This window comes from Rhipicephalus sanguineus, chromosome 2, assembly GCF_013339695.2.
Source record: "Rhipicephalus sanguineus isolate Rsan-2018 chromosome 2, BIME_Rsan_1.4, whole genome shotgun sequence".
Lineage (NCBI taxonomy): Eukaryota > Metazoa > Arthropoda > Arachnida > Ixodida > Ixodidae > Rhipicephalus > Rhipicephalus sanguineus.
The window spans coordinates 92385735-92448981 of NC_051177.1; the positions used below are offsets into that span (position 1 = coordinate 92385735).

General features: G+C 46.0%; 2 protein-coding genes across 2 annotated transcripts in view; both read right to left on the reverse strand.

Annotated features, from left to right (window-relative positions):
• LOC119381743 (alpha-tocopherol transfer protein) overlaps positions 1-4636 on the reverse strand; it is a 5493-nt gene extending 857 nt beyond the window's left edge. Inside the window, exons 1-3 of the mRNA XM_049412883.1 lie at positions 4518-4636; positions 1566-1817; positions 1113-1306 (exon numbers count right to left, since the gene is read on the reverse strand). Coding sequence (XP_049268840.1) covers positions 1113-1306; positions 1566-1817; positions 4518-4560 — 489 coding nt within the window. The 5' untranslated portion in view covers positions 4561-4636. The remainder of the gene's footprint in view (positions 1-1112; positions 1307-1565; positions 1818-4517) is intronic.
• A 23159-nt stretch (positions 4637-27795) lies between these two features.
• LOC125756137 (uncharacterized) lies at positions 27796-54405 on the reverse strand. Its single transcript, XM_037649508.2, has 11 exons — positions 54254-54405; positions 52623-52874; positions 51038-51231; positions 50139-50249; positions 49501-49692; positions 46305-46395; positions 34620-34769; positions 33663-33914; positions 29820-30013; positions 29391-29501; positions 27796-29310 (listed from the first exon to the last, which is right to left on the reverse strand). Exons 1-11 carry the CDS (start codon positions 54348-54350, stop codon positions 29098-29100), a joined length of 1857 nt encoding a protein of 618 aa, XP_037505436.2. The 5' UTR covers positions 54351-54405; the 3' UTR covers positions 27796-29097.
• Between the last annotated feature and the right edge of the window lie 8842 nt (positions 54406-63247).

Here is a 63247-nt window from a genome sequence, read left to right on the forward strand (position 1 = left end):
GATGCCTTTCAGGCGTAGCGGCATGCATTCCTGAAAAATATTTACGAATGTTACTGGTTACCCGACTGGTGCATGCACACCACGGTGTAAAAACTGTACCACGTTCTACGCATTTAAAGCACTGACTCGAGGCTATAGTTCTTTTGTTTAGAGTTGCACCTGCACCCCGTCCAGCTGGCAAAAAAAATATGCCAAAGCACAAAAACCTGCACGTGACCAGTAAGTTGCTGGTAAGGGTAATATTTTTAACATGTCGGCATAGTTACAAAGAAATCGAAGTGAAGTGCATTCACAAGATTTAGCTGAGGGCACTATGATAGACTTTTTTTTGTCAACCTTCTTAAATGGCCACTCCTCACAGGACAAAGGACCGTTAAGAATTTCGAAAATTTCTAAACGAATTTGAGCGCTACCACGTTAAAATACTGTGCCCTTCTTGACTCGCTGTGACATTAGTACTTGTGTCCAACCCCTCCCTCATCCCCCCCCCCCCCCCATATTCTTGCTTTCTCAAATAGGTATTTTCCGCAAAATAGGTGCTATCCTCAAAGAGTTAAGGCCTTCAGCAAGTGCCCCTCCCCACTTTGACAAAAAGTCCTCGCTACGGGGCTGCCCACGATATACCTATAACTGCTAAATACGCACAAATAAGTCGGTCCAACTCGCAACGCTTGACTCAATGCATAAAAAATGTGGTATAAGCCACTTCTCGCCTACTGCTTCGCATGATATCGACTCTCAGAACAAGTAGGATCCGCCGATTTTTAAAAAAAAATTTTGTAGCAAAGAAATCCGCACGAAGCCATGCTGGTTAGACATTAAATTTGTATACAGGGTTCCTAAAAACGAAGGGCCCAATTCACAAATCTTCTTTTTCGTAAGTGCGTTTTCCCATAGGTCAGCCAGCTTCACTAATGGTGCGTCCCGCATCGTGATTGGCTGAAATGCTCTGTTAGGAAAATATTTAGCGTAAGACATTGTTGTGAATACGGGCCGAGATGTTCGTATACAGGACCATTTATTAGATACTGTTGAACTGTCTCCGTGCATTGGTACACTGCCAGGACGTGTTTCAATAACTTTGCATTGCGAATAAATAACGTTGTGCTTACCTGTGCGAGGTTAATAGTGGTTCTTATAACAGACGGTGTGTAGTGAGCCACATGGTAGATGTTGAGGCCTTTTAAGTCTATTACTGCCACGATGCCCCTAACCTGGGTGTCTTCGAGAAGAAGAATGTGCTCGACGAGTACTAAGCTCACTCTGAAAAAGTCGTTCAAGCTGCACATCTCGGTATTCCAGGAACCTGGTGGCCATGGCCGAAATAGAGAAAAATAAAAACAAAGTAATGTTCATAAGAAACCACCTCATTCATTGATTTCTTCTGCACAATGAAACCGCTGAGAAACTTTCTAAATGTGTGACGCACCAGTTCTTTGCGCTCGAATTGTTAGCTTTAAATATCCCTTCAAGAAGTCATTAAAAGAGCGGCGTCATATGGTGCAGTTTTTAAAGGCCGAACTAATTCACTAAAGCGTAGAACACGGCTACTTCCCTGAACTTACCAATCTTGAGCAGAACAGCCACCCTTCCCATCGGATCTTTGTGACGTGAGACAGTGGCCAGGCGATGCTTGCGGCACACGGTGTCGAAAAGTATCCGTCTTAGAGTTAGATCACTGAACATTTCTGGGCGATCCTTTCGAACCTTGAAGTACTTCCTGACGTTCTTGAAAGCGGCCTGCGTATCGTACTTGCGGGCTCGCAGAAACTTGACCAGGAAGGCATCGTCCATGGGGCAGTGCAGTGATGGTTCGTCTTGTTGGGATAGAGATGCAAGAAAAACAAGAGGTCACAAAATGTTCATCACTAAAGAGCTAGCAATGGTCCGACTTCAGCTAGTTGGCTATTCATTGTATAATACGTTCATTCGTTCGTGTTCATGTTCATGTTCACGTTCGTGTCGTTTCTGACAACGTGACCTACGTGTCACAGCCTAATCGTTGTCGAAGATACGGCGATGTAACTAGCACCTCCACCAAAATTTCGGTTTAGTAAAAACACGAAGATAGATATTATTCGCACTTCATTAACAGCAGCATTCTTGCCAGAGATCAAGATGGACATTCCATGTCCAGATGGACCAAAGTAGAGTTCTTCACACCCATACAGTCATGATTGCTCAGGAGGTTAGGAAATTGTGTCAGAACGCGCAGTAATATTTATTTTTAAAAAAAAAGAAGCTCCTTGAGACACGAAGCGCGTTTGCCTGGGTTGTTCAGAAAAAAAAAATGCGGGTTCCATGCTTGCGTCGACTGTGACATAAATTTGACGTCAGGCAGATCTTAATAAAAACAGCATAAAATACCTCATGAGGGGGGGGGGGGGGGCTAGTGTACCATGTTTTGCTGCACGCTAAAGAGCATCATTAATATTATTCCGGAGACCTGAACTACGGTATCCCTGAGAATCCACTGTGTAAATTCGGTACGATGCACCACGCAACTAAACAAAAAAGAGTGGCGAAGCTTCCACTAAGCCGCGCAGGCTTGAAACAGCGAAACTGGACGATTCTGAAGACTAATCTGCTTGCTTCTAGGTTGTTTCTAGGCCTTAGCTAGGTGATGAAGGTTATTTCTAGGTTGCTTCTAGGCCGTCGCTAGGCTTTAGCTAGGTGATGCTAGGTTGTTTCTCCGTGATTGTCAGCGCAGAGGGGTTCGAGTTAAACCACAGAGTCACAGACACGACACGGATGTCCAAACTCCAGAGACAGAACCTCGCGCTGAAACCCAGCGTTCGCACCTCTCATAGATCAACGGGCACGTCGTCGTTGGTGTAGGCCTTCCATCGCTACGGGATCTTGTCGCAGCCGCCGTTGCCTTTCCCGTTCCCTAGTATTCTCTCGTTGTACGTGCTCGGGGTCTTGGGCTCTCCGCCGTCACCTCGCAGCCATTTGTTGGGCTAACTGTTGCATTCTTCATTTTTAGTGGACCAATGGTGAGTAATGGGATTTACCCAATTTCTGTGGCACATGCCCGTTTATGATGATGATACTTTCGTGATACCAGATGAAAACAACGATTTCCTAAACAGCTTCGCTGTAAAGCTATAATGAAGGCGCTGCTTATAGGCATTATGTCGGTGCGAGGGCTTCGCCACGAGCATATAGATGGCTGGCATTGACGTCGCTGCAACCGACGTATTGGAGCACCAGCATAGGGGGATAGGACGTTTGTGATGTCACATTAATGTTATAAAAACGTCACATGCAGGTTCTTTCGTTATTCACACAGAAAACGTTGCTGCCCCGTCGTTACCACATTGAAGCAGGTTAACCGCAACATGTTTGCCATCAAAGCCGCCATCGTTGAGTATCAGTGCGTTCAGCAGCTGCGTCCATGGCGCCACGTGCAAGCAATCTATACATTTTCCAAAACCTTCTCTTGCTCCTTAACACTCCGGCTAGTCACATTCGTTCCTTTCAACGTTTTATTGCGATAGCAATTATATGGACAGTCTCGGCTGGTTTTTGTTTGTCCCCGTCGCCGCCGCCGTCATGTACCGTATATGTATAAGTATGTATACATATATAAAACTCCCAAAGAAAAATAATTCAGAAAAATGCTTTCGAAGCGCGGAATCGAGCCAAGGACCTCTCGCTCCGCAGCGCATGGCGCTAACCACTACGCCACCAAACGCAGATCCTCCAAGTAGCTAACGGCGAGCGTTATATACACACCCTTTACCGCTGGCCGGACTCAGAGACGGCATGCGCTTATAAGCTTTTCTTCATTACCAGCGAGATGGTGCGAGGAGCGCAATGGGCGCATTTAAAGGGGTATTCAGTCGGGGGAGAAATGCTCGGGGGACAAAGGCGGAGCCTAGTGACGTCAGCTCGCGAGGAGAAATCTTCACAAATGCCCCCCACTCACACGGACGAGGCGAACGGAGGGGGAGACCAGTGTTACTAGACTACTCTGGTGGCTTGCACCACCCGTTTGACAAGCTGCTGACGACGAGCTGCAGACGACCATGCAGCTTCAGACTGTACACCCGCTGCCGCTCTCTGCAGGAGCATGTGCAACAATGTGGCCAAACAAGAGCCCGAAATTTCGCTATATCCCCCACCGCCGGGGGATTGTTTGTCCTTTCGAGGAAAAGATCCCCGTCTACCCCGAGGAGGCGCGGGGGGGTCACGCCCACTCGCTAATCCGTGACGTCGCGGTCACGTTATCCGCAATCCCCCCGTCTCCCCCGAGCATTTCTCCCCCGTCTGAATACCCCTTAAAAGTCGTCGGCCAGCTCGCTCGCTTGTTCTAAAATTTGCGCAGGGAGAACCTTGCTTTCCCGCTGTCTGCTCGCGCGGTAGTTGCTGTCGGGGGGCCGCTTTTCTTGCTATCGCATTCATTGCTTCGCCCTTGCGGCAAAACTGTGACTTTTTTAGATAAAATGTGGCGCCTCGGTCACTTTACTATGCCCTAATACTGACACCTAAGCTTGCTTACAGTTTCTTCTTACCTGAAATGAGCTGACGCAGTTTGTTGAGAGCTGTCTGCTTCATCCCTGCCGTTTCTCTTAATTCTTTCGTGCAACATCCTCCAGGGATTCAAATGAGGCGGTAGGTTCCAATGCCGCCGCCATCATGTCAACGACGACTGCAGGTCCAAACACCTGCGAAACGCACTATAGTTGAGCTGGCCGGAGAATATCGCTTGTTACGGCTCCTTCACAGACTGAAAGGGGCAATACGAACGGCAATTTAACACGAGATGCAAGAGATGTGGCACAACAGAGACAGCGTGTTTATCAGGCGTTTCAAAATGCTGAAGCAATGACGAACACCGGCAGAGTGTTACGTTTATGTGGCATTTGTTTGGAACAACATTTATTTCGAACTTGCACATCCATGTGTCGCAGTTGGATGGCGCACGCGATGAGACCGACGGCAAACCATCGGCGTTTGTAAGCGCCCACTAAAGATTGTGATAGATGAAAGGGCTGCTATACTTTGATACATTTCCAGCGCTTAAGCGAAATGGAAAAAAAAGAAACATGCAGAGGCGAAAACAAAAAGGAACGGAATGAAATGTCTTTCCGACATGTCTTTCCGTGTCTGCATGTTTTCTTGGTTTTTTGTCTGTTTTTTTATTATGCTTAACCACTGGAAGTGCACCAAAATTTCAGTATTCTAACTAGCCCAGCAAACTGCTTGAAGTAAAGAGGGTACTGACACAACAACTTTCAGCTATAGTTTTTTCTTGCGCCAAATGAAAGGCCATGCCCTCAAGAGCCTCGAAAATGGACAAGTAATTGTGTGTGCCCTGAAAAATTAATTACATGTTTTTGAAAGCTACTTTCTGTTCCTATATACTGTAACCTGACTTCACGACGTGGTATTAGTTTTCATCAGGGGCTCGCGCAAGATATAGTGACGTTTCCATGGCCTCTCCACTCCGTTCCTTCGTTGGTGACGCACAAGCGACCATTTTGTGTGTTTTAATACCCTATGTCACGAAAACTGGTGCGTTAGGTCCAGGATCGATACTGTAGCCTGAAGTACGCTAGTGTTGATGTCAGAAAGTGCGCCGTGCGCGAATTGACTACAACGTCAAAGCAAAATATCTTATAAGCATTTACTGAGCTTCACATTCCGTGCGGGCCATCTCTGTATCCGTGATATTTGTATAAGAGAACTGCAAATTGGGCTAGTAGGTGAGGATATATTGTTGTCGTTGCGCGACAAACGTAGACAGAAGGAAAGAGAACAAACGTAGACAGAAGGAAAGAGTGTGTAGTATGCAGACAAACGTCTAATGCTGGTGCCCAGGCATGGGTGGCCGGTACCCTTCCCCCTTCGCCCCCCTCCCCTATCCTTATAGTATCGGTGGAGGGACCCTACCCTCAAAGTGAAGCCCCGGTATCTAATACTTTATCTGACACCAAGCAATTTAAAGCGATGCCCACCCCCCGAATTTCTCTCGCATACTATTCTCGCACACTACCTTCAGGTAGCATGCGAGAGATTATTGGTCAGCTGCCAGCTCGTAAAACGATCACGTGCTACGTGACGCTCACAGGCAGAAAAAGAGTGTTCCACACTCGCCGCCATGGCTGCGATCGGTGCTGACTAACACTCCTAAGTTTAAATCCACATATACAGGGTGTTTCAAGAAATGTGTCCAACCTTCTCAAAAACTCAAAAACTCAGGAAAATCCGATATTTGATTGCTGCCTTCAAAATTGGTTTTTCTGTAGTGGCCGGGATTTTAAGATGGTTAAAGAAATTATTTCGGACTGTAATTAAAAAAGTTAAATTAATCAACTTTTTAATGAGTGGAGGTAGGTGATTGTGTCAAACGGGAGAATTGAAGCTCTTCATGCCAGAAACCCAACTTAACTTTGAGATTTCGAAAAAGTGGCATCTACTAATAATTACGAAGTAATGAAAATCAACCAAATTCAATGGCGAAACCTAAACAGAAACATGGAAGAACGCAACTGCCAGATTCTTCTGAGACGTCCAAAAAGAGTGAATGACTTTTTTTGTAGCGCTAGGCATCTTAAGATGGTCAGAGACACGACCTGAGACAGTAATTAAGAAAGTTAAATTAATTAACTTTTTAATTAGTGGAGTTAGGTGACTGTGTCAAATTGGGGAATTGAAGTTCTTCATCCTAGAAACCCATCCCAACATTGAGATTTCGAAAAAGCGGCCTCTAGTAATAATTACGAAGTATTGAAATTCAACCGAATTCGATGGCTTTCGCTGTTGAAAGCCGTTGCATTTCGTTGAATTTCATTACGCCACAACAATTACTAGAGGAGGCTTTTTCGAAATCTCAAAGCTCGGATGGGTTCCTCGCGTGAAGAACGTCAATTCTCCCATTTGACACAATCACCTACGCCACTAATTAAAAAGTTAATTAATGTAACTTTCTTAATTACTATTGTAAATGATGTCCTTAACTACCTTAAGATTCCTGCCGCTACAGAAAAAGCAATTCTGAAAGCCCCGAGCAAATATCGCATTTTCCTGATTTTTTTAGAAGGTTGGACACATTTCTTGAAACACCCTGTATACCCTATAAAGTGGATGGGGGATGACCACTGCCGTAGCTCAGTGGCAGAGCATCGGACGCGTCATTCGAAGGTCGCAGGTTCTGTCCCTGCCGGCGGCAAGTTATCTTTTCGTCCACTTTACTTTCTTTACATTTATATCCTAGAGAGAAAGAGCAGAGGAAGGCAGGGAAGTTAACCAGAAGTTTGTATCTGATATGCTACCCAGCACTTGGGTTGGGGAATAGGGGGTTGAAAGCGAGAGAGAGAAAATAAATAATAAGGAAAAAAACAATCACAACCACACGCACACACACACACACGAGAGCGTTCCGCTCAGAGGCGTTCTGACAGGCCAGTGGATCGCAGGGAGGCTAGTAGTGCTTGTAAAGCCTTCTTCTGCAACGCTATGTCCGGACAATTGCGTAGCAGCATGGCGAAGACATTGTCTCTGTGTGCTATACTCCGCACAGTCACACAGAACATGTCGAATTGTTTCCTAATAACTACAAATAACACCCCCTATACTTTCCTTGGCATTATTGTCTGCTAGTTCTCATTAAAATTGTGTCTAACAAAGACAAACGAGCCCTTAAAAGTCATCTTCGTTCCTTCTCCCGAGTTTGAGGCACATTATTTATAGATATGTATATCAGGGCTCTCAAACACGCTGCCTACGAACCTTTTGCTAGTGACCCGGCCCACACGTGACTGTCTGGGTGTGCCAGACTTCTGTGACGATGCATTGACGATGCATTCTTTCCGGCGTTGCATCAACATGCTGCTAGGACCATTGCCATGTTCGGAACTACCTACTTGTGCGAACTGCTGTTCTCCATTTTCAAAGAGTCAACTCTCCGGTCGAGCATGATAGGCATCATGCCAGCGTGTTTAGAACTTTAGCCGTTATTTTGTGCTTCACAAAAAATTGAGTTTCGTGATTTTGGAAAATGGTATTGCTCTGTTCGGGTAAGCTGCACAGACATGACTGGTATAATGCATTTTTTTTCGCCGTGAGGCGCCCCCTGCGGTCACCATGTGTTGAAACATCACCGTGCAACAAAACCTGCATGTCTAAAAATCGGCATCCAGATTTTACTCATTCCGAAGATCGGTGTCGACACGTTCTCGAATCCCGACTCCAAATGCCCTTGGGGAATGAGCTATATATGAGATATGGGAAAAGCCTTTTTAGGGGCGAAGCTCTTCTTAGTCTAACCTTGTCACGTCTCCGTTGTCCGACGTAACCACCTCTGCAAACTGCCCACTACTTCGTCTTTGCAAACATCCCACTACGACCCATCACCGATCCTCTGCAAACTGCCCACTACTTCGTCTTTGCAAACATCCCACTACGACCCATCACCGATCCTTTGCAAACTGCCCACTACTTCGTCTTTGCAAACATCCCACTACGACCCATCACCGATCCTTTGCAAACTGCCCACTACTTCGTCTTTGCAAACATCCCACTACGACCCATCACCGATCCATCACTTCACCGACCATAAAGCCGTTATAGTGAAGGAGTAACGGAAGCCACGTCTAGCTACCACTTACGATTAATAAAATTTCTTGTATAAATATATACAGTGTTTGTCACGTCTTTGATGATGTACTGGGCTATCGCTTTGATTACTGCTGGGCGAAACCACTGAAGATTTCACGGTGTAACCATGATTGCTTCAGGAGCTTCGCCCAAGCTCTTCATCATTTACCCGTAGATATGCTGTGAATTTTTTTTTACAGCGAAAGCTGTTACGAGATCACAACACGGGCCGTTTTTGGCGCCGTAGTTGTCCGCCGCCAGCGCCGCCGCTGCCGCCGCCGCCTACCGCCGGTGTAGGTAACCACTATCGCTCGAAATAATAAAAAAACGGAAATAAGAAAACATTTCTAGGATATAACGAGGTTCGATCCTGGACCCTCTGCGGGGGAGCCCAGTGTTCTACCTCAGAGCCATGCCAGTGCTTGAAACTGCTTTGCAGAAAGACCCTATACAGGTTTCATGTTGAGAAGGAACCACATTAACATATGTAATGTAGAGTGGTAGAAGAGCAAAATAACAACTAAGCGTCACGCAACGCGAATTGCGCAACGAGTGGGCTGTGCGATGAAGAATTATGGCTGTGCCATAATTCTTCATCGTCATCAGCCACAGCATCAACAAAGTGCACATAATGCCTTACTGGTGCTAAGCAGGTACCACAGCTCTCCGCAGGATGACGAAAACTTGCATAGTGGTTGCTTCCCTACTTCACAAAAATTATGATTTATAGTGTAGTGGGTTCCTCGCAAGTGCACTTCTATTGGTTGCCAAGGAAGCCCATAAAGCTCCCATGATCCATTTCCCCAGGGTCTCAATAAAGTTAATTCCCTCTCTGTATCTCTTTCTCACATTAGCGTATGTTATAAAGCGTGGTGGGAGAGTGAAATAACGAACAGGCGTCACACGATGCGAATTACGTAACTAGTGGGTCCTTTAAAGCTTCCAACTCATTACAAAAGGCTCAGTAATAATTCTTCATCGTCATCAGCCATCGCATAAAAAAACTGCACATAATGCCTTAAAGATGGTACCTCGCTTTCCGCAGAATGACAAATAATGTCGTGGTGGGGGCTTCTCAACTTCACAAGAAAAAGTTACAGTTTCGCTGCAACGGCGAAACAATGAATGCGATAGTAACAAATTGGAATGTAACGCGAAAAACGGAAACCAGTTCGAAATTTCCAGCGCGTCGCTCAAGCGCGAAGGACGTACGAAAAGAACACACAGAGGACGAGCGCGAACTATGATGCGTCACAGCTCGACACTTGAAGCGCACTGCTCAAACATAAAGCAGGACGCACGAATCGAACGAACAGGTCCACACAGGACGAGCGCAAACTGTCACAGTTGTTACTTATTTCTGTTTGAACAGCGCGCTCCTTTCGCAAACGCGGCCGCTGCAGCGAGCGAAGTGAGCTTCGTACGCTCTGTTACTTCAGCGCGGACATCGCGGGGAAAGCACATGACAGACAACCCCCCGCTCCCTTCTTTCCTCGGATAAGCGCACGAATGCGACCACGCCCTGTAGGGCGAAGACAAACGGCGGTCGCAGGAGCGGGGCGAGCTGGCCGACGCCTTTAAGTGCGCCCGTTGCGCCCGTTGCGCTCCTAGCGCCATCTCGCTGGTAATGAAGAAACGCTTATAGGCGCCTGCCGTCTCTGAGTCCTGTGGTAAAGGGTGTGTATATAACGCTCGTCGTTAGCCACCTGGACGATCTGCGCTATGTGGCATAGTGGTTAGAGCCACGCGCTGCAGATCGAGAAGTCGCTGGTTCGATTCCGCGCTTCGGAAGCTTTTTTCGGAATTATTTTTCTTTGCCACTTATATATATATATATATATATATATATATACTTATACATATACGCAACATGGCGACGGCCACGGCAAAAATCAGCCGAGACTGTCCATATAATTGCTATCGCAATAATTATGGTTTCTGGCGTAGTGGGTACGTTGCTAGTGTACTTGTATTAGTAGCTGCAAGAGAGTTTATAACGGGCTATAGAAATGCCGCGCTTCGAGCTTTCGCTGTGACTGTGCTGCGCTTTCCGCGCAGGCCTGGCGTTTTTTTTTTTTTTTTAAGTGGCAACGTTAGCTGACATTTTGTTCAACCATAGCCCCCTGACCCCCCCCCCCCCCCCCCCCAACCCTAACCGTTCCAACATTCTTGACTGTCCCGGGCTTGCGGGACAAAATTTCGTGACATCGGCCCGCTAGCTAACGTGAGTTTGAGACCGATGATCTAAATGCTCTTATATTGAGGATGTGTCAATATGGAAATCTTCGAATACGAATCGAATGCGCAAAAAGCAAAAAAAATGCCTTCGAATATCGCATATGTGATCATCATCATGGTAAGCCTATCTTATCCCTACTGCAGGACTAAAGCCTCTCCTAAAGATCTCAGGACCCATCCTGCCCTGCGCAAGCCGATAGTATTTTATGCCTCCAAATTTCTTAATTTCGTTGCCCCACCTAACCCTTTGCCGTTCTCGGCCGCGTGCGCATCGTTAGAAAGTTGTCGATAGAGAAGTAACAATACCTTCAACATTCGTTTAAAATAAATACATGATAGTTCATGGTATTGGGTTGCAGCACATTGAGTATACTTTTGGAAATGCACTAACTAGAAATTATCGTGCAGAAAAATTAACCACTTGACATCAGGGGCGCAGCCAGGGGGGGGGGGCTTATGGGGCTTCAGCCCCCCCCCCCCCCCCCGAAATTTTTCGTGCTCTCATACACCACCAACCAGCGGCGTCACCCGGGTGGTGGGATTTATTGGGCTTCAGCCTGATTATCATTTATTTAATTATTTATCTTTTTCTGACCCTCAGAATGTTAGCAGAAGCAAGTTTGATATCGGGCTCTACACAGATGGCTCAAAAGTGGATGATGACAGAAAACATCAACTGCTAGCTTCTCCTTAGATTCCTCCGTCATGCTATATGTTTAAGTCTATGAACGATTTTAAGCAGAAACGAAGGTTTACGTGGCTTGGCTGGACAGGTACCGATGGCTTAGCTACTCAGCGCTTCAAGAGGGCGCGTTTTGCCGAGTATGTGTCCTTTTTAGCAGAAATGAGATTGGCAAGGGCCAACATGCGCGCACTAAGGCCCTCGTATCCAAGCCATTTCAAAAGTGTAAGCACGCCCTCGAAGTCTTCGGTGCACATGAAGTCACTAAATATCACAATGACGCTCATCTGGCAGCCGATAGTTTTCTTCAAACCTCTCAGGATGTGTGCCCGGTGTTGTTGATCAACTGGACCATGGCAGGCAAAGTCAAAATAAGAGAGACCCGAAGGAAGTTACAGCCTATTGTTGAGACAGTTCTCTTTTGCGGGCGTCAAGGTCTGGCTGTCCGTGTCCATAGAGACAGTGGTTCCATGGATTCAAGCACAGCCTCCTCTACAAATACAGACAACTTCAGAGCGCTGCTTCGCATGCGCGGGGATTGTGGCGACACAGATCTAAAAAAGCATTTGGAAAGTTGCCCAAATAAGGCCTCATATTTTAGTCCAGATGTACAAAACCAGATTATAGAAATCTCTGCTGCAATCATCAAGGAAAGCCTAGTCACAAAAGTAAACGCTGCAGGCTGCTTCTCCGTACTTGCTGATGGAACGAAGGATGTTGCTGGTATCGAGCAGCTTACTGTTTGTGCAAGGTACCTTAATAAGGTTGCGAACGGAATCGAAGAAGTGTTCTTAGGCTTTGTGCCAATTCATGACCAAATGGCCGGGCCCTCGCCGACACCACCATAAGGCTCCTTATAGAAATGTGAATTAACATGCAGCACCTCTGTGGTCAAGGCTACGATGGTGCAAGTTCGATGGCCGGCAAAACGAATGACGTTCAAGCTGCTGTTCGTGAGAAATATCCAGCCGCACTCTATGTACTCACTGCGCGCGTCACTCCCTTAATCTAGTTGTGTGTGCGGCATGCTCCATCACAGATATCTGAAACTGTTTTCGGACTCTAAAGGCGACGTCAGTCGTTTTCCGTAAATATTCTAGCCGCTCACACGTTTTGCGAAAAATGATAAGTTTGAGCTGTCCTGAGTCTACAAGGCAGCGCCTTTTGGGACTATGGGAAACGCGCTGGGCCGAGAAGCACTATGCAGTGCTTTCATTTGTGAGCCTCTTTGAGCCGTTGATCGCAGCACTAGAGGAGATTAAGTTTAACGGAAATGGCGAAAGTCCAGTGCAGGCAAACAGTCTAATGTTGGCACTCTTTTCACCAGCGTTCCTTGTAAGCCTGCATGTGACGGAGCACGTGTTAGCACTGACTTTGCCACTGTCAGAGAAGCTGCAGACGAGGAGTATCAACATGAGCGCTGCCATTGACGACATAGAAGTGCTACAGCAGACAATTGAAAGTGATCGCAAGAACACGAATGCTTCTTTCTCAAAAATATTTGCACTAGTGCAGGCATTGGCAGAAAAACTGAATGTGGAGATCACCAGCCGTCGAGCCGGTGTCCGGAAGCAAAACCTTGGGAGCAATGCATTCGAAAGCGCGCAAGAATATTTTCGCAGAACCCTGTTCATTCCGTTCAGGGACCACGTATTTAAATAGCCCAGTTAAACCAACGGTTCGAAAAGCACAGGGCACTTCTAAAGGACTTTTCATTAATTGTACCATCCGCAATACGACCAATGCAAGATGATCGGGAGAAAGGAGCAGAAAATCTCCTGACCGTTTTTGCGCATGACGTCGAAACGAGGGCTGGTTTTGGAGAACTGCGACTATGGTGGACAAAGCGGGCTAACAAAGCAGCAAACCAGCGCCCCGGTACTGGAACCAATGCCCTCTCTCATTGCGACAGCAGGTTCTATGCCAATGTGTACAAGATACTCCGGATTCTAGTCACCCTTCTAGTGACCACTGCCAGCGCAGAGAGAACGTTTTCAAGCATGAGGTTACTTAAGAACTACTTACGCTCCACGATGTCTGAGGAACGCATGGTTGGCCTGACAGGCTGACACTTCTGTACGCCCAAAGAAACGTCGACATCAGCGTGGTCCTTGGTCGGAAGTCATTGACCGCTTCGCTAAGCTTCCTCGCCGGGTCAACGTTGTCCTTTGATACCGAGCAGGACAAAAATCAGCGCAAACGAAAGGAAAAGACACTGCTGTTCCAGAGTTCAGGTCAATGAGCCCGTAATTCTGACGCAATATTATTGTTCACCACCTCTTAAAGCCGTGAGGATTTTGTACCTTTTAGCAGTTAACACTGTGACCTAATATAAACATAAGAATACGGGCATCAGGTGGACATTACCAGCCAATCGACAGCTTCACCTTATTCACTGAGAAGTCGGCATACGTGGCGTTACCAAACAAATTCAACTATTGGGAAGCCGTACTAGCAGCATTGTTTGTTACTTTCATTTGTCGTTTTTGTTCTTCATTGCTTTTTGAGCTAGAAGCGGCAACCTTCCTTTTATATTGAGTGCAAAATAGTGGTTCGCACTTTTAAAACAGTTTTGAAATAGTTTCTTTCGTTATTTCTGGGCTCTTTCTTTATAGTTCTGTCCACATGGTGCGTCCGAGACAGCAGCTTGGCCCAAGGACATATCAGTTGGGCATTATGTATAGTGATCATTGCTTCGTTCCGTTTATTGATTGCATATTTAAATGTACATTTGTGAAGTTTTGCGTAAGCATACTGCGAACTGTTTCCGGTGACTTATGTTTTGCCCGTATTCGAGGTGTACTTTCCCACTCTTGCTTTTCCCTGGCCGCATCATTTGTGCAAAAAGATGAACATTTTGCGTAAACAATCTACATTAAAATATTTGATCTCGTCCTGGTTATTTTGTGGACTTCATTTTTTTTTGTTATCAGGCGCTTCGTCAGTTCAAAACTGATGCAGTTCCGAAGTTTACGTGATATTTGCCGTACCTGTTACACACACACAAAAAAAAAAATATTGAAACGATTGAAGACAGTTATTCCTGGAAAGATTTTGCGGGCATGCCAACATAATATTTTTACGAAAAAAAAAACACATTTCTTACTCGTTCTTAACAGAGGGCAGCATTCAAGAAGTGATTTGCAGCATCTAATACAAATTGTCACTGGTAACACATGTTAATGGTATAACCAGTGACAATGTATGTACATGGTAACACATGTACATACCCACGCCGCTTTTGGAAAATTATGAAACCGGACGACAAAACCACATTCTCTCTTTGTGACACTTCTGGATCCCCCGTTGCCGATTGCGACGTTCCATCCGTTAACTCTGCATTTTGTTCCGTCTTTACTAATGAACCTAACAACCAACTTCCTGATTTTCCACATTTTGCTTTTCCGCCAATGCCAAAGATTGAATTCAATTCACAGGGAATTGTAAAAGTTATTAACCAATTAAAGAACTCTTCGTCATGCGGTATAGATGCCATAAACGCCAAAATTCTGAAAAATACTAAACATGTATGCAGCTGCATATTGTCAATCATTTTTCAGCAGTCACTCGACACAGGTGAAGTCCCATTAGACTGGAGAGTTGGGAAGATCATTCCGGTCTTCAAGAAAGGTGACAGCTCATTTGCAGGTAATTACCGACCAATCTCGCTCACTAGTGTTTGTTCAAAGATCATGGAACACGTCATCTTTTTTCATGTTGCTACATTTTTATCATCCGTAAACTTCTTTCACCCAAACCAACATGGCTTTCGTAAAGATCACTCATGCGAGACCCAACTAACATTATTCCTGCACGACATTCACCTTCATATGGACCGTAACATCCCAATTGACACACTGTTCTTAGATTTTGAAAAAGCCTTCGATAAGGTACCCCACTCCCGTCTCCTTCTAAAAACCTCGCGTCTAAACCTTCATCGGCATGTTTTTAACTGGATTAAAGCATTCCTATCAAACCGTAAACAATTCGTGCACGTTAATGATCACTCCTCCGACCTCTCCCATGTCTTGTCCAGCGTGCCCCATGGTACCGTCCTAGGGCCTCTTTTATTCCTAATATACATTAACGATATTCCGCTTTCCGTTGAATCTAACATCAGTCTTTCTGCTGATGATTGTGTCCTCTACCGCCCTATAAATAACCCCACCGATGTCTCCTCTCTACAGCATGACCTCTCACGCATTCAGCAGTGGTGTACCACCTGGTTGATGTCTTTTAATGCGAAAAAAACATTACTAATTTCTTTCCATCGTCGCCGAAACCACACGCCGGCTACTTACACAATCAACAACTGTCATATAGTTGCTCCTGACTCGATTAAATACCTGGGTGTCCATCTTTCGAGTTACAAGAAAGAACACAGGACTACTTGTCCGCGTCTTCTTCGCGCTGTTTTTTTTACCATGGATTCTTACCAACTGGCTCGCATTCACTCGCTTTTAACTTTCGAGTTACCTATCTTGGGGCGACCATATAAATCACATAATTCACTCCGCTAACCGCGCTCTCGGGTACATACGCGGTAACATTTCCATGGCACCACCTTCCGTTAAACTACTCGCTTGTAAAACCATTGTCAGACCAAAACTTGAGTATGCATCTGCTGTCTTTGACCCCCACCAAACTAATCATATCGAAATATTTGAGTCAGTACAGAACCGAGCAACCAGATTCATTGTTTCAGACTATTCCCGCTACTCGAGCGTCTCCGCCCTCAAATCCCAGTTAAATCTTTCTACCCTCGCTCTTCGTCGTCGTATTGCCTTTTTCACAGATTCTTGTATTCAACCCCGCGTGACAACCACCTCATCCAGCCGGTCCATCGAGGCCATCGCACAAGTCATCCAAATGCTGTGATTCCGCCACGTGCCCACACCACCTCATTTCAGCAGTCCTTCTTTTTGCGCACCGCCCGAGACTGGAATGACCTTCCGAACGAAGCAGCAGTCATCCGCGATTTTGCGCGCTTCAAAAATGCCATCCAGGAAGCAGACTCAACCACATCCTAACATACACCTTCATCGATACCGCCATTTTATGACGCCCACCCCTCATGTAAAGTCCCATACGGACCTTTCAGGATATAATAAATAAATAAATAAATAAATAAATAAATAAATAAATAAATAAATAAATAAATAAATAAATAAATGTTATTCCTATACTTAGTCGTTCTAAAAATTCAATGATGAGGTCGCGCTGCAACGTGAGCCCCCCCCCCCCCCCCCCCCCCCGAACAAAATTCCTGGCTACGCCACTGCTTGACATGTCCACATGGATGAAAGAACTTTATTGTTTGTCCGGCAGATTAACGGCCCGGGCATGTCCTGACCTGACATGTCCACAGGGCGAGCACACTTTACAAGTTGCAACAACAAGTCTGAAATTAAAAATACAGCATACTGTTCTTTATGCAATGTGATGTTCGCGCCTTGTTTTTTACAGCGAAAGCTGGTATGAGGTCACAAGAGCCGTTTTTGGCGCCGTAGTTGTCCGCCGCCGCCGCCGCTGGTGTCCGTAACCACTATCGCTCGAAATAAGAAAAAAAAACAAATAAGAAAAAATTTCCAGGATAGAACGAGGTTCGAACCTGGGCCGTCTGCGTGGGAGCCCAGTGTTCTACCTCAGAGCCATGCCGGTGCTTGAAACTGCTCTGCAAAAAGGCCCCATACAGGCTTCATGTTGGGAGGAAACCACATTAACATATATAATGTAGCGTGGTAGAAGAGTAACACATCAACCAGGCGTGAGACAATGCGAATTGCGCGACGAGTGGGTTGTTGAATGCTTCCAACCCATTACAAAGGGCTCTGCCATGATTCTTCATCGTCACCAGCAACAGCATCAACAAAGTGCACATAATACCCTAGAGGTGCTTAGCGAGTACCACGGTTTTCCGCAGAATGACGAAAAATTGCATAGTGGCTACTTCCCTACATCACAAAAATTATGATTATTTATAGCGTAGCGGGTTCCTTGCAAGTGCACTTCTATTGTTTGCCAAGGAAGCCCATAGCGCTCCCATGATCCATTCCCTCAGGGTCTCAATAAAGTTAATTTCCCTCCCTCTTTCTCTTTCTCACGTTGACGGATGTCATAAAGAGTGGTGGGAGATTTAAATACCGACCGGGAGTCACATAATGCGAATTTCGTAACTAGTGGGTCGTTTAAATATTTCAACCCATTACAAAGGACTTAGCCATAATTCTTCATCGTCATCAGCCGTCGAATCAACAAAATTGGGAGCCGCTTAAGCTTCGCCTTTAAGAGTTGAACGCGATAGCGATATCCTGCCCCTAGTGCGCACTTCGAACACTACGAGTGTTTAACAGAATGTGCGCACTAAGGTGTGTGCCTTGTGTAATGGGCAGCATGCTTTAAACCAGAAACTTTTTCGAAGTTGCGATGCATCCACTACGTGGCCTTCAAGGAATACGCGCAGTAATGTGTGTGCCTTTTGTAATGGGTGGCTGTCTTTAAACCACGAAGTCGTTAGGATATTGACATGGTGTGACGCCTGATGGCAATGTACGCTTGTACCACGCAATATAACTGCGATATTGCATCTCGTACTGTGATACCTGTATACAGGACGCGTATTTTTGGGAAGCATGAAAGTTACTTTGAGTGCAGCTCCAAGCAGAGGCGTGGCTGTGTCAAATGCTTTGTATTTTGGGAAGCATGAAAGTTACTTTGAGTGCAGCTCCAAGCAGAGGCGTGGCTGTGTCAAATGCTTTTTCAATGTGTTGATGTACTCAAACAACAAGACTTTGTTCCTGACTGGCTTTCCAGGGTTGAGCCCCTGGCTTACCTAAAAGAATTTTAGGAATGTAACTAATCATAGGTGTGCACTGCTTTGACATTGCTTCAGTTGTGTCTATTGTTGTATTGTCTGCTGTTATTCCCGTGCCGTGTTATGAAACCAGTAACAAAGAAAAAAAAATAGGCGTGGCTGTATGGTGGTACACCTGCTTACCACGCAGACGGCCCATGGCTTCGATTCTCACTCGGACCCAACATTTTTAATATTTATTTTATTTGTAGCTTTTTCGATTTTTCGGTCATGGACAAGATGATAATTTTTCGCTCACAACCAACGGCGACGACGCCGACACCGACGCCGACGCCGACGGCGGAATTTCTGCGATACGAGCTCTTTAACGCTATCGCGTTAAAAGCGCACATAATGCCTCAAAGATGGTAACTCGCTTCTCCTCAGAGTTACGAATAATGTCGTGGTGGGTGCTTCCCAACTTCGCAAAAATTATGATTTGTGGCGTAGTGGGTACTTTGCTAGTGTACATTTATTAGTGGCCACAAAAGAGTTTATAACGGGCTCTAGAAATGCCGCTCTTCCAGCTTTCGCTGTGACTGTGCTGCGCTTTCCGCGCAGGCCTGGCGTTTTTTTCTTTTCCCTAACAACTGAGCATTTGTTTAGGTAACATCTTGACGGTTATTTTATTGAACATGTTTATAAAACGCGAAAGCATAACATATAATGTGCAATAGAGCTGCGGAATCACACTTGGTGAAAACGAAACCGCTCCTGTCGCCTGCGTGCGGGAGACGAAGGTAATGCGCGCGTCGTGCGTATTTTACAGAGGCTGAACTGACTGTCACAGGACGTATAAACTTATACGTCCTGTGACAATGCGGTTCATCCGCTTAAGTGAAAGACCCTCACATCGTATAAATACAATGAAATCAGTAAGAAACGTTACGTGTATTTTTATAGCGCGAATGCAACAGATGGCTACTATGCAAAAAAGAAACAAATATTACCGCGCATATCCATGGCATACCCGGCCCTCTTTTTGAATATATTGTACCTCGCGGACTTTCACACTCTGATATCGTGTACTCACTCGTAGTATTGCTGGTGCCGTACCCCAGTCGCGTTCAGCCTCCGACGTCCGACGATTCTTGCCGAGAAACGCAGGGCTGTGATACAAGAGATCAACACAGGCAACCGCCGTTCCGAAGAGCCAGCTTGCCGGAATAAACAGATGTTATGTAGACCTTCGCAACTGGGTCGCCAACCGCCACGTATCACGTCTCCCCTATGCACGCCAACATGAGCGCTTACTTTGTCAAACGCAAAACGCGTGTCGAGTCCTTGAGGATGTTGTTCTTTGTTCTTCGCACCCGGCCGTGCATGAGCGCATTCACCACTATTGCGCCGTTGGAACCGATACAAGGGGCCCGTAGTAAATAAACGTGCACGGCGTGCACGGTGTGCTGAAGTCGCGATTACCAACACAATGTGTTTTCTGGTTGTGCCCGTCTGTGTGTAGCTATTCGCGTACACAATTCGCATACCAATTTTGTCTACGCGTTTGCTATCTAAGTTATCGTATATGCCTACCGCTTGCTTTGTTACCTTGAAATTTTAGTTGATGTCTGAATATTGCGATAGCGAGGAGTTCCAGCCAACTACTTGGACGAGGACAGAATGGGAGACGACGCAACAGTGGTGTGTCGTCTTCCCTTCTGTCCTCGTCCAAGTAGTTGGCTGGAACCCCTCGCTATGTGCAACCAACGAGCTCAGGCGAGCACAATTCTAAGTCTGAATATTAAGGCGAAAGCATTATATGTCTCATGAGTGGAGATATCTGGCGGCCGTCTCTGACAAACCGAAAGGTTTCAAAATTATGGTGAGTGACGTCATCACATATCTCCGTCCCTTGATGAAATGTGGCTGATTCTGAAGGCAGTCAACGCCTCATGAGGTACAGTAAGCTTCAGGAGGAAAGGGGGGGGATGGGGAGGACGGTCCAATTAAATGTCGACTGAAAAACTCAAAGTACTTTAATGAGCATTCCACGAGAGCATAGCCTTTGCATATGCTCTCCTAATAGCACCTATAGGAACTGTGACTTTTTTCGTTTGAGCTTTGAGAAACTTACCCTCTGTTGGCTGCTCTTCGAACTATCAACTTTATCACGACGTACGCTCAATCCTGAAGCGCTGAGCGCCCACACAGGATTGACGGTCTAGACAATTTTTCCAAATCAATGAAGTTTTTATAATGAAGTTTTTTACAAGGCCTTCACAAGTTGCGTATAGGATAGCGAATAACGCGACCTTGATTCTACCTTAGATTCTCGCAGATGACCCTCCACAGGCGCGATGAAGTTGTTGAATAGTTTGTTAATTTGCGCAGCTTGCTGTATTTCTCATACATAATAAAGACGATTCGTGACAAATCATATCGACGAATGATATCGTGGTTTTGGGACGTAAAACCCCCCCAATAATTAATAATAAAGACAATTGCTTGCAACTGGGCTGCCAACTGTACCACCACAAAATAGCATCTTTTAAGCCGATTATCGCTAATTATAATTGTTGAGGATTTGCCTCCAGCAACCACAACATAATTATAAGAGACGCCGTAGTGTAAGGCTCCAAAAAATTTCGACCACCTGGGGTCCTTTAAGGTGCACCGAAAAAATCCAAGCACACGGGTCTCTAGCGTTTTGCCCCCATCGAAATGCGGCCGCCGCGGCCGGGATTCGATGCCGCGTCCTTCGGCTCAGCATTCCAGGACCGTAACCACTACACCACCGGGGCGGATAAGTTTATTATTGCTGTGATCACTAAGCGGGTAAAAAAAAAAAAAGCAACGTACCGCAGATAGTCTCGTTCTTCCGATATTCCTTCTTGTAATAAATCTGATCACTTCTCTGTAACAAGACGCTAAAGTTCCAACAGGCGAGGTGCTCGCTCTGCAGCGCCGTACCTTCTATGGCACTGCACTGCGACTGCGATACGTGCAGTCTAAAACAACTATCTCAGGGTCGAGAGCAACGTCTCTTACTCGTGCATAGAGAAAACGCTCCACACTCACACAGCAGCCTTGGAGGGAGGATCTGCGCGCGGGCAGCCTTACTCTCTGACATTTATCTGTAATTTATCTGTAATACTCTTCACATCACACGTAGAGTGTTGCGAAACGAAAAGAAAAAAAATATGGTATCTCGAGATATGGGGTGCTATGCAGGATGGCCCGTGATTCTCGGGAACGCGAGTGTGCTCCGAGCTCGCACTACGGCGGTCATGATAGGAAGGCAGTGGGAAGCGCGCGATAACAGCGTTGATAAAAAATCACAGTTTCGCCGCAAAGGGCGAAACAATGAATGCGAGGTGTTTCTCCTAATTCTCTGCGTGTCGCATCCTCTAGGGATTAAACTGAGGTAGTAGTTTCGAACGTTCCCGCACTTAAAAAAAAAACACTAAGTCTGGCGACATGGCAAGACCCATCACATGACCCATAAAGCTGCTGCGCAGCAGAAACATAATCTCCATAAACGCAGAAGTGGTGCTAATTATCCGAATTCCGCATTTAATGATGCCCCTACATAGTACGCATACGCAACTTCAACATTTGTTTTTGGGCGCACAGTTACAAATGTATAAACTCGATACTGTAGCAAAGCGGAGGAAGATTAAATGCTCGGTCGTCTTGTTACTGTGCGCGTGATCTGCGTTCGTGTTTGACTGGCGCTACCTCGACTGCGCAAGTCGTCAGTGTTTTACAATAAATCATCATACGACAGTGCTTACATTTTTTTCCACATTAGCAGCCATTTTTTAAACAAAATGCTGGCCCTAAATCAATTTCTCTTCCTACAATCAAAAAACTAAACTTTCTCCCGAAATGAATGTCATCTCATCGACAGTGGCAAAGCCGATTTCTCAGCGAACAACTTCTCTCTCTTAGATGTCATTTAGTAGCCGGCGTTGGAGTTGAACTGAAAATAAAGTTTGTTCCTTCAGCTTTGACGTTTAACTGTGCTTACGGCTCAGACTAATGTTGCACTCGGACTGAACTAAAAGTGCTAAGAAATTCACCCGCTGTTGCTAATGCCGCCATTTAGACCATACCGAAATAAATTTTTGCAATGATCACACCTCCAAATTTTCCTACTTTTAGGGCAGCATATTCAAACACGTTGAAACACCACCTTGCCTCTGCCAACGTTTATCGCATATGACGCAACGTTTATCGCATATGATGTATCCCGTAAGCACATATTCTCGTCTCCTAGGAATCCATGGATTACAAATGCGCTGCTGCGCTCGATAATAAAGAAAAATAATCTTCACAAAAAGGTGAAATTTCAGCCTTTCAACGCACCTTTGCGAGCTAGATTTAAAAATTATAGCAACATTCTGGCGTCCTTCAACGTGCAAAACGGGAATACTATGAACGACGGATAATTGAAAACGGAACAAACATCAGGCGCAATTGGGAGCTAATTAAACAATTTCTGAACGTTACAGAGTCCGATGCGGGTAATAAAAAAATAATTTACAAAGACAAGGAATACACTACCGAGGTTGGTATCTCAAATGTTTTTAGTTATCATTTTGCCGCGTGCCAAAATACGCGCTCACCTAGTGTTCCAGCCCACCTTCCACGTAGCCCTCAGTCTTTCTTCCTCAGAAGTTTTTAACGTAATTTCTTCCCTCAAAGTCACGGGACCAGGCCTGGATTCTATCCAGTTTTCTAGAATAAAACTGGTTGCTGCGGACATATCAATAGTTTTTGCAGATATTGCTAACAAAGTCTTCAGAACAGGTATATTTCGTGAGTTGTTGAAACGTGGTGAAATAATTCCTATGTTCAATAAAGGTTCTCGTGATAACGTTAACAACTACCGCCCAATTTGCATTTTGCCATTTTTTGGCAATGTCATTGAAAAGCTTCTCTACAATCGTCTAATGCACTATCTAAACAAATTTAATCTTCTCTCTGCACTCCAGTTTGGCTTTAGGAATGGTTATTCAACGGAACATGCATTACTTAACTTGGATAACATTAAACAATTTATTGACGAAGGGTTTGTTGTAGGAGCCATATTCATTGATCTAACAAAGGCCTTTGACACACTAGAACATTCTCTTCTTCTGGATATAAGCTCGAGTCTTTAGGTATTACTGGCCCAACTCTCAATCTTATTCGCAGTTACTTGTCTAACAGGCCGCAAGCAGTATATCTTAATGGTCATTTTCATCGACTAAATTAACTAACTGTGGCTTTCCCCAAGGTTCTATATTAGGTCCGCTGTTGTTTCTACTATTCATAAATGACTTACCTAATACGCTTACCTCTTCTAACTGTTTGCTGTATGCTGGTGACACGACCATTTACTCACCACATAAATCGCTCACCGCACTTCAAGACACACTTAATGCAGATCTTAACAACGTGTAGTCATGGTGTACAAATAACAAAACTTCAGATTAATCCTTCTAAAACAACTTTTGTACTCTTTCATAGCCCACAAACTGTGATTTCTTCTTCCATAACTCTCTCGTTGAATAATTACGTTATACTGGCATCTGATAATGTTAAATTCCTTGGTGTTACTCTCGATAAACATCTTAAATACAATAGTCATGCCAACTCACTAATAAAAAGGGTTTCATTTGGTATCCGCATTGTCATTAAAACACGTGCATTTTTTTCAACCTCATGTTCTCATCTCACTTTATCATGCTTATATTAATAGCCTTTTATCATACTGCTTTTCATCATGTGGTAACACATACGCCATTAATCTCAAAACGCTTCAGCTTCTTAAAACCAGGCGATCAGATTAATGACTTTTAGCCCATTCCGTTGCCATTCTCTACCTATCTATCAACATCTTCGCATACTACCCATTCAACAATTGTTTTATCATCGATTGTCGCTCATCACATACCGTCTCGTTCATCGTGAAATATCATTAGATAGTATTCCTTTCCATATCCTCGTCAACAACAATAATACCAGGTTTTCAGAGCATAATAACTTCCTTTTACCTAAACTCAGATCAAACTATGGCAGATTTACAGCACGCTTCTTTGGTGTTCATCTTTGGAATCATATCCCTCTTCATGTTAAGTCGTTTCGTTCGTTGCACTCTTTTAAACATAATTTGAAAAACATACTGCTAACGAGTCTTTTGTTCATTTGTAATAAATTTATTTTCATCATCACTTCGTTGTTTTGTATTCCTACTTATGTGTATGTTTTTAGTTTTGCATAATGTTGTTCTGGTAAATTAATTTTTTTCTATTTCACTATTCATTGTTCTCTATTAAATGCAGTTTTTATTTTTGTTCGCACTTTTAGCTTTTGCTGCTGCCACTTACCTTTTAGGTACCATACTAATGATAGGAGGTCCCCCTGACAGTATCTCACTTTGGGACCTCCTAATGCTGTATGTATTATGTGAGCTCGTCTTTTGTACTCAATAACAACGAATAAACTCAACTCAACTCAACTCTCCGCCACAGCGAGCAAGATGTTTCACTTGGGAAACTGTGCGTTTGCACCCCTCGCTCATAAGAGGACTTCTAGCCACTCAGGTGGCTTTCGGTCTCACCACAACTACAGCATTTGAACCTTAGTATTGCTATAATTTTTTTATGAAAAGGCAGCGTACCTCAATTTGTCTTGATCTTCTGGGCTCCCTGTCTGTCCTGCGTAGGCAAGTGCTCGCGCCGCTGCAAGAAAACACCTCCACTGCAGCGCCCAACCCTTTTATACCATAAATCTGCAACTACTAGACGTGCCGTCTAACCAACAAATATCTAACTCAGGGTCAAAATAAAAGTATTTAGCATACGCCCAGAGGATGAGCTTTGCGTTCCTGCATGCAGCAACCTTGAAATCAGTTTCGTCATTTGCCGCAGGCTCGTCCTCTAGCAAATTCGTTGCCTCACATTGGGTTTTGCTTCCCATTTGAGCTGCAAAAAGAAAAAAGAAAAAAATAAAAAAGAAGAAAGCGCAGAGCACCTCGAGAACTACTGGTCAACTTCTTCTACTACAAACAACTGCAATCCCCCTGGCTGAGCCCGGCAGCGAGTGAGCGACTTCCCTAAGAATGTATAATCGTTAGAGTTTAGAAACACGATCGTCTGCTGCAGCGGCAGTAAAAATTAAAGAGCGAGAAAAAAAAAGAGCAGGGACGCGGCTGTTGGCAAGTGTACTTCATTTTATCGCCCTTAATACAAAAGGAGTGAATTCGCTGAAAATTGTGATTTGATTCTACGAGGTCTCGCGGGTCTGCTTTGTGTTCCTTTATTTCAGTTCTGCTTTAGTTTCTTTTATTTTCATTATTAGTTCCTTGCCAATGCGTAAAGGTGGAAACACTACGATACGAGCAAACTCCTTCCGGGAAAAACAAGAAAAGTTGCATAGCCAATGAGCATTCGCAGCACGCACGAGCTGACCATACTTGTTCACATTAGTGCAGAGTTATCCGTGCCATACTTGTCCCCATATGGGCGGATGGCACAACCGGTGTCTTGCAATGTCATTAAATTAACTAGCACGTTCGTGTAAAATACGAGTTCGTTGGGTTTGACATCACCTTGCGGATCCTTTGGCGTTCTTCTTCAAAATTGTTTAACCGTTGACGTTATACCTAACAGAGACGAGGCGAAAAATAAGTGTTGTGACACCAGTGCTGCTGAGTTGATGCCGCCGAAAGCAGAGGCTTTTTCTTTCGACGCGATGCTATGCGGACGATTCTTACGCGAGCGCCTGATGGGCCTCGTAGCTGCGTTCGAGAGTCGCTTGCACAACGCTTCACTTTTGCAATGTTTACTTCTCGGATCGTGGAAGGAAACGGAGACAAGCGAATTGAATACCAAGTGAAAACTTGAAAAGCGCGAACGACGAGGACGAAACACATACAACAGGACTTGCGCTTAGGATAAGCGCAAGTCCTGCTTAGGATAAGCGCAAGTTTTCACTAAAGATGGACCAACTCGCCCAAACCAAGGTATTGTTGAATACCAAGCATTGGGCAGGGGCATATTAAGAGTAGCGTACAATCTTCGTTAGCTCGTGATTGGCCTTGGTTACCCGGGGTCGATGCCGGTGTGCCTGCCCCCCCCCCCCCCCCCTCCGGAATTGTTTTCTGCTATGTGTTACAGAGCACGAAATGACACTCGACCGCACTTACCTGCCCGGACCCCACGGCAGATCAAGGGCGTGACCCCCCCCCCCTTCCAAAAAAAATATTCTGCCTACGCCACTGGTCTGATGTGTCAAACAATGTTCCCATCGCGTTATTGATACCCGTGTCAAACGGACACTAAAAAGTCTTTTAAGCACGAAGACTTTTTTCGAAAAAGAGTTCCACGCGCTGTCACACGACAGAGAGCGATCTCTATTTCAGAAGCGGTCTTTTCTGGAAACAGCGTTCGACGAACTCTTTCACGGAGGTAAAAGAGTAGCCTCGAAACCAGCGGGCGCCAGCATTTATGAAGTGGTGAAAAAAAAGATCGGCAACTTTTTATTTCGGTGTCACTTGGGCTCACCATAAAAATAAATTTCATTTGTCGTAAGCAGCGTAAGAAAACCATTTTAACTTTATTTTTCGTGCACTCCCGTAAACAGGGCGAACGGGTTGGGGTACACCAACGAGACTTTAACATTCGATTCACACGTTTAATGTGTGAAGCAGCCTGCTTTTCGCGTTCTGCCACTGTTTGTGAAATGCCTAATAACTTCCACTCCCCTGGTGACCTTTTAAAATTCTATTTTTTTGGCGTGCCTTCCACCCTTGCGTTGACTATGCCCCTGTAGCTTAAGAGGGAATAGAGTGCAAGTCAAACGTTTAACTGTCTAAGCTTGTACTGCATAAATTTAGAGTTATATTCATGCACCGTTTTTGCCGTTCTTGTGACGACATGTTCAAGTGCCCTGACATGTAGTACCCCCCGCCCCCAAAAGTTTGCGGAACGCGAAATTTCCGAGAAAGCTATATTCCCGCTTTGTGTGAGAACATAGCCTCAAAATAACTCTTCCCGCCTGTAGTAGTGCCTGCGACCTATACAGGTACCCGCTAAGTTAGAAGCACCGTGCACTAACAGAGTAGAAATTCGCATTTTTCGTGGAGCCCACGTTCCGAAAACTTTTGTGGGCGGGTAACTTACCTGTCTGAAACAAAGACGTGATGATATATAAACAGGCCTTTTATTCATTTCAAAGGGGTCCTGGAACACTTTTTTGAAAGTAGTCAACAAATGCTGCCGATCGGTGGTCGAAGCTCCTGTGAAAATGTGAGCGAAACACTACGGCGCAGCACCCGTCGCTGTAGTGTTCTGTATAATGTGAGAAATGACGCCAGAGAAAAGGACAATAAGATACATTGCCAATAGCTTTATTTGCTGGCAAAACAAAAGACTACAATAAATTGAGCAGACTTCACACATAACCTCCGAACCAGTGAGCCTGTCACTGCATCCTCCTGAATTAAGAAAAAAAAAGGAAAGTTTTGGGGAAATCTTAATGCATTTAATGAAATTGACAGGTTTTCGTAAAAAATGAAAGCGTTTGCGAATGATAAGTAGTCATAGTTACACGGCGTTTGTTAACCGTATTGTTGGACAAAAAAGTGAATGCATGGAACTAAAGTGCACGCTGATCGAAAGGAAAAGGAGCCTGAAGGTCGTGCCTCGTCGGCTTTGTTGCCCAAGCTGCCTCTCATATTAATAATGATTACAGGTTAATAAAGAAACGAAGAAACGAAGGCTCAACGTCCTTAAACGTGGATACGAAATACCATCCTTCCTATAACGTTCACTTAAGTGAGTTTTCATAAAGGTAACCGTATAATGCGACCTTCTGAAGAGACGTGCAAACTCCAGCTCCAAATTAGTAGGATATGTACGAAACAGACGTTTATTGCAACCTACTAATATTGTTCTGTGCAGTGGCTTTTGATAAGGATGAGCCAGCCTTCTGACAGCGTTAAATGCTTCTAAGGAATGAGGCGTGGTTCGCACTTCATGTTGCACTTGGAGTTGCCACGAAGCTGCATTTCAGAGGAGTGCCGTGGATTAACGGATAAAAGACGAATTTATTGTATTTGCTTGGCCAGATGTGTAACTCCAATTTCCGATGAACGCTATTAAGAGAGACCATTCTAGTTCTGACTGGTATGACCATAATGTTATTGCTGTGGCAATAGTGCGCACCACTTGCGCACTATGCTCGCAGCAGTATCAAGGCAGCTATCTCAGAAATGTGTACCCCTCGATGACTACAGTACATTTTCTCTTGCTTGTTTTCTGTGGTTACTACAGAGATTGCGGTCAACACAAGATTACTCTAGTCACGTAACTATTTGAATAGTAAACAGTTCGACGGAACACCGCCAGGTCAGTCTTGATTAGTAGAACAGGTCACGGACCAATATAAAAAAAAAACAAAAAAAAGCGTTTCGGCATACGTGCAGGTCTCTTATTCACGATAGTGGTCAAATTGCGAATACTAAGATCTGTACAAACCGAGAGGTGCCATGTTTTCTTTTCGACTGTCGTCAGCAACGAAATGTGGCTAGCTATGAGTTTGCTCTAACTTTTTTTCAGCTAAGTGTGTGCATATCACAATGAAGTTCACAGAGATCAGAGATGACTTAGTCCAGTGCTTTAGCAACTACAAGGCAGTGTGTTCACGTTTTTTCCTAAAGTTGATCGTTCACTAAGTCGCCTTTGCCAAATCCAGCTCTATATTCATAATGTACGCATCCGTTAAAAGCATTCTATATGTCTCGTACGACACTGTGTTCAAACATTGTCTTTGACTTCTTCCGATACCCGTAAGAGTTCACGTTTCGGAAAAATTCCTCCTCCTGTAGCAGATCCTCCTCCATGACGTCGTAGTCGTAGCTTTCGTTCGTGCCTCCGAGCTCCTCTGGAATGACGTCATCAGGAACGAGGCCGTGCAGTTTGTCGATGTTGCCGATGAAGCGTATCTGGAAACACGAATGTTCCACGGGTTGAGTGACAAGAGAACTGGACATCAAAAAGCCGGAGAAAAAATAGCACCGCTTACCCTTCGCATCAGTTTCGCCTTCATGAAACACTTGGCGATAGCGAAGAAGAGCTCAAATATCGCCGGACTGTTAATGATGTACACTCCTTTGATCCGCAGGGGAAAGCAGTCCTGAAGAAAGTGAAAGTATATTCCTCATTATCTGTCTATCGAAATCAAGTCACGCGCGTTAAATGGGGCGTAGCGAGAACGTTATTTTTCAAGGGTGGGGGGGAATATTTCAATCGTCCTTTATGTATGCTTGTGCGTGCGTTTGTATGTGTGCGTGCATGCACTCACACACAAGTTTTTTTAAAGGTTTGAACCCCACCGCCTGGTTACGCCAGTGCGCACTATACACGGACCACGTCCGGCACTTGCAAAGCATTAATCCCTACGCAACCATTACCGTGCACTGCAGCTAATGAATGAAAGGCGTCCCCGACTCACCTGTACGAGACTGAAGAACGTTCGTATGTTATACGGTGTGTAATGGGCCACATGGTAGACGCCGAGACCCTTCAGGTCTAAGACTACAACGACGCCTTTGACTTGGAACTGTTCCTGATGGATAAGGTGCATGGCATGCACTATGCATACTCTGAAGTAGTCGTTCAGCGAGCACACATCTGTGTTCCAGGCTCCTGAAAACCAACAAGAAAGAAACTGCCTCTGAGCATAGATAGTCGAGCACATGGTCTAAGCAGGTGCCTAGGTGAAAATTGTAGTACTCCACAGCAAATCATAATGTTTCGCTTCCGTTTAATAGTAAAGGCCTTGTTCCTCACGCGACTTGGCACTTCGAAGCATGCCAGGTTTAATGTCCTCTCTTCGTGGCACGCTAGCTTCTCAGATGAAGCACTATTATGTTCATTTCATTTTTATTCATATATATGAAGAAGAGCCTCCCGAAGAGAGTCAAAAGTATACTGACTGTCTCCTCGCTGGACTGATATGTGCAACTACGAATACACAGCTTTACATTGCCGCTTAAATGCAAACTGTCTTAAAGAAGCCCTGCAACACTTTTCCAAGTATCCATGGAATGGCTTCACTCAAGGAGCTTATTACCTCACGAATCGACCACCGCAAAGATTGGTCGCACGCTATAACTGCTTTCTCTCTTCTTTCGCCCCGACGAAACCGCTGGAAGCTAAGCAGGGGGGGGGGGGGCACGGGTGAAGAAGATACGTCACGCGCGCCTCATGACCTTGAGCGCTTTTTCTTTTTTTCTTCGAACGCGCAGAGTACTTTCAGTGCGATCGTGCGCGCGCGTGGCCAAGTGGCGGCCTCCCGCGGCGGTCGCAGTAACTACCGAGCGCGCCATGTTCAAATCAGCCAATGGCGTGAAACTTGTGTCAATGACGTAGTGATATTGAGTAAATAGCATCGGTTGTCGAGAGAAGAGGAAGCGATTTTAAGCTGACTTTGAGAATTTATTGTAAATCCCAGGCCTCGTGCTGCGCTATAATGTTTGGCCCGCGTGTTCTCGGGAGCCTCGACTACCGATCAGCAGCGTTTTCTGACCGTGCTGAAAAAAATCACAGCATATCCACGGAGTGAATGATGATGAGTGGGCGAAGCTGCGGAGGTTCATCGGTAAACCGTGAATCTTCCGTGAATTCTGCCCAGTACGCGTGTTTGACAACCGTATGCTACAGAACGCAGGAGAGAACGAACAAGTGAGTGGGATTTCGTACACGACGCCTACGGCGCATGTGACGTAGGGCCGGACGTGCTTTTTTCCGTGTACGAAATCCCACTCACTTGTGGCAAGGTTTAAGCCCGAACCACACGTACGCTGGCCGAGCGCGCGCTGTACGTTGGCTGTACGCGCTCCGGAGGCCGCGCATGCGCAGACGAAGTAAGCGCGGCAAAACGCGCGCGGTACGCGAGTGTTTGCGGCGACTGATATCGACCTTGAGACGGCGCGCGCTTGGAAGCGCTTGGAGCCCAACTGTGGCATGGCTGTTACCAGCACCGGCTTGACCGACGGATGATGATACGCATCATATGAAAAATTTTAGTTCTTATTTACTTTTGCATGCATCTAAGAATAAAAAAAGGTAACAGAAGGAGGTTTTGTAAGTATTCTGATGAACTATCAGTAATTTTGTACGAAACGATGTCTTGCACGTATGAGGAAGCGCGCGCTTCGCGTGCGCCTTCGCGCGTAGTGTGTGGGTGGAAACCGCCATAACTCGCCGGAGACGCCCGGGCTGCGCGCGCTGACGCGCGCCCCGTGCGCGTTTGGGAGCGTACGTGCGGTTCGGGCTTTATATCGGACAAACTGGTCGTTGCGTCAACGATCGAGCACGGGAACACGAGCGCTCTGTTAAGAATAATTTGAATTTTCATCTGCCTACGCATTGTAGGACCTGTGCCTGTGAGCCAGTGCTGTCTAGCATTCGAATTCTGGGCAGAAGTGGGAATGCGCTGGCCAGAGAACTAATGGAGGCTTATCATATTAAAAAGAAAGACCGTGAATGTATCAGTGACACTCCTGTTGTTCTGCGCAGTAAGGAAAGACTGTTCTTAGACACTTGGTTATAATGCGAATATGTTTTTGGTATCGCGGTCCTGATTAGCATGTCGACTGTCATGTGCATTGCGCCTGCGCGCGCCACTCGGCTGTGTATATATGTAGGAAGACGTTTCTGAATAAAGTTTAGTTGCGAGTAGCGCCTGTCCTGTACATCAGTGTTCCTTCTTAGTCCTTGTCGATTTTCGCGCTAGCCAATTTTGAAGATTATGAACCAACTAGCCCAACAACGTATACTCTTAACTACGCACTGTTTACTTACGGCTTCAGTAGTTTGGAAACAACTCGAACCGCAATCCTGATCACCGGTGTATTCACAAAACACCACACACAGCTGTAGCGTGGCTACTACAGAACACTGTAGTGGCTACCCTAACAGCGGCTCTCAGTTACTCCTCACCCGCCATTTACTGCGAGACGTCAGCCGCTGCCGTGGCAACCGTGCGAAAAATTTCAACCAAAGCGGAAATGGCGTTCGCGCCACCGCTAGCCAATGAACGCCAGAGCAGACGACATGGGCGTTTCCCCATGGTCTCCCCTCTCTCTCCGGCGTTCAGTAGCATACGGTTGTCAAACACGCGCCCAGTACATCATCACCGACGTGAGATCGGGCGCGTTTATACTAAAGGTTCGATGAGTTATGACGACTTGCAGCTCACTTTAATTTTACATGTACGCTGTGAATTTTCATTGTTTAGAAAACCATTGCTTTAGAAAAATCTGGCGTCTTTCGTTAAGCAGCTGGCGTCTTTTCGTTTTGCTTTAGAAACATCCGGCGTTCTTTCGTTTTGCTTTTACAAAACATCTGGCGTCTTTCGTTGGTTTATTTCATCAATCAACGGCGTTTTGAACAAAATTTTTATTGTTTAATCACGCACAGGAGAAATCTCACCAGGCACTGCCTTGGAGGTAAACAATGGCTGCTAATGGGAATGAGAGACAGGAGAAGTCGGCTTTTAGCTAACACTTACACTTCTACTTCTACTAACGTTTCCTACTGGAACATGCCAATGGCTGCTAATGGGGAATGAGAGACAGAAGAATTCGGCTTTTAGTTAACGCGCACGCTGCGAATTTTTTATTGTTCAACAACGCACAGGAAAAATCTCCCACCGGCACCACCTTGGAGGTCAAAGCGTAAGACTTGTTACGGAGTACGACTACTACTACTACTACTACTACGACGACGACGACTACGAGGGACGAACGGGTGCCGCCTTAAGGAGCTTCGCCCCTAAAAGTCCAGGTACAGTCCTTGTTATCATTTACTTTTCTTACCTAGTGCGTAAATACCTTATCCAATCAGCCAACTATGGCATATCCCTAGGCGTGCTTAGTTCTTTATTTTATATGATCAAGTTTAACCCACAAAAAAATTGTTACCATCGCTCGGCGCAGGCCGCGCCGCAACGTTTGGAAAGCTTCTCGATTGTTTTAGGCTATCCTGATAAAATTCTGCCCACAGCAAAAGCAGTCGAGTTTATTCTAGAGCTAACGCGAGCTCCAGCGATAATGCTGGAATTTTCTATCGTTCATGAATAAAAGACGTTGCCTTCGGCTGACGATCTATTACCGACCGACCGACGACTGTGATCGCCGCTGTCAGTGTACAGCGTGCATTGCTTGTACTTTGACTTTTCTTTTACTAGGCACAAGTTCGCCCAGTAAAGAGTTTCGATTTTAACAGTCCGACTGCCGCCTTCTCCACCGTCACGGCCACGTAACAATATTACTTATTGTACTTAGCTTACCGAATCTGAGTATCACAGCGCCCCGTCCGAGGGGATCGCTGCTGCGAGACACCGTCACCAGTCCGTGCTTTCGGCAGGCGCTGTCGAATGGAATGCGGCTTGGACTGAGGTCATCCAGCATCTGTGGATTGTCTCGCCGGACTTTGAAGTAGTTCTTGACGACCTTGAAAGCTCGGTCCGCGCTGAACTTCCGGGCTCGCAAAAACTTCAGGAGGACTTCGTCGTCCGCAGTCATGTGGAGATGTCGTTCACCTGAGCATTACGATGTTTGGTGAGAGAGGCCTATAGTTTATGATTACGCGTGAACGATGGTTGCGTGCTGTTAGTTTAGGTTCTTTGAATACAGTCGTAGAGTGTCGCGGGAAGGGGAGGGGGAGGGAGCAGCGAATTCACTGTGCTTTTGTTTCTTAAGTGCTGCAAAAATGTGTGGCGTTGGGATAGCTTGTTTGTCTTAGAAAGCGTGGCAGTCAGCTGGGATGGAAACGAGAGCATAGATAAGGAAGATAATCAAACGCCTGTGTGTTATCTTTCTTGTCTCTGTCCCCTGCGCATTCTCTTTTGATCTGTTCCCACGCCTTTTTAAGGGCTGTTTTTTTTTTTTTTCATTGGGCTGTGACATTTGCGAGTCTTAACTCTTGTACCCGAAAACCTTTATTCACCACTCGATGTTTGCTTCTTTAGCCTTCACCTACAAAAAGTAAACCACAAAGTTCTAACAGAATGCCAGAGTAAAACACCTTCCGGTGCCAACAATTAAGCCTGCGTACCAGGAAACCTCGATGGGTGCTCTTTGTCAGATCGTTTTTCTTATAGCCTACAATTAGATAACAAGAACCAAAGAGACTCCATTAAAGTAGAAAAAAAAAACAACAACAGAACAGTCTTTCGGCGAATAAAAGAATCCTTGCAGTTTCCCATTTCTTAACCGAATCATACATGTGAAGTCCTCGTGATTACCTGCAATGAGCTCACGCAGCCGTTTCAGAGCTTTCTGTCTTATTTCAGGCGTTTCCGTTACATCCTCTTGGGCGAGATAGCTTGAGCACTTCCAGTTGTTAAAGGCTTCACATTCCATGCCATTCGTTCCGTTTGCCATTGGCACGGTGTCTGTAGAAAAATAAAACAGTTAGCACGATCAGTCAGAACATTTGCATACAGACCCACCAGACAATATTAAAATTCTTAAAAACTGCGTGGACACAGTTACCGGAATGAAAGGTCGGGGTAATAACAAAGCTATTTCTTTCAGTTCTGTGCCTGGCGCACACTTCCTTTTTAGTATACATAAGTAATTTGTTGACGAGAATTCGCTTTTAGATCCAACCGCAAATATGAAAAGACCTGTAACACCAAGCAACATATTGTTTTATATCGCAATCACTTTTTCAGGGCATTATCGTTGTTGCCGACGTTACCTTCTTTTGAAACTCGTCTGACGAAGCCAGCTCACAGCAAATACCCTCTGAAGGCAGCACAGTGCTTGCAACGTGGCCAGTGCTTCAGGCGTCTGTATGGCAAAGCATCACCTGCGCGTTAAGCGTCATGAAAAGTGTTTCTCGAAGTTGACAGGATTAAACGAAAATTTTGAACGACTCATTTGTGTATGTGCCAGTCTATTACTGTACGAGCTATTCGTGAGTCGCTATAATCCCTGTGTAAGCCATCACCCGCAGCGAGCAATGTGTTCAACTATGTATGCTGCACATCTCCCTCATGTCAGCCATGTTTCTTTCTTGTTCTCGTGTGGCTTCCTTTCACGCTCAAGATACTTGCGGTGGTATTGGGTCGGTGAGCGACGAGTCGGCTAAACAATATATTTGCTTTGTTGTTGTTGTTGTTGTTGTTGTTGTTGTTTTCGTTTTTCGGACCAGCTTTTCATAAAAATCTTGATGACACTTTTGTAAAATCGTGAACCGGCTCAAGATAACTGAATTTTACTTTTTGGAGCGTTGGCGGTTGTTGGATCGTTGGCGAGAAGGCGTGTGAAGTGCCTGCGTTACTTGTGCGTTAACAAGCGTTCACGAGTCTTACGTAGTTAAGCCATCAAAGAGGCGCTGACAGGTGAGCGTCTTACGCGCGTGATTATGCGGCAACGCCTGAAGTGTCTCACGCAAGGCCTTCACGGCCGGCGTCCTTGTGTTGGGATGAAAACAATTGTATCACCGCTATTTCTCCATTTCCTGCAACCGCACCATTGGTAAACAAGCGGCTGGACCCGGCCGGCGTTTCTGGTACATTAAAGCAAAGAGAGAGAAATAGATGAAAAGGAAGAGGCAGGGAGGTTAACCTGGCGCGACTGACCGGTATGCTACCCTGCACAGGGGTGGGGAAATAGGGGTCGGAAAGAGGACAGAGAGCGAGTGAGATAAAATAAAAACAAAACAAAAAATGCACACACATGCAGGACGTCCTATCAGAGCCGTTCTGATAGACCGGTTGAACGCAGAAAGCGCATTAGCGCCTGCACAGCCTTCTTCTGAGACGTAAAGTCCTGTCGGTGGCGCAGGATTCTTTCTTCCGAAAGAGTTCGGTCGTCCAATTTGTCAAGCGCGTTGCAAAGCGACTGTCTCTGCGAACAGTACTGTGGACAGTCGCACAGAATATGCTGAATTGTTTCATCACTTCCGCAGTGGTCACAAGCTGCGGTGTCGGCCATTCCTATGCGGAACGCGTGCGCATAGATAAATGCGACACTCAACCATAACCTGCACAGAAGGGTAGCGTCCCGTGCCTGTGTCCTTACTAAAATATGCCATTAAGTCTTAGAGTTACAAGATTTAAGGTGTAATTTTGTCTCAATGCGAGTAATTCACATCACTCGCGCTGTAAGTCCATTTCCGTAGCAGCGAATACACGGGTCTTCACTTCTAAGTGATGCCCCACAATTCGTAGCAGGAATACTCCCTGCATGCCGCACAATATACAAAAAAAAGACAACCTGAATAGTGACGGTTGTTGTTACCAACTAAGATCACATTTCAGGGAGGAAGCTCTGGAAGAAAGAAGGAACGGAACAAATCGTTTTACGTTTCTTAAACGTTTCCGTACTGCGGAAGTCCATTCCGCTGAGTCTCTCCAGTGCCGAGCGTGTAAGAGAGAACAGGCGAATTGTAGGCGAATAGCGACCCCGGTAGCTTATCGTTGGAGAATAAACGCGCCCCCTCACTGCCAACCTTCTTTTCTTCGAAGACCAAGCGCCCCAGTGGGCGGCGTTGTCGCACTGACAGTAGAAAAAAAACGGAACGTTGTAGAAGACCCACAGCAGAACTTCAACCGCAGATGGCATAATTTGTTCCGAACTCAGAACATTTGGTTAACCAGAACTTCGAACCTTTGTTTAACCAGCACTTTGGTTAACCAGAACTTTGGCTTCAGTAAAGAAGGTGGCGGTGTATAACTTGCGACTTCAGCGCAGGTCAGAGAAACCGCAAAATTGTCGCGGGCAATCGAAAACGCTGCGGTACTTCTCCAGCTATAGCAAACTAGGCAGGACGCGGGAAAAAAAATGTAATCTTCGAAAGCGAAAAACAATCAGCGAACAATTTGTGTCTATTTTAAAGAAGGATTGAATTATACGGCCAGGATATTTTTTAAGAGTGAAATATTATGAGAGGCGTTCAATAAAGATTTCCCCTGACTCACTTCTATTTATTGCAGGATGCTGAAACTGCGCATGCGTAATGACATAAGTCACTGTAAGTCACGTGCCAATGTGCAACTCTAAACTAATAACGGTCTTTCTTTTAGAGGTGATGAAGTGGTGTGAGGTGTGATAATGGATACAGTGGAATACAGAGCAGCCATCAAGTTCCTGTACTTGAAAGGCCGCACTCCAAGGGAGACGTTCGATGAGATAAAAGAGGTTTATGGGGAGGATTCCCCATCATATGATGTAGTGAAGAACTGGCATCGTCAATTCAAATACGGTCTGATTTCGGTGGAAGCGGCTCCGATTGCAGGGCGACCCCACTATGCTGTCGATGAACACACCATCCAGCATTTGGAGGCCGCCATTTTGGAAAATCGCCGCGTTAACGTTCCAGACCTCGCCCAACATGTCAAGATTAGTCTGGGGTCCATGGAAGAAATCATTCAGGACCATCTTCATATGCGTAAGGTATCCGCTCGCAGGGTTCCCCGGATGCTCACACCTTTCCAAAAGCAGGAACGAGTAGAATGCTCCCAGGCTCGTTTGACCATGTGCCATGGAAACCAGCAGGGCTTTTTCAACAGACTGATTACAGAGGACGAATGCTGGGTCCATCACTATGATCCGGAGACTAAAGTCCAGTCGATGCAATGGAAGGACTTGGACTCACCGCCTCCAAAGTAGGCACCGCACCCAGCCCTCGGCGGGCAAAGTCATGCTCACAGTCTTTTGGGATAAGCACGGAGTAGTCTTGATGGATTTCCTAGCAAAGGGTGACATGATTACTGGGGCATACTATGCTTCACTGCTGCGGAAATTGCGGGAGGCCATCAAAAATAAGAAGCGTGGCATGCTCACCAAAGGTGTCTGCCTTCTGCAAGACAATGCCTCAGTTCACAACTCACATGTTGCCCAGGCGGAAGCACGCTCCTGTGGCTTTGAAATTCTACCGCATTCCCCTTATTCACCCGACCTCGCACCATCGGTCTTCCACTTCTTTCCAACATTGAAGTCATATTTGAAGGGCAAGCATTTTCCAGATGATGAGACTCTGATTTCTGAAGTTACAACATGGCTTTTGCAGCAGCCTGTCGACTTCTACAAGCGAGGTGTTTTCAGTTGCATAAAAAGATGGGAGAAGTGTTTGTCCCTGGGTGGCACCTATGTAGAAAAGGACTAATAAATCTGCAAAGTTTCGTTGCTCTCCGTCCCCAGGAAGTGGGTCAGGGGAAATCTTTATTGAACGCCCCTCGTATATACAAAGGACGAAAATGTTGCGTAGTAAGTAGCTCCGAAAAAAAAATGTATATATGATGTAACGTCGTAAAGAAAAGTAATCGTCGTCATATACAGGGGCTGCCGGACCGAACGACAGGTAATTTCGAGAATTCGTTTTGCCTTATTCTGAGCTTTATTGGGCCAACACTGCTGTAAAAGAGCAGAGCGTGGAATGCTAAGGATGTTAGCAACACCGTCACTTAATTAAATCATCGGACGAATTCTCGCACAAGAGAGGAATAAAATGCACTTGCATATTTCAAGTCAGAATGGAGCCAGCGGAAGTGTCTTTTCTTCTTTTTTTTTTATCTCTAGCGAAAGTTCATGGCAGCGTATAAGTTACATAAGTATAGGTTCATTTTTCTGAGAAGTACAGCTTCCTCCAGATGTGGGAACCGATTCCCTGTTCTAGAAATTAAACAATAATATCAGTATATAAACTCAGCAAATGCATATAAAAGTTGCTGCTCCAGTGAGGCGGTGTGAAGAATTAAACCCTTTACAAGTATCTGAACGAGCACTGAACTTCTGTAGCGAATTCGCACGAAAGTTTAAATGAAAACTAGAACGAACGCGTATTTTTTTTTAAGTGAACATGTCGTCGTATGCTTTTGAAGTGACGTTACGAAATAAAGGTTTCATTAGCGAGAGTTTTTGAGCGCATGTAAGAAATGTAAGTATAAAAACAGGGCTGGACAAACACAGAGAGTGCTGCTCTGCCGGCGAGTTGGCTGTCTTCTACACGACATTCGCAACGCAACTCAGCAGCCGTCAAGTCTTCACAGACGTGACTGGCGAATCAGTCGTTGATTGTAAACTCAAGCACCGACAGAGATGCTGCACAGGACCACACTTCGAGCACATATTGTATTTCTCGCACCTTTGTTAGGGTTAACAGTGGCGCGCGTACGTTCCAGTGCTACTGAGCTTATTATCGAGTGAAACCACCTGGTGCGTCTTCGTTGGAAAGGCAGACAAAATATTCTGTCATTGAAGGCGCGGGCACACTGAAGTCTCTCGCCTTTCCGCCCTTGATATCCGGTTCCCCCGCCGTTGCTCTCACTTCGCAAACGTTGTTTGTGCCCCAAGGCGGCCCAGGAAACAGTTTTCTTTTTTTCTTTCACGGAAACTTACGCAACGCTCTCAATGGTCGTTTACACCTACCACCTGTAGGCGCCACCTCAGCGGGATTGAAGAATATCTTTGAACACATCACGCGCGTTTGGGTTAGTTGTGACATCAAGTGTAACTGCACTAAACCGGCTGGACTCGATGGATAGCTTTTTTCGGAAGCCAAGATTGTTGGACCATGCATGGCCGTGTGAGTCAATGGCGCAAAAAGAAACGAACGCGTTGTTAATGTACTTTATGTCGACAGGTCTCTGAGGAACTTGAATACTTATTGTGTGCCACAAAACGTGCCACCACGAAATATGCGCGCTTTTAAGGCTCTCCCTCTCTCTCTTTATATCTTTCTTGCCCATTTCCCTCAGTGCAGGTTAGAAAATCCCGAGGCGTGCCTGCTTTAGCTCCCTGCTGTTTCTTGTTTGCCTCTCTCTACCTAAGCTGATACTGCTGCGCAGTAAGTTCTCGTAGCTACCAAAAAGAAACCAATGACCACGGAAAAGCCAAAAGAGCCAAGGTAGGCCAAGGCACTAATCACCGCGGAAACCAAACTTTCGCGTGTTCCCATGAGAAATAAACGAACCGAAGTCGCGCTCACTGACAGTGTACGAAGAAGGCTGTACGGGTGGATACTTCGAGTCATACATTCTGCATACAGGACCCGCCACGGTGATCTAGTGGTTACGGTGCTCGACTGCTGACGCGAAGGTCGTGGGTTTCATCCTGGCCGCGGCGGTCGCATTTCGGTGGAGGCGATGTGCTAGAGGTCCGTGTACTTAGATTTAGGTGCACGTTAAAGAACACCGGAGCTCTTTACTACGGCGTCCCTCATAACCATATCGTGGTTGTGGGACGTGAAACCCCAACAATTGTTAATGCTGCGTACAGCGCTCGTTTTCCCACGCACAACAAGACCGTGACGTTGTGTTGCTGTTCTTTTTGTGTTTTCTTCTTGGTATCTCATTTAGTTATACCCTTACTAACCTAATACTCCGTCAGTTCACAATTGCATATGTGATAGTTACACGTATCATTTATAGCGAATATCTGTAGAAGAATGTAAACAACGCAAAAAAACGGCTATTCTCTCATCCTTCCCCTACTCCTCCCCCCCCCCTTTTTTTTTTTCATGGCCATATTAACGAGTGCAGCTAACGTCAGCTAGCACTAATAACGATGAAAATAGGTTATCAGCATGCATGCACCTGATGCGACTTCTTGCCGTTCATGGATACAGGCTCACCGAAGCCGTTGGCGGTAGTAGTCGAATTGGCAGCGGCATATTGTGGCGTGTTGCGCAATTACAATGCATTAGAAAACTTTTCAGTCGCGTCAATGTTCTCGTCGAAAGAGAATAATGAAAGCACTGCGGGTTAACGACGATCTAATTGCCAATGCTTCACACCAGCTGTTAAGCAGAACATGTGTGTAACTGCATTGACTGCAATGTCAATTCTGTGTGCCTCTGGTTAGAGCCTCTGCGTCATGAAATGTCACTAACGGCGTTGTTTCTGCCGTACTACTCTTGCCATACAAGCCGTAATCCGCAAACGATGAGTATTTTACGGACAAAGTAACGTTCTCCAGCAATAGTTCGTGGCTATGGCGTATGCTCTTCAATGCGAAAAAAATGCGTTGACGGCTGTATGTTAGTAAGAACGCTGGCCACATTCCCCTAAGCTTTTTGCTTCTTAAGTGCTTAATAACATTAACATTAATCATATGGCACCCATCAGGTATGTCTAACACTTGCTCACGCGAACAATTATAGTACAAGAGCTTTCTTGTTTTGGAACACGGCCGGCAACGTATAATCACAATGGGGAGTTTAGGAAATTCGAAAGAGACCAAGCACTTATAGTTTTGCGCGTGCTGTCCATTCAATTCAGAGCGAGTCTTACAATTTGAGGCAATTCTGAGGAACAAAGTCACTGAAAAGCTTTTTTTTTAAATACTTAAAGTAGATTCAAAACAGATCAAATCACAGATATACATACCGCCTGTAGCCTTCCCTTCTCGTTATGGCCTCTGCAACGGAAGACCACCTAGCGGTAGCCCTGTCCACAATGAGCACCGAGACGTCAGAGATAGGTTCGGTCCACAAGAGCCGAAGTAGAAGACAGCGTTACAACCGCACACCGGGGCAAAGGGTTACGCAACGCCTCGCTATTGTGGTGAGTAAGAAATATTTGTGCGACCTATACTGGACTTGCCCAACATCCACTGGAACGGAGAGAAGATGCTATGTACGCACACGCTGAAACATCGCTCGCGCTCAAATGTCCTTGAGGTCCTGTTCTTAGGTCTACAGTTCCCTCCCAAACAATCGTCTAGCCCAACACAAAGACATCGTCAACGTTTGTTTGTATCATCCCGTATACAGTCCGTTGGCCATATCGTCATCGGTTGTGCGAAAAACGAGGAACGATCGCGAGTTTTCTTTGGTGTGGGCACAGGGAGGTGGACACAGAGCCAAGAAAGCCAGGGGAATATCGTGGGAGTCGGAGAGTGGGAAACAGCGAAGAGAGGCTGGCTCATGATAGGTTTCAATGGTTTGTTTCACGGCTCCTCACATTCCCACACTTGGAGCCGTCATATCGTCATTGCTTTGACTGGGTATTTTCTTTATCCGACCTGCCGCGGCCACTTATCTGAGCAGTCGTTAGTTTACAAATGCGTGCTCTTGATAGCCTCCAGCGTGGGTGAAGAAAAACAACGCAATTTTTTTTGTCGCATGTTATCGAACATTCCCTTCAATATGTCAGCTAGTAACGCGTCATGTGCACATTTAGGTTTTACCTCGGACCTAGTCTGAAGAGCAGCTGAGAATCAATTGCAATTAAGGGCAACTTATTAGCGAAGCGGCCTGCCAATTGCAAATGACACTTACGAACGCAATTAGATTAGCGAATTAGGTCCCGCTTCCTTGTGACATACTAGACGGCGAAGCGCTGTCACACGCATTACTACAGGTACGACCCGTACCGCAAATGGTCTCAAGCGAAGATCGTTGGGGTAGCGTTAGAAAGAACAGCTGCTCCAAGATTTGCGCTTCCTTCCTCAATTAAATGCCCTCTGGTTTCCTGCCATTGCGGCGCCGGACACTTTTCCTCTGCTCAACGCCTTCTCGACGAGTTTCAGGCGCAGTGTGCGAGTTTAGTACCGACAAGGCCCGTTAGCAACAGCGTCTAGAGCCGCGCGAACATACTCGAGAGCCGTCGACACGCCCTCAGGACGGGCATTGCCTCAATCACGTCATTTACTCACGCAACTTGTATCCAGGTATCGCATATCGGGTGATCGACGCTACGGCTCCTAGAGACCTTGACGACATCTCTAGGTGCATTAACGTCTCGAATTACGGATAATATTATCTAAGGCTTATACAGTACATGGTCATACGCCGTCATCGCCTCGCATCGATGACACGCGGCGATCGAGAGCGCTTCATAGTAGACAACAGCGCGATACAACGAAAAGAAAGGCCAAATAGGCGCATGTGAACGAAGATGAGCAGGGGCGCTTAGAGGGCCGTGGACGGCAGATGACAAGAAGACACAAGTGGCGCATGGTCTTCCCCTTTCGCTCGCATCTTTTAGACACATTTTCATCATCGCCAAATAACTCGCCGATCTAGGTGTACTGACCGGTTCCCCTGTAGTTACAAATATCCGTTACCTTGCGGGGCACCCTGCCCATTCGGCTGTGACACATCAATTCAACTTGATTGCAGAGCACGCTATGATACATACTTCGCGTTCGCAAAGCAAATATTTTGAAGAAACTGAAAAAAAAGCACAAGATAAAACAAACGTCGCAAATGACAAAGCAGTATACCTATGCCAGCCCTATCGATGTCTGCGTCTTTGCAGTATGTGTTGTTTCCTGCACTGGCTGAGTAATTGGAAAATGAATCAAGGTCAGCTAGTCCGACTTTCAGTTTTCTTAAGGTAATATATATTAAACAAATTTCAAGCAGCAGCAAAACCGCAGTTTTTCATATTGAGGAAACTCACGCATAATAAAATTAACTGAGGTGCCTGATTTGCCTCAGTGAGCGTAATGCGGTGACGTTCTTCGTTTGATGCGACTCGAGCACTGAAGTTTGCAGCAGACCACATCTAAGCTTAAACGATGGAGGAGCCTGTGGAACGTGCTGCGAATACTTTAGTTCGCCGGAAACCACAGGGATTCGTTAACAGAAAGTGAGGACATCGCATAGCGGCATAGTGGACGTAGGGGTGATTATTTAGCGTGGCAGTAGGGTGACGTTTCCTTCCAAAGTATGTGCAAGTGCCAGGGTAAAAAGAACATTCTTAATAAGCAAAATTTTGTGGGTACCAGGACAATATATTTCTTCGTTGCAATAGCTAACCAGTCAGCCATCATAGTCCCTAAAGTTCCAGTGTGACTCAGCAGCCGACGATAACAAAACCCATGGCCCATACCAACGAAAAGCTTAGATGTTTTTGTCATTTCAAAATAGAAGAGAAGGAAGGAAGGAAGGAAGGAAGGAAGGAAGGAAGGAAGGAAGGAAGGAAGGAAGGAAGGAAAGACAGGGGGGTTAGCCATTTCTCAAACCGGCTGTCTACCCTTTGCTAGGGAAAGGGGGTGAGGGCAATAAAATATAGTAGGAAAGAGATATTACAAAAACGGGAAAGAAGAGGAAGAAATGACAAAACGACACTGCTTAAAGTTTGTCTCTAATATCGGTTAAACCTCAAAAGGTACAAACAACCACTTCGAAGCTTTCTAAGCTGAGGATGGTCTCGGCCAGTGTCCCATGACCTTTTCCTCCGACAAAGGGCGATTGTCAAGTCCGTCCAACTCTTGAAAGCTCATGAATGTTCTCCTGGATACTTACCACTCAACGAGTCCCAACGAGTTCCCTTGCGGTGCTGAAATGACTGAGGCAGGCAAACATTGCAACCCTATCTATCACCGCTGACTCGACAGCTATCAGTGCTCTGATGAATGAAAGTCAACAACCAGAGAAACATGCTTAGAAACAAAGGACAACGTGGTCTTCTCATTCTTTGTACCTTCTTTTTTTAACTGGTTCTTCAAATTCGGTCATGTGTCAAGTAGCCCATCTTTTGCCGTTGCTGCCCCTGTGAAGTCAGTGAAACCATGGACGCCGCAAAGCTCCAGCATATAAGACGATGACGTCAACAAGAAACCGGAAGAGCGTCGAAACGTGTGGCGACACAGATCTACCAGATGATGACCCTTTTTTGCACACTGTCGGCTAACGGCAGTGTGCAAATTTTGCACACTGTCGGCTGGCACCCCTTACCTCACGAAGCTCGTCTCTCAGCGGCAGGGCTTTCGCGTGGTGCATAATGACGATGGATCCCAAGCATTAAAGTATAGACCATCTCAGTCAGTTGTATTACTTTACGACCTCGTGTACGACCTCGTCCGTTAGCGCTCACGTACTTCCCCGATCACCGATCTTAAATTGATGGTCAACACGAGGAGGCAAGTGTAGCTTTGTGTTAAATGAATATATTTTACGAAAAAGACAGAGACGCGAAATTTAGCGGTGCCGTGAAAGGTTAGAGAGATTACGATTTACTCTCAGTTATCTATAACACTAGCAGCATGAAAATAATTTTCAAAGATGAAGCGAGCGGCACTACATTGAACGACCTCGAGGTTAAGAATCACAGTGTTAAAATGTGGAATCCAGATCAGTTATGAGTACTGCGGCTTGCATTGCACTAGTGCTTTGTATACGAGTAGTTTGAAAATGTTCAAAATTGGTAGGCGCGAAGTGTAACTTCCGGCTAACGTGGCGAAAAGCACGGTTAGCGTTTTGATTGCACAGGTTTGTCAGGAAATGTTGTCATAAATATGTGCGCTGAAGTATTTGCAAAAATTAACTTACGTTAAGTTGTCCTCCGGGAGCATTCCAAACGTTCCAAAGCCATGTTTTTTTTTTTTTTTTTTTTTTGCTGGGATTGGTACTGCAAGCCCATCTGTCTGCCGTTCCAGGCCCATGCACAGTGGGTACCTTGACTCGCGCGTGCAGAACTGCCTTTTTAATTTCAATACACTGCATGCATACAGCCTGTCGGTGGCGAAATAAAGCTTGGCACGTTTCGAGAATATCAATATGGACTTCGCTTAGGTACCGGCCAAGTTTTCCGTTCAGGTAAGATAAGGACCTCTGGGTTCCGTTTTCCCAAAAATCTCGATAGAATCCTTAAGCTGGACTTATTCGTAATATCAAATTCCTATCGATCCTGTTGTGTCGTATATTAGTATTGAAGCAGGCCGATTAACAGCAGACAAAATATGCTTCAGCAACACAGCAAGGTGGGCGAGTCGGTTTTGATTTATCGTGCTTTGGGCAACAGCGCAACTTTTTGACACGGGCAAAGCCGTGTTTCCCTTCCTTTGTCCGAGTAAAAAGTTGAGCAGTTACCCGAAGTACACATACGAAAGAAAAGGTTTGCGACTCCGGCACCTGATTCATATACCCACCCTCAACTTATGCAAACGCTACAGAATTCATTATCCTTATATAAATCCCACTTCTATAAAAGTGCAAAGCTTTCGTGTTGTTAAAAGACAACGAAACATACCGACGATGTCCTCGCTTTCTTCGCTACTTTGGGTCACCGCGACGCAAGACATCCGAAAATTCCTTAATGGGATCGCAACGACTTCACAGCACTGGCGGAATTACTTAAGCAAGGTTGCACATGTAACTTCATCTATACTTCACTATACGCACTCGGCTAACGTAGTGCCCGTTGTAGCGCCAGACAAACAAACGTTTCCGCATCGTCTCAAGGCAACCAGAGTGGTCACGGCTGGTTTTGTGCGTTAGTATCCTGGCACGCGCTTTGCGCCTACACTTGGCGCCCTTGATAATCCGGTTCTTGGTTTGTGTGTGTTTAGCGTTTTTCAGTCTTCGAAGCTATATTTAGTCACCGTAGACTGCCTATATATAGAGCAGCGAAAATGGACTCCCCATGTGTACTCAAGTGAGTCACAGCGAGTATTGTACTTCGGAAAATAATAATAATGTTTGGAGTTTAACGTCCCAAAACCACGATATGATTATGAGGGACACCGTAGTGGAGGGCTCCGGAAATTTCGACCACCTGGGGTTCTTTAACGCGCACCTAAATCTAAGTGCGCGGGCCTCAAACATTTTCGCCTCCATTGTAAATGCAGCCGCCACGGCCGAGATTCGATCCCGCGACCTTCGGGTCAGCAGTCGAGCACCATAAACATTAGACTACCGTGGCGGGCCTGCTTAGGAAATTCAAACAAAAAAAAGCGATTATGGGTACCTTGTATATGACAGCAAGTATTCGGAGAGAAACCGTTTTGGGTGCTACGACAACTGAAGTACTAAACACATCGTGTCACATTTTGCCGTTGTCATCGATCAGCGCTTCGTTGCGGGTTCCTGCTGAGAGGCTGCAGATGGTCGAGCTTGTGCTGGCTGCCAGTGGCGTAATGGCGGCATGTGTTAAGGATAGGCTACTTATTTGCGACGGGCCGTACAGCCATGTGAACATTCTTTTTCCAAAGTCGGTCATAGATGAGGCTCCCCAACGTACACCAGCGAAAAGACATAAATTTATACTGCCTGTTAGATTGAGTTTGGTCTGCTACATTCTCTCAGAATTTGGTAAGCTACCTCTCTTACAATGGGCTTGTCATACTTCTGGAATGGTGAGTCCTACTTTGAGCCGTGGTATGCTCTTTATGTTTAGCCTTAGAGAGAAAATTTGTGGTATGATTAGGCCTATCGTGAGCCGTGGTAAGCTCGGTATGTGCAGCACTGGGGCGAGACCTTTGATATGGTGAGCCTAATTATAAGCCGTGGTAAGCTCCGCACGTTCAATCCAACGGTGAGACCTCTTAAGAGGTTGTTCCACTAACTTAAGATGCACCTTTTCACAGGTATCTTTTTATCAACATACGCGCGTGCCCGTTAACGCACCTCCGGCACGCTAGGTGTGCGTGATGTAGTAAAAGGATGCTAGTATAGAGAGACACAGCTCTCGTAACCTTGTTTGTTGTTGTTGTTGTTGTTTTTTTGCCTTAGTATACTCTCGTATTTCGTCACGTTTAGTGCCACTAGATATCTACGCGCCAATTCTTATCGTTTGTTGTGCTTAGTTGAGGGCTTCGCGCGCCTTCAAAGGGCCCAGATGGCGCTGTCACTGCTTCGGTTTCTCACCAGTGTTCACTGGAGCTGGCTTAGCTAAATATTGTAATCCAGGAAGGCAAGAAATTGTTTTTTTTTTTTTAAGAAGCGCGCCTGCCTCTAATGGTTGAAGAAAATCGTAGTACCTTTGTAGCTGACGTATTCGCACCCTGCAGGAACTTGCGAGGTATAGTATACTATACAATATGCTGCAGCGGCATGGGAAAGGAACGTTGAGATTTTATAATGTCAGTTGCGGAGGGAAGGAAGCGCACGGAAATAAAGGAGAAAGAAGAAGAAGAGGAAGGCTTTTGCCCCCCTTCCCCTTATTTACTTTTTTGTAGACAGGGGTACGTATCACAGTTTGTCCACGAGTGAGCGCGGGCAGATAGCAGTTTTTAAATGACAGCCTCACAGATGTTAGCCTGGTTTGCCGCCTGGCTCGCTACTCCAGATCAAAGAGCAGAAAGTGTTGCCTTTTTGTTTCTGTTCATTCTTTCAACTGCCCCGTCATCCACGCTGTTTTGCCATAATATTAGGTCTTCCAAAAAATAAAACAAAAAGAAATTGGTGGAATTCGCACTAGTGGTGCAAGGCTGGTACCAACAGCGGCGCTAGTGTGCGGGCACCCGCGGAAAAAGCTTCCTGCCCTCGCACCGGCATAATGATGACAGTTTTCGCGAGTGCTATGCGGGGGTTAGTCGAGAATAAACAGCTGCGCTTTTAAAACTATTCGCAATTTAAGGCAACATACACCTGTACTGGGAGACCGAAATTTTCCGCTCACCTTTGGTGGGACTCGCATTACATGCAGCCCGGTACCATGAGGACCAGCACGGTATATTCAACGAAACCAAGACGAAACATGCCATAACAAGCTATAGTATGAACTGAAAGTCGACTAAACTATTTCCATTGGTAGCAACTTTTTCTCGGAGGCGACGACAGTGCCAGCCAATAACAAATCACTGGTGATCATGGCAGAACGTACGCAACTTTTGTGCCCCGTCACAACTACCATTCAACAATATTCATGTCCATACTCACGTCCAAAAATGTACTTGAAGGCATGATTTTGAGCAGGTCCATATCTACCACTTTGAAAGCATCGGGAGCTGTAAGGAAAAGCAAATGTGTGTGTGTGTGTGTGTGTGTGTGTGTGTGTGTGTGTGTGTGTGTGTGTGTGTGTGTGTGTGTGTGTGTGTGTGTGTGTGTGTGTGTGTGTGTGTGTGTGTGTGTGTGTGTGTGTGCGTGCGCGTGCGCGTGCGCGTGCGCGTGCGCGCGTGTGTGTGTGTGTGTGTGTGTGTGTGTGTGTGTGTGTGTGTGTGTGTGTGTGTGTGTGTGTGTGTGTGTGTGTGTGTGTGTGTGTGTGTGTGTGTGTGTGTGTGTGTGTGTGTGATGCAGACACACACGCGCACGATTGCAATTATTTGCTCTTTTATGACCACCTTTTAATGAATCATATTGACCGAGCCACTATAATAGCTTTTATAGTACATGCACTGAGCGCAGTTACCTTAAGACACTATGTGCCACAGAATGTTTTATCACAGACTTTCATTCCGTGCTATGCGCTTTTGCTCCTTGATCGTTAGCAGCGCGATACGGAATCATCTGTTACGTCGGCCTGGCTTGTTGCGGTAGCCGTAGCGGCTGATGTCATCGAAGAACTTCGCTTTACTTTGCAGGTCCTTCTCGAGTTTGTCGTAATCGTACAATTCGAGCGTTCCACCGGCCTCCTTGGGTATTACGTCCGCAGGAAGCAGACTATGTAACTTTTCCAAGTCGTGTCCTAGGAGACGAACCTGAACAAATGCAAAACATAATGACATCATGAACGAAATAAGCACCCGTGTCACGTGCACCGAGGTACATACATACATACATACATACATACATACATACATACATACATACATACATACATACATACATACATACATACATACATACATACATACATACATACATACATACATACATACATACATACATACATACATACATACATACATACATACATACATACATACCACAGTTAATATTCCTTGTGCTTTTTTCTGGTTTCACTGACTGTTTGCTGCTATGTTGTAACTAATAAAAAAGAAGCCCTTAGATCCCCAGTTCTATTCACTAACTTGATTGTTCATGTTCGTGCCAAATAAAACATGACAGATCATTTTTATCAATGGTGAATACACACTGAAATGAAATTATGTTTCCTATACTACATGAATAACTTCTCGCTTACCCTTTGGAGCAATTTGGGCTTCATAAAGCGCTTCGCTGCGGCGAAAAGTATGTCAAATAATGCTGGGTTGTGGGTTACGTAGAGGGCTTTGACTCGAATCGGATAACAGTCCTGAAAAGAGTGAGTTGACTTACAATTAGCTGCAACACAAACCAAGGTTGTAATTGGTTTCTGAGCCTGCAAGTTCACCGAAGCAGAGTGAAATCTTTAGGTGCACTTACTTTCAAAAGCACGCCCAAAATCCACGCAAAACCTTTCTACACAATCAAAGGATCTCCCACACCAGCGCCCTTGAAAGAGTTCAAAGCCAAAAAAACTGCTATCTAAATCAAGCTTGTTCCTTATCTTTGAATGCATAACAAAATACAAATCATCGGTTTCCCCCTGAGTAAATTACTTCTATTCTCCATTGTTATCGAAGGTCGCAGGTTCAGTGCCTGCCGGCGGCAAGTTACCTTTTCGTCCACTTTATTTTCTTCACATTTATATCCTAATTATCGCAAATAACATTCCCTATTCTCTCCATGGCATTATTGTCTATTCTCATTAATAGTGCGTCTACCAAAGAAAAACGAGCCCTTAAAAGTCATGTTCTTTCCTTCTATTCTCCTTATATTGCGTGTAGCTTTACCTCTCATCAGCGCCACTTCGCTGGAGCGCAAGAAGAGAACGCACATAGTGATAATTATGGAGTCTTGCACTCATCCCCATTTAAGCATCTCGACGCCCAGTGAAATTAAACTTTAAGAACTTGAGCTAAAAGTTATATCTTTACCCACAATGGCCTTTCTAATTTCGGCGTGCACAAGTGCGTTTGTTCGGACCGCAAGGTTGCGTGGTACTGTGTATAGCATTTAGTCCCGCGTTATTGCTTCCGCAAAACCTGAAATTAATCTCACCTGCATCAGGTACAGTAGCTTGCTCATGAAGTACGGAGTGTACTGCGTAATGTGGTACACGCTCAGACCTTTGAAGTCGAGCACGAACACGACGCCTCGGATCTGTACATCCTGCTGAAAGAGCAGCCACTCGACCTGAACCAGGCTGACACGGAAGTAGTCGATGAGGGAGCACATCCCGCTGTTCCATGCGCCTGAAAACCGCCAACCAAACACAGACGCAACCGAAACGATCAGGCTCTCGAACGAAATTACATTGTAAGGAGAAAAAACAATAGGATGTAATTAAGTTTCGCTCGCGATTATTACGTTAAATAGCACAAATCGCGCCTTACATTGTCATTGGGAGCAGTGGTATGAAATTCCTCGTATTTTTTCAACGCGGAAAGGACTACGTTGTTCCACATCCTGCAAAAATCGCATCTCCCACATGTGATTGTTAACCAGGTTGCGCACTTGAAAGGCCTGGAGTAATCAAAGAGAGAGATTCTTGTGGGGTCTGAATGGAACCGCGCTCATGGAACGCACGGTCACAGTCACGCCGTCGAGCAACAAACACGTGGGCATTTAGTAACCGCTTTTACAACGGCGAGCTCGCCAGCCGAATCTAATACATAACTAATAACATGCTAAATAACTTTATACACAACGCCAATACAATACACAGAAAACGTAACACATGCAATGTACCGCGAATGCGGCGTCGCCGACGACCTACTCACCACGAGGGCCCCACCCACGGAATCGTACCCACGGACCTCGCCGAGAGCACGCTGCCAAACCCCAGAGAGACTCGCTGCCGTTCCCTGTGCGCCCGCCTATCCTCGCCGACAGGGCGGCGAGACCTAGGGTGCCTCGATGCCAGCAGATGGATAGAGGGATGGACGCTATAAGCGTCCCCGATGGGTGCTATGAGCGCCACCTAAAGCCCCTACCCTTGCACGGTGGCAAAGACGTCAACCCGCCGGACGCGCTTGCGTCATGAGGCGAAAACGACTTTACAGGGGTGAAAGCACCCCCACATGCTCTACGACGAATATTTGCCTTCTCCGAAAGACTGAGCTTTATCATCGTCTGATAAAACGCCCGCGTTTCCATGTGCCTGAAAACACTTATAGGAACTTATGAAAATGCTTAGGTGAAATAATCCTCTGCCAAGCATACGCTGCTATTACGTTGTGAAACAACGTGCGTCACCGCAAGATTTGTTTTCACCTTACTGCTGTTGATATACGCTTCATCGTTGCTAGAAAGAGCTTAAGTTGTTGGTCTGTTTTTAATTTACGCGCTGCAGTCATGGATATGTGTATAACAACCCACTGACTCCACTACAGCCTCGGACAACAAATTTTAGGAATGAAGGAAAAGCTATGGAGGCAAAGCACAAGCGAGTAGGACTGTCCCCAAAAAGTGTCCTGCATTCTCAACCGCGTTAGTTTAAGCTGTCAAAGAGAACACGTAATAATTGTATATACAAACGCAGAGTAAGAAGTATACGTAAGTGCTAATGTTACACTTTTCCTTCTTCTTTTTTCTCCAGAATTTGACCACGCAGATGTACATATATTCGAATAGACATGCTCACCTAATCTCAAGAGCACCACTCCCCTTCCGAGTGAATCCCTCTGCCGGGACACTGTGACTAAGCGGTGCTCTCGACATGTGGAGTCGAAAGGAACCGAATACGGGTTCAAGTTGTCAAACATCTCCCGCGTCTCCTGCTTGACTCGGAAATACTTTCTGATGTTCTTGAGGGCCTCCTCCACGTCGTACTTGCGGGCACGCAGGAACTTCACCAAAAACTCCTCGTCCGTGGGACACTCCAGCCAGGGCTCCTCTGGAGAACAGAGCGCATACGCAGTGGACTGAGCACTTAACTATATCAGCAGTCTAGTATAGTCTACGACAATCTGGTTTAGTTTGGCACGCCTAACGCAGATCATTTTTGCATGGCTTACATTGACCACACCGGTAAAAGAAACGTTTTATTATGCGGACATAGAACTCCGGTATTGCGCAGGGTTCAAGCAGAATTGACTGTCTAGGCTACAACCGGAAACTTGATTAGCTCAGAACATCTACTTAGGGAGCAATAGGTGCTGGATTTAGGTACTTGTTGATTGGCGCTCTTTGGCCAAACTTGGTTTTTGACCGATGAAAAAGCTATGTGAGTCATCGTCGGGTGCATCTTTAAAAGAATAATGAACAAAATTTTTTGCTGCCGAGATTTCCAGCCAAACTGAAAGATTGGAGGCTGGACTCAATAGACACAACCTTAATTTCAGACAGCAACTAGTGGAAAATAGTGAATTTAATGCGTTTTTCACAAACTGCCGCGTCTAGCGGCCGCGCCCTGAACTAGAGGAGATGAAGTTAACGTCACCGGAAACGGGCGTGCCAACAATGCCAGCCGTCGCCCACGTGTGTGAACCCGATCAGCTCCCATTACGGTTCCTAGAACCACTACAAACAGCCCCGGCAGCGAACAAACAGACATGGGTGGAGTAAAGCCCCTCCCGGGTGGGGTAAAGCCCCTTGGAGTGGGGCACGTCTTAGTGCCTTTGAGGAAGGAGGAGAGTGGGATGTAAAGGAGAGGTGGAGAAAGGGAAGTAGCAGGACAGAAAAACGTGTACCCTGCATCTGCCGCGGCGACTTTGACATCACGGCTAGCGCTGGCGTGAAGCCGCCGCGCGCTGACATTCCTCCGAAAACACAGCCAACTGGTCAAAAATATGTGAAATAGACTGTTTATGAAAGCAGTCGCGTCTTCCGAGTACAATTTCGTGCTTTCGTCGTTTTTTTCCCTATTTTTATTCAGTATATCCATTTAATGGTGCCATATATGGTGTAAATTATCACCGAGCGGTCGACTACGACGTCTTCCAGCCCTTGCTTAGGTAGGTGACGTAACTCCAGTCAATCAACCAAAAAGTGAACCATGTATTGTTTAACGCCGAAGGTGATACCCATAAACGCTTTTTCGGTGGCCAGAAAAACCTCCAAAATTTTACTAGCCCACATGTGATACCCCCTCCCCCCCATGGAGCAGAAACAGACCGGCCCAATCAAGCTGAAAACACATGAGATCGTTTTCATTCCTGGGACCGCTGAAAGCACTGGGCTGACCATGCTGCAATCACGTGTGATTTTCATTCCTGGGACCTCTGAAAGCACTGGGCTGACCATGTTGTCATCACGTTTTCTGAACAAGCTTACCAGAAAGGAGCCTGCGCAGCGTCTCAATAGACTTTGCTTTCACTTCGGGCGTTTCTCCAAGCTCGCGCCTGGCCATTTCTTCGAGGTCTGCTGTCATGTCGCCTCCTACTTTGGGGGCGACGCCTCGGTCGCTTGGCGTCGAGTCCTCCTCGACACCTGGAAGTACATTAAAATATGGGCACATGTGAGTGACTTGCATACACAAGGACTACTGTTGAACTCTGAAGGCACTGTGAAATCTGCTCGTCCTATCAGAGATTGGTCTTATCAGATGCGATGCACAGAACTGAAGTGCCTGCTTTTCATAGTATACGCCCAAACACGAACGACACAAGACACATTGTGCGTAAGTGATGTACTACTGCTTAGACTAAGAAATTTCTACTTGCTGTTGTTGCGCTAATGTGTACGCTGTCGCAAAATCAGATATTTCACCTAGATCGCTGAAAAGTTATCGCCTGACCTCTGCTTCTGTGATAGCGCCGCTTAGCAGGAGGCCATCCTGGAGTGGGCTGAGAGGGTAGAGGAGGCCTACTTCAAGTAGTTCCTCGCCCCTACCCTACGTATAATTGCCCCCTTCTTTTTAAACAGGGATAAATAAAGTTGTTCATTCATTCATTAAGTTCTCTCATGTTGATAAATATGCTGAGCAGCGCGAAACACGACAGAGCGACACGGAATAGGCAAAGACGAGCGCTTATTTCCCTCTGTTTTATTTCGCGCTGCACCACCGTAACATTATCGAAGACCAGCTAGTCCACATGTGTTTAGATTAACAAGTGAACCATTCAGCGTACTATGTATTAACTATGGGAGACCTGAATGCAGCTGTCCTGCGCAATCTGTCTCTTTCACGATGCCACGATGCCTGCGGCGCATGCGCCCTTCCCCTAGCGGAAAAAGCGTCAAACGCCCCTTGATCACGAAGGCTTTCGTACTAGCAATACCGATTGTCCCGGCCCCTACCAAACACTACTAAAACGGCAGAGGGCAGCGCAGGAAAGTGAAAAAAGCTGGATTGGATACTGAAATGTACTGTAGGACAACTGTGTTTAGAACAATTTATTAACGATTTAGGGTGCTATATGCACCCTATTATGCTTCGGAAGTAAGCTACCCCAGTCTCTTTTATATGAAACTAGGCAAGAACGGTAAATATGCGCCAAAATATCCAGAATATTATCAGCTATGTCGTGTGTGAAGCTGGTCGTTGTAGCTCTTGAACCGTGCATGCCCTAATCAGAAGCCTACAGTTGCAAATCGAAAATTTTTATATTTGTCGCATCATTTCTACATCATCCTCGACGCTGGCGCAGCTTTTTTTATCCCAATTAATACCAGTTGCTTCTCCAATAACCAAGCAATTAACTTCTAGGTCTGCTTTTCTGGGCTTCTGGCGTAGCCACTGTGGCACGCGTCTGGGGCCACTGCTCAAGCTTGTATCAGATGATTATGCTTTCTCTTTTTCCAGCTTTAACTAACAAGGTTGAATGTGGGACGCTTTTCGGGATATTGTGTGTGTGTGCTTTGGCTACTCAGGTTTTTCCTCATTGCCGCATGAATTTGTCCGCGACCGCCGTTGGGCCTTATAGTTTGTTATTACACATTCCCGACACTTCTATGCTGAAATTTAAACAAGTGGGCACTTTGTCGAAACAACGAAGCGTACCACCAGTAAGAGAGTAGCAAGAAATATGGGGGAGTTGGTCGATGTTATTTCAGAACGGAGGGTCATGAATGCTTGTCAGGGTATTATTCCGCCTGGGCATCTCACAAGAACTAGTAGTTCGCATTGAGGCTATCCTTTATTGAACCTGTGAAAAAAACACAAGTGCACGCATTGTTCTTCATTTCTGAAATTTTTAATTATCCGGGCTTGGTCGTCCTGACGAGAGCCTTCCTCATTTCTGTCCCCTCTGTACAAAACAACAGAGAATTTTTGTTTGTATGGCAACGTCATCTGACTGATGAGATTACAGTGCTCGCAGGTAAGGTGGAAAAAGAAGAAATAGAAAGGAAGCATGAAGAGGATTCTGCTGCTTTTCATTATGGCCTCCTTTTCAATGTGCAGTTTCGTCGAAACGCGGCTTGTAATGGTTCTGTCCACATCCTGCAGCCATATCTTGCTGCCCACGCTCATTCGGCCGTATAACCGCTTCGAAACATTTCGCTAACTCCCTTTCCGATCTCGACATATCGCGCGAAGCGAGATCTTATCGATATCAGCCACCAAGACTCGAGCCTGCGACCTCTTTCTGGGTGAAGTTTGGACTACTACCATCTCGCCAAACCCCAAACCTGAGCAATATCGCGAAACCGGTCTGAACAGTTATTCTTCGCTCGAGCCGCCTAACTGAACTCATTGCAACGAAACCAGCACGCGAAAGCCGGAAGACAAATCATTCCGGGGGCCCGCCGCTCGTGCCTTGCAGAGATAGAGTACTGCAGTGCCAGCGAAGAAGGAAAGGGGCGGGGGTATGGAAATTGCGACCAACTTTTTCTGCGCGCACCGAAAGAACGCGGACAGAAGAAGCTCGCCGAAGCATAGCACCGGCGCTTTTGGAAAGGCTCGCTGTGAAATATATCGGCAGGGGTTAAGCGAGGGGGAAGGCGTGCCAGCTCCGATGTTGTATAGCGTCGGCTGAGCGGTTCACCGCGGTGCCCCATCGCGTTGCGCCGCCCGGAAGTAGCTGGCAAGCAAGAGCGCTCTCGCTAAATCCCGCTCTCCTCAATGCACGGCGTGTGATTGTTGGCCATTATGCGATCGCTCTCTCTCTACTTCCGGTTCTAGTGGCGTCCAGATACGGGAACGGTGGTGCGCCGAAGGTGGGTTCCATGTGGGCGTTGTTCGCGTAGCGCGTTCCGTCCTTGGCTTAAGGCGTCGATGCCCGAGATGGCCTGACGCTGGGGTGTTGCTAACTGATTTGGTGCATGCAAAACTATATCAGATTACCGAAGAATATTTGCTAACACCAGCAACGTAAAAATAGGACGCGCCCCTAACAAATATCCCTATCGCTTACGAAGAAGAGATAGCTAGACCGAGCGGCCGTGGCTCGACCCAGAGTAGAATATTTCCACTATAGTTCTAAATATACGCAAATCCAACACGTATGCTAGCATATATGGGATGCGAAGCTTTCATGAAGCGAATAATATAGTGCTATACAGCTAAGCAGCTATACGCGGCGAGCCGTGGAAATAAAAATTATAGGTGTGACCTTAAGGCACAAGAAGAGAGCAGAGTAGGTCAGGGAACAAACGTGTGTTAACATCTTAGTCGAAATCAAGAAGAAATGGGGCATGGGCAGGGCATGTAGCGAAAAGGCAAGATGACCACTGCCCATAATGAGTAATAGACTGGATTCCAAGAGAAGACAAACACGAGAAGGGGAGGCAGAAAGTTAGGTGGGCAGATGAGATTAAGAAGTTTGAGGGGATAACGTGGCAGCAGAAAGCACAGGACCGGGTTGATTGTAGAAACAAGGGAGTGGTCTTTGCCCTGCTGTGGGCGTAGCCGAACTTATGATGATGATGATGATGATGATGATGATGATGATGATGATGATGATGATGATGATGATGGAGCTTCACGTTGGGTGTCACTGCTACAATACATGCATCATGTACAGTGAGGCGTGTGTTTAATCCCATGTGATGTTAGTTTATTCATGGTAAAATCGCAACGCGCAAAAAGATCAAGGACCTTGTGAAGCTGAGGAACAGGGCGCTCTATTCGTGTCCTTTGCGCGCGCAGCCATTTCAACATAGATGGTCTCTAATCTAACTCACCCAACTTTCAATTCTAGGCTGTTTTTGTTGATTGTTTTACAATAATTCCATTGGGGCAGGTCCAACGAACGAATATATAAAGCTAAGTACGACGAATGGAACTGTCGTTATTTTCATCACACATGCAGCGTGACGTTTACTGCAATGTTTGTATTGATGCACAACACTATAGACTCGCTCTGCTTTGAGTTCGTGCAAGGTTCACTTTCATGCACTACATAGTTCACGGGCTGTTGTGTACTGAAATGTAAGCAGCAGCTTTTGCGGGTATATGCACCGTGTGACGTGGACGCAGAGAGGTCATAAAGTATAGTGCGATGTTCGACGTCATTCCATGGAATAACGGTGAAAAGTGATGAGCCGGTTGAGATGTACGGCACATACGTCAACGCCGTTTAGGGCTTCTGTATCCCGTCAGTTGCAATAGTGCATCACCGAATGTATTCTCTAGAAACAGGCAGGACGCCTGTATAAGCACGGGGATCAGTAAAATCGACGGAGAAGAAAAAAAAAATAAAACGTTAGGCCTGCGCGGAACACGCAGCACAGTCAGAGCGAAAGCTGGAGAGTCGGTCTTTCTAGAGCCCGCTGTACACTCTCTTGAGGTGACCACTGCAAGTACATTTGCAGGGTACCAACGACGCCATAAATCATCACAATTTTGCGGAGTAGCAAAGTACCCACAATGCCATTATTCATCACTCTGCGGAGGAGCAAGGTACTCGTTACGCGTTCTGTAAGGCATTATGTGCACATGGTTGCTGCTGTGGTTAGCTGATGACGATGAAGAATTACGGCCTCCGATTACGGGGAAGCTCTAAACCGCCCACTCTTTACGCAATTCGCGTTGTGCGACGCCTGGTGTTATTTACCATTCTGCCACGCTATATTATACATCTGTTAAGGTTATTCCTTGCCCTGACATGGCACCTATATAGGGTCTTTTTGCGAAGGAGTTTCAAGCACCGGCGTGGCTCCGTGGTATAATACTCGGCTGCCACGCCGAGTGCCTGGGTTTAAATCCCGCTCGAACCCTGGTTTGCTTTGTTTTTTAATTGTGCCCGATGGCTGTTACGGACACCGGCGGTGGCGGACAACCATGCCAACAAGATCGGCTGTTGTGATCTCGTAACAGTTTTCGCTGTAAAAGAGGAAGGTGGCTTTCGCCTTCGAGTCGTCTTACGAAAATGTATGAGGGACAGTGCGACTTTTTACAGCGAAAGCTCTTATGAGACCACAACAACATGACTAGCAGTGGACCCGTTTGCCGTTACCAACAGGCGGAACGTATGGCATATCTTCATCTCGGCGGTTAATGTTGCGCCCTAATGACCAATGGTGCCACGGCGCATGTCATGTATTATTGCGTTAATCGTTCACGAATGAAACAGTCAAACAACACACACATAAACTTTAAGGGCACTTACATGAAGTTCCGAGCCAGTGTTGATTTCTCGGAAGAACATCTTTCTTCAATTTAAGCGAAGGGTTCAATCGAAAAGGGTTAATAGGAATAAAAAATAGAGGTATAAAGTGGTCGGACTAAAGCCAGTATCTTTTTTTTTTCGTTGGTTTTGCAGCAATGTGAGGTCTAAACATGGCTCTCAGTCGCTGTACTTGGCTTCTGTTTACAAATATACCATTTCTCAATAACGATACGCTTAGCACCGGAGTATCAGCCATGGTTATCGTATAGGAAATATCGAAATGAATTGGGACGGAACGTATACACTGCTCGCCCTGTACGTCAGAGCCACATTATTTCCAAAGAACTTATCGGGGCTCATATCCACAAAGCAGTTAGTGCGCTAAAGGGACTCGTAAGAGCACAGGCCTGCGAATTACAATAGCACAGGTGACGTCACAGATGGAACGTGTCCTCGACTTCAAAAAGTCCTTACAGACGAAGAGATTTCTTAATCCTGCCCGCGTCCCAATAGTAATAACGCCCATAGCCAATATTCACACAAAAAAATAACATTTTAAGCTATAAGAATAAATATAAAAAGCTTGGAGGACGCTTGAAGTTCGCCTTCAAGAGTAGAACGCGATAGCGTAATCGGGCCCCGTGCGCATTGCCTTCTCAATGGTTAGCCTGGATTCGGTTCTCGGTGCATGCCTCAATCGTGCCATAAGGAAACGAACGACTGTGCGCGTAACATTGGCCGTTTCAAACTATACTGGAATATCTACTGCAAGTACATCCACTACGCCATAATTCTTCCTTTTGCTAATCAATGAAGGGCCCACAATGCGTCCGTAAGGCAACACGCGAACCTACGCAGCTGCTCACTTTGTTGATGCTTTTGCAGCTGGTGATGATTAAATATGTCTTAGCGCTTTGTAATGAGTGGGCATTTAAAACACCCACTCGTTGCGCAATTCACATGTTTTGACGCCTGGCGCGATTCTACGCTTCTGCCACGCAACATTACATGCGTTAAGGAGACTGCTTCCACTACATGATATTCATATAATCTTCTTTTTTTTTTTTTTTCGAATCAGTTTCGAGCAATAGCGTGGCTCTGTGGTAGAACATCTGCTTGCCACGCGGATGACCTGGGTTCGATTCTCACTCGGACCGAAGTTCATTATTATTTATTTCATTTGCACCTTTCTCAATTTTTCGGTCATGGGCAAGATGATTTCTCGCTCACAACCAACGACACCGACAGTAACGCCGACGTCGACACCGTAATTTCTGCGAAACGAGCTCTTTAACGCTGTCGCGTTAAAAGCTCCTCAGGGTAACCTCGGTCCATCCTGTCAATGAACATATCATTTACGAAGGCATCTAGCCAATGGAATGGAGTTTTCGAGCACGTGAAGATTCGTGAATTCGGTCTCTGTATCGCTGCATTACGGCCAGCTGTGGAGGACGTGGGCAAGATGCCCAGATAACCGTACGATGAAGCGTGATTTACGCGGCTTAAGAAAACCGCGTCGTTGCGGGACCGACATCCACTTTGCTCCTGACACCCTTTTGTATGTCGAACCTGCCTTACCAGTAGATCGCGGTGAGCACTGTTGTTCTACTTTGCGAAGCTCGCAGTGGATGTTCTACTAAAGACCGGATTAGGATGGGGCTTACGGAAGCTGCTTGAAGAATCGTTACAACATTAATACGCCCCCTGCCCCCCAACCAGCCACCCCTTTCACAGATTGCAATCACCTACAGGCATCCCATGAGGCATTCGATTACATTGGCTGGTGGCCATATGTCTACTCCTTGCGAAAACTAGGAGGTTCGAAAGGGCACTAGTATTCATACCCACAGTTTCTGGGATGCGAAGAGATTTTTCTGAGCGATCTTTAAGAACCGTGTCCAAAGGTTATTGCCCTTTGTCTGCGATATACTCGCGCGAAGTTTCGCGTTCCGTACTGTATTTATTGGCACAAAGTGACACCAATCTCCGCAGAACACGTACGCCAATTCGTAGAACCACATACACTGCGCACAGTGACTCGGTCCGCATGAATTGACCGTACGCGGAATTTAACATACACGCAGTTTTCGAAGATGAAATTTACTCTCTTCAATATTCGCGACATTCCCCCCCTACCCCCCCCCCAAAAAAAAATAAAAAAAATGAATTCACACTCACCTTTGAAGGGCGCCTTTCCGCTGGCTTCCCTCTTGAAGCGACCGATTAGCTCCATCCAGGTAGACGAACCGCGGAGGGTCGAGCCGTCTTGTTTATCGTCTCGCACTGGAGCAGTCGTAACGACTTCCGTTTGCGGAAGCGGGCTAGTACGATGACTCCGACACCTTTTCCGGTTCGTACGACGCGAGACCAAGCAACGCTCTGTAACAGTGCTTTCGAGTGTTTGCTCTATAGCAATGGCCGTGGGCGAGCGGTTAATCCGCTCATCTGTACAATGTTACCGCACACTTGGATCTCGGCGCCTTCGCGAAGTTGCGGCGAGGTTCTTCGCTCGCGGAAGGTAAACTTCCGTCTCGCCGTGCCGGACTCTGCGGACTCATTTCCGAGCGCTCCTGGCCAAGTTAGCGAGTATACCATGGGAAAGGCGGCGTGCGACCCCAACTCACTTTCATTCGAGGGCTTGTTTTCTCTTTCTCGGACCTCGCTGGGCCGACAAACAAAGCGGCTTTTCCGGTTTCCCGTTACCCCCGGCCTCGCTATGCTCTTTCTCCGACGGCCCCTTAACTGTTGCACGCTACTCTCCGTTGCACTTCTCGCCGTTGTGCGGCGCGCTTTTATGAAGCGAATCAACTTTGATTGGGGGCCCTCGCAGGCTGGACGTTTTGGGCAGCGCCGCCGGTTGTTTGGAAGTTGCAATCGCCCCTGCTTTTTGCCTTCGCGATTTGTTTTCCGACTTCCTTATACGTAAGAACTGGCCGTTCTATTGAATATCAGTTCGCCTAAAGATTCTGTGCCCTGTCTTCACGTACTGTCTTGTGAGATTGTTAGATCCAGTGAGCGAAACAGGAGTAACAGGGGGGTTCTTTATTCAATGCCAACCTTTTCTTCCACACGGTTTACGACGCCGTTTCTTCTTAACTGCTGTCCTTTCTTCTTCCTGTATTTCACAAAGGCCTCGGGCGAAATTTTTATAAAGACAAGTATATGCATAACAACCACCAATCTTTTGAAAACAGGGCAAAAGTAAAAAACTAATTATAGTAAACAGAAAGAGGGGGGGCGGAAAAATAGAGGGGGGGGGGGTCTGGGGAGTGCGCTCTCAGCAGATGTCCTCGAATTCTATATTAGTATTTGAGTTATCTATTAAGCAGTCAGCTTACGCCACTTTGAGGCCTCGGAGCGGGAGTGATCAAAAGATCCGGTCACGAAACAGCTCACCCCTGTGGTTGGTTTTATAGGTTCGTGCGACCGCCATTAAGCGGCGCACTCGTTGCTCGTAATATAATACTCCGCCGCACAAAGGACAGCTGAAGGAAAGACGATGGTTGGTTTATGGTTTACGGGGTCTAACATCCCAAAGCGACTCAACATATAGAGAACCACCGCAGGGCTCCGGATCATTTCGACCACCCCGGTTTGATAACCTGCACTGACATCGCACAGCACGCGGGCGTCCTGGCGCTTCGCCTCAATCGAAACGCGACCGCCGCAGCTGGGATCAATCGCGCGTCTTTAGGGTCAGCAGCCGAGCACCGTTACCACTGAAGAACAAGAGAAGAAAAGCGAAGCGGCAATTCTAAAGTAACGAACAGGCCGT

Bases quoted from the DNA above. Each gene is read 5' to 3' on its own strand.
- LOC125756137 (XM_037649508.2), bottom strand. From the start codon at position 54,350: ATGACAGCAGACCTCGAAGAAATGGCCAGGCGCGAGCTTGGAGAAACG. The intron at 52,875-54,253 runs GTAAGCTTGTTC...TCTGTTCTCCAG, and splicing joins GCTGCGCAGGCTCCTTTCTG to AGGAGCCCTGGCTGGAGTGT. The intron at 34,770-46,304 runs GTATGTTTCGTT...ATTTTTCTACAG, and splicing joins AGAAAGCGAGGACATCGTCG to ACACCGTGCCAATGGCAAAC.